Raw genomic sequence first — 72,089 nt, 5'->3', positions numbered from 1 at the left:
ATATACCACGTTAACATTTTTATTAATTTATTTAATGATCGGTTCTTTAATGATTAAAATAGTTGATAATTATATACGTTAGAAATAATATAACTATATTTTTTAGATTGAAAATTATTTTGATAAGTCTAAAAATGATGAAGACTAAAATATAATTTTTTCAATTAGTTTTTTATAATTTATTTATGAAATTCTTTTTTTTTTATTTTTAATTCATAAAAAGAGTAAAATAAACATCTTTCAATATGTTTAATTTGATTAAATACTTGCCGGATTAGGCGAGTGACTTATGAGTATAATAAAATTAAGATCTTACAATTGACTTTCCTATAAAATTGAAGTTTTTATAAGTAAATCCTTCAAATTGCATGCAAGCCAATATAATTTTTTGAAAAAAAAAATTAAGTATTGATTTAATCGTGACACCCTTTTTACTCCTTGTATTTATAATAGCGTTTTGGAATATATCCCTTCACACTGTTGTCAATAATGATAATTAAATATTTTAATTTTCTTAGATTTACTTTCTTTTATATTTTTTTTAACATTAATTTTTTCTTTTACTCTATCGATCTTTTTTATATCATATCTCTCACTTTTAAAAATTTTTTTTGTCTTGTTCTTTTTCCTTTTTCCTTTCTATCCATTTTGCAACTCAGAAGAATGTGACAAAAAATAAAAACAATATCCTATAACTAAAAACAAGCATACCAATGTTACTGTCAACCCTAAACAAAATAGAGGAGAATTTAATGATGCTTACAAGTCATTCAGTTCCCTCCCTACAGCGACTTTGATTTTATCCGCGTGGTGTAAGATTTTGACCAATGACCTGTCCAATAATGGCATGCAAGACCCACTACCAACTGGTTCCGCACATAGTCACGAAATTTCGTATGTGTTTCCATAAGATCTCAGCGCAATTTATATAAATAGCCAAACTCTGCATATGGAAACCCCAAGCTCAAAGTTCATAAGCTCTCAAGTTCCCTAATTCACTATAATATATCACGAAGAAATTAGCATACATTCACAGATTTAAAGATGCTTAGGTCTTTTGTGGGGAAAATACAAAAGGGTCTCTCACTAATTGTGCCACTGGAAACTGCAAATGTGGTGCCGAATGATGTTAGGAAAGGTTATTTTGCTGTTCTTGCAATCAAAGATGGAGAAACTAAAAGGTTTGTTGTAGACTTAGACTACTTGACTGATCCTGCATTCTTGGGACTCTTGGACCAAGCTCAAGAAGAATATGGTTTCAGACAGAAGGGAACTCTTGCAGTCCCTTGTCGGCCTCAGGAATTCCAGAAGATTCTAGATGGTTGGAGAACCTAGATCAGAAAGCATCAACAAGTTTTAGTTTGTAGCTATAATGTTAATAGCCTTTTGCAACATATTCCTTGAAGATGTGTATGTATAATGATTCATTATATTCTTTTGGGCAATTGATTGTCACTTATTGAAATTAATAGAAGTTAAATATTATTGCATATATCAACAATTTCTTCGGTGTAAGATCAATTATTTGGATGCAACAAGTTTCTGTGAGCTAAGCTTGTTAAGCTCTTTTTTTCTTGGTTCCTATCGATAACGCTATCCGATCCTTTCCGTAGCCACAATTGATAAAACGAACACTTGTTACCTTGGGAAAATATGGCTGGTGTGCAATCATAACGATGTAATAGGTCGTTACGTTTATTTTATCAAGCGAACTTACTCTCTCCTTTTAAACCTGAGTACCAGCTGTTATCGAAATTCCATCGTGCATGGTTTCTATCAGATTGGTTAATGTGTCCTGCAGTTTGTATGAATATTTTATGTAGTGTGTAAGTATCAAGATTTCGTCATTTATAATTCTCACATAGCTTTTTGTTATATTTCATGTAAATTTATTTATTTTTCTTTTTTTTCCCTCTTCTCTTTATATATATCTTCTTTGTACCCCAACTATAGTGAAGCTACAAATATCGTTCTTTTGTAAATAGGTCAAATAACAATTTTATTCCTATTTTATAAAATATTTTTGTTAATCCCAGAAATTCTCACACTCTTTTTTAAAAGCATGATTTCTGTCTAGTGTTTTAATTTCCATTCAATTTTGATTTTATATTAATTTTTCATATTGCATTATACCTTTGTATTTTTGAAATTTTCAAAATTTGCCGTATTTTTAATATTCTTGTCATATCGCATATTCATATCTGATGTTGAATCATACTTTCCTTATTACGAATGAAGAAAGTTTCATATTAGAAACTAGTTTCGGGTTGTTGTATCAAACTTTAACGTTGTCTATCATGAACATCAAAGATTAATCTTATAATCATTTGGATAAAGAATGTCTTAGTGCATAGAAAAACTTATACATGCGTTGTCGATGACAAAATTGTGACGGCAATATATAGTGGTGCCAGAAGATAGCAATAGTAATTATTTGCCGTTGTAGCAATCAACGGTCAGGAAACCATCAGTGAAGAGGTTAATTAGTTTATTGTCCTTTGGTCATACGGAACATTGAGAAGGTGAAAAAAGAAGAAGCCGAGATCACTGATCGTGATTGTCGTTACCGTAATGCTAGTGGCCGGATATCATTTTAGAGAAGTTATATATATGCATGCTATTATTATCCGTGTTAAAAATGTTATGAAATATATTAGATATTCTTGCGTACGATGGTTGTAATTAACTTATGCATGAAATATTTTACATCGGGGTGATAAGAAGGAAAAACTTCAATTTTAATTGTATCTCGTATTAATTGAGTAAAAAAAAAAAGATTTTATGGAAACATACTCCCTTATGTCGAACAAGTACAAAGTTTCAACAGTCGGCAGATCTGGTTTTACCAAGTCAAGTAAAAAATTATAAATGAGACTCTTAATATATATATATTAAACTTGTCTCTATCATTGTCTCATCTCATGTTATGACACTGGGAAAGCTTCTAAAATATGACTTCGTTGACATTATGATGTTTATATACAATTTTTTTTCATTATAAAGTATATGTCCATGTCAAAGACACTTATCCACAATAAACCACCTCCTTCAAATGCTCTAAATCAAAATAGTGGGGAAATCTTCCCCTTCTCTCATTCTTTTTTTTCAAGTCAAAAGAACAATTATCATTAACACAGAAAAAATTACAAACAGTGAATATAAGAAATACTCAAGTAAGATTAAGTAGGTCAGTCACAATCTAGTAAAACACACCAAACACATTGTTATCCAGAAACCATAAATACATATCAGACCTGCCCTTTTGCTCATTCTTATTACTACAGGATTATAAATTTCTACCAAGCAAACACTCAAATCCATAACAAGATTCCTATTTCAATACATAGTCTCAACCAACCCATATAATAAACTCTTAAGATTATGATTCATCCTCATGCTGAGGGAGAAAAACAAAGACGATGGTTTCACGGGTTTAGGGTTGGTCAAAAGTTAGGTGAGAAGTTGCTGTTGGATCGGAACTGTTTGGGCACGGCAGCTTTGGGGCAGAGAAGGCAATTGGTTTGCAATTCTTTGTTCTGATGCGCTCGCTGTGAATGAAAACAGAAGAGTAACACACGGACAGCTTAATGGGTTGAAATTTATAATTAAATATATTCATATTTCTAATATAATAAAATAAGAAAAAGTATATATTATATATATAAGGATTAAAATAAGAAAGTGTATAAAATCTATTCACTCGTCATAAATTTTTTAATCCTGTCAAACTACTCTTCACACTATTACAAGATGAGATAATAAAGATAATTTTGCAAACATCAAATGAAGGACTCATTTATAAACCTTTTTACATAAGGACCAAAAAAAAAAAAAAAGCTTGTATAAAAAAAATTTAAATAGAAAAAAAATAGTTTGCAAACTTCACTAAAAACAGGTTTTATCTGACTCATTTGCCGACAACCCTAAACACCATATATCTACGGCGTGGACAACAAAAAAAGAAATATTTGAACCCAAAACCAAAATCACTTTACAAACTTGAATCGACAGAGTTGATCTGATTCATTCTGCCGACACCGCCCACAAACACCATCTACCGAGTAGACACGTTAATTGTCTGCGTGTACGTATACGTGTCCATAAAGACGAAAACGACATCCAAAATGTTGCACTAAGTGCCATGTTTCTGCACCAACAAGCAGAGCCTCCCCCCGCCTCTTTCTCAAGAATTATTACGTGTTTGCTTCTCCACATTAATTCTGAAATAATAAAACTGCATACTCATCTAAACAAACTTTCAACATCACTGATTACTATACTAATCTTATAGAGAAATCATGATATTAAGTCATTAGAATAATCAATACATGCAATATATATCCTAACATCAATCATTATTTGGCGATGGTCTTTACTCTTTGCTACAACGAGACCACCTCCACTCAGCTACTTGAAGGAAGATCAACCGGATATATATGCAGCAACATTGGTTCTAGATGGCAAAGATGGAGGCAGTTTAGCTATCCCATGAATAGCTAGTGATGGGTCATTCTGCATGTGTAGACTTATGTTTTCTTTTTCTTTTTCTTTTTCTTTTTTTTTATAGCGCCGTTTCCCACAATTGACCGGCAATGGGAAAGAAATTTGTTGAATTAATTTGCACATTAATACATCAATTCAAATCAAGCATCTTGCTCGAGATTGGTGGAGAATCCACTCTATAAAGTTGCCCTTAAATGTGCCTTGTCTGCCCCAAAACCCTTTATACTAAGCATATAACAGAAGAACGTGCATTTTGCTGTTTGAGAAGACTGATGAAAAGAAATTTTTGTTATTGAATCACAAACATTAATTAACTAATACAGCTTTTTTGAAATTAATTTTTAAAATTTTTATTTATTTATTTTGGTCTAACTCTTGGGCTTTTTTATTTATTTAATATAAATTTAAAAAATAATTCTTAAATTAAAATAACAAAAAAAATAATTTCCTTGACACGTCAATAATAGTTTCATATTTATTCTGAACGAAACTATTTTTTTTTAATTAATCAATTTCGTCTAACAAAAGAGATGAAATTCTCGTAATCTGATACGTATAAGTAATTTTATCTAATTATGAGACCACACAAGAAAATTTTAAAATTATTTAATCTTATAATTTTATCTCACATAACACAATACACCTATTTGTCTTTTTTTTTTCTCTTCCCACTATCATAATTTATTATTTCATTATTTTGCTCTTGTAACTCTTAACTCTACAAGTTTTATACAACATAACATACTTTTTCCACCACTTATGGTAACTCTTAACAATCCATTTCTTTTTCTCTCTTTACACTTTTCAAAATACAACTCATTTAATTTTGTCTCTCTTCTCACTATTAATCTCATTTATTATTTCATTATTTCTATAGTCATAACTCTACACGTTCCATATAATACAATTCATCTCTTTTTCTCTCTCCCCCACCAATACAACTTATTTCTTTTTTTCTCCCTCTCCACCACCAATCTCATTTATTATTTCATTATTTTCGCTCTCCTATATCTACACTTTTCACACAACACAACTCATTTTTTGTTCTTTCTCTTCTCATCACCAACCTCATTTGATTGGGCCACGTGTCACCTAGGGTTTGAATTTCCTTCTCTCATCTTATGTTTGGACGAAACTACCTACACATATCAAGTTATAAGAGTTTCGTCTCTTTTCTAAACAAAATTAGTTAATTAAAAATAAAAAATAGTTTTGTCTAGAATAAATACAACACTATTATTCACGTAGCAGAAAAAAAAAACCTTAGACAAAAAAATTATTTTTTATTATTTTAATTTAAGAATTTCTTTTTAAATTTGTATTAAATAAATAAAAAAGTCAACTCTTGAACTAAAGATGATATTTGTTTTGATAACCAAATATTATTAATAATGAAAATGTAAAGAGTACGTGTTGGGCAAACCAAAACCCTAAAAACATACATACCAATGCCACTGTGTTATATACTTCCAAGAAGAATTGGGTGAGCAATGAAAGATACAATGCATGTAGCATCACATCGTAATGTTTTCCCTCATTGGAATTTTGACCTTATCTGCACGGCTCCAATACATTGGAAAGAGATTAGACATTCCAAATATTATTGCAAAAGATAATATTACCATATATTGCTCTTTCTTGTACCAAAATTAGTTTATTTTTTCTCTCTCTCTCTCTCACATATATATATATATATATATATATATTGTATATTATTGAACTCTTTTTTTCAACTCTTTACACCGGAAAAATGAAATGTACATTGATTGTTATCCTTTTGTAAATGACATTAAAGTGATAAAAATCAAACTTTAATTAACTTCAAGGAATATTATATTAGGAAAAGAAGAATAGATCTTTATGATATACAATATCTAATAGCATACACAGTTATACAGTGTTTCTGTCGCAGCCACTTCTTCCCAGGCCCCTACTTCCTTTACTCATATGACAGCATTTTGCCCTATAACCAATTCATACTGCACTGTTCTAGATAAAAATATAACAAAGAAATAATAATATATATACCAGTGCCACAGCCCACAGTTAACTACAAGTAGATTTTGGAAAATTGATAATTACAATTCATGAGGCATGTGCTTTCCCTCCCTAAGCAGGCTTTGATCTTATCTGCACAGTTCAAGATATTCAAGTCTCCAAGTATATATTTTTGTTATTTTGCAATTTCCACCAGTAAAAACACGGAAGAGAGAACGGATTTATATTGTTTTTTAAATGATATGATAAAAGCTGGCTTTTTTATTTATTTAATACAAATTTAAAAAGAAGTTACTAAATTAAAATAACAAAAAAAAAATTTCCCTGAAGTTTTTTTTTCAACCACATCAGTAATAATTTCGTATTTATAGGCGTAGGTAATTTTGTCTAAATATAAGATAAAAGAAGAAAATTTAAACTCTAGGTGACACGTGACCTAAGTAAACGAGGTTGGCGATGAGAAGAGAAAAAAAAATAAGTTGTGTTGTGTGGAAGGAGTAGAAGTACAAGAGCGAGAATAATGAAATAATAATTCCTTATTCAATAAAACAACCATGTATATACGTTATTTGAATAATAATGCGTTATTCAGTAAAATAAATAAAAAAAAGTATCATACAGAAATTATTTTTTTATTTTAATTTAAAAATTTCTTTTTACATTTGTATTAAATAAATAGAAAAAACCATAAAAGCCAAACGTTAGCTAATTTCAGAGAATTATATTAAGTTAAAAATGGAACATATATATTAAAATCTTTATGATACGATAGAATTCTAAATATTACAGAAAAAACCAGAAGATATATAAAATCAACAACGTAAATAGTTAATGATCTATGCATGCTTGAGGTTGAATTCTACATAATTACGTCCTTTTTTAGTGTAATGTGATTTATAAAAGAAAAATATTGATGCCCATATTTTTAATTAAAATTAATTTTGTATTTAAATTTATGTTTAAATTAATATGCTAAATTATAACTTAGGTGTTAAATTGAAGATTTTATATTAAATTTTATTGTAAATTATTTTTAAAAATAATATTTTCAAATATATATTATATTAATTTAAACAAATTTTTAAGTAAAATAATTTAATAAAATTAAGTTCCTTTAAACTAAAATCTATAAATGCTCATCCAAACCCACACAAAACCTTCATTCAAAGTAAAATTAAAAAAAAAAAAAACTCAATTTTCAGAATTAAGCTAAATATACTGAAGAAGAAAGATGATGATGAACTAGAAGATAAAGTTAAAAAAATTACTTAGAAATTTGCGATATTCAGTAAAACAACCATGCATATATTTTAAACATCTTGTGAACAAGACAATTTTTTAATAAATAAAATAAATTCCTCTGATTAAATAACATAAAAAATTCCTTAAATAAAAAACCCGGGCTTCCAGATAAATTATGGTAACATTTTTGCACCACTTTTTGGGAAGTGAAAAAAAAAAAAAGCAGGAGGAAGGGGATGAAAATGTATCAAAAACTTGTAACGAAAATAAATAACAACAAAAAGGTAAAACTAGCAATAAAAGGGTATAAACAGTTGCAAAGAATACACACACCTACCAACACGGTTAAAAACCATCTATTTGTCCTCTCTAGACATCCTTTACGAAGCAAGAAATAAAAATCCCACCAACCAAATATTGCAATCAGAGACTGCCCTTGGTTTAGAAGATTTGTGCCATAAACATTCAAATCAATCAAAATCTTGCATTATAAGACAAACAGATCCATATTCACCAAGAATCAATTAAAAACAAAGGACAATATTGGTTTAGGCCAAAAAATCAGACTGTTAGAAATTTTCCTTCAGCAGAAAATCAAATAGTTGATAGACGTAGGGACGACAAAATCTTGGCTCTCCCTCAACGGTAAAAGTTTCTTATCGCGTTTGAGAAGGAAGAAATTGACCTTTCAAATAATGGAAGTGAATTAATACACTGTATGGCTATACCACTTGCCACTTGTTAGTAGCTCGCACCAAGAATCAAGATTTTTCTTATGGTATCATCATGTTCTCACTTCCCAGTATCTATAAATAGCAAAACTCAGCATATAGAAAATTCAGAAGCATTCAAATAATTCACTACATCCCATATATCAAGGAAAAATAGCATAGAGAGTTCAAGATGATTAGGTCTTTTGTTTGGAGAATACAAAAGGGTCTTTCACAGATTGTGCACAGAAGGCCACCACTCAGCTACTTCAATGAAGCCACAAGCGTGGTGCCAGATGATGTTAGTGAAGGATATTTTGCTGTTCTTGCAATCAATGGTGGAGAAACCAAAAGGTTCATTGTTGGATTATACTACTTGACTGATCCTGATTTCTTAGGACTTCTGGATCAAGCTCAAGAAGAGTTTGGTTTCGGACAAGAGGGAACTCTTGCTGTCCCTTGTCAGCCCCAAGAATTACAAAAGATTCTAGATGGTCCCAAAGCATAGATCGATCTACCAAAGATGCAGGAAGTGATTATATATGCAAATGCATATATAATATATGTAATGTACGTAACTATATATTATAACTACGTATACATCAATATATTATATATAATATATTGATGTTCCTAGCTTCCTATGATAGACAACTGTCTACGGAGTTTTAGTTTTCTAGTTATAAATAATTAAGCTTTTGGCTACAGCTTGAAGATGTATATGCAGATGATTCATTATATTCTTTAGGTCGATTAACTGCCACCACTTCTTGCAATTGCAATAATAAAAGTTAAGCATTAAGCACTGTCAATTCAATCATTTCTCTAGTTTATGCCTTTAAGGAACGAAATTGCTTGCAACTAGTTGCAAATTTTCTCTATGCAATCACAGTCAAATCAAACAATGCATCAAAGTCAAAAAGAGACATGGGTAAAAATACTATACGAGCATCCCAGTTCATAATACTCTTAAAAGGTTCCTATCCGGGAAAAAAAATATTAGAACACCGCTTATAAGAACGGAAAGTAAGATAATAGGGTGTATTTATGGGGATAACTTATGGTGTACACCGACGGGGATTTATAATATAATCGTTGTCGAGTCAGATTCGTTGACTGCTATTCGTTTCATTGAGACGATTTTCCATCTTACCAATGTTGTTAAGGGACGTGCATGAAGTAGTCAAACATATTTCGTGAAGGAAACTCTATATATGGAGCTGATGCATTAGCAAATATGGGCTTTCTTAATAAGTTGAAGTTTATAGTTGTGTAATGTTTGCCTGTTTTTATTTATTTTTGTTCTTTGCACTATTTTCCATTGGGGTGGCTAGCTAGTTTTTAATTCTTTATTTTGCTAGGCCCCTTCATCCAGAAAAAATAAAATAAAACATTCATGCTTCAAAATGCTTTTACAGCTGAAAACGATTAAAGGAGTGATTGTCGCCACTGTTATCTCATTTTGGATGTTGACACTAGTTCTGAAAGATGTATTAGCGAGTATGAGGTCAAAGTCTACAGCGAGGATGAGTAATTGACATATTATTGAGATGGAAAATCCAAAGATCGAGATAAAATACACCTGTACGAGTAATGTTATTTATATAATAAAATTTTATAATAATTACTGCATAAGAGAGATAAAAAAAAGAAGAGAAATTAATATCCATTATGTCTAACTCGTAAGGATGACTAACACACTCCCTTTAATTCCAAAAATTAATTTGTAGGAAGAGGATTATTCAAACTCTTATAAAATATATTTTGACTTTATTTTTAGTTAATATGAGACATTTTAACTCAAAAATTATCGTAAATATTTATGGTATGTAATAATATATTTATGCTAAAAAATGAATATTGAAAAAAGAGAAAGATGAGTTTGTAAGCTTGAAAAATGCATAAATGAATAAGAAATTAAGAAGAAAAACAAAGCACCAATAAAAGAAGTGGAATACAAAGAATGCATGTTTTTTGTTAGATTATTCATCTATTATTCATTCGTGTCATTTAATTCATTTTGACCTTAAATTTATAGCCATTCCTTCAAAAACAAACAAAATGCATATTTATGTAATAAATATAAACAAAAGTCACTTATCATACAAGAGTGATACATCTCAAGTTTTAATCAAATCATGTTGTTCTGAAAGAAATGCAACCATTTTTTCCTTTATTGGAGAACTACCCATTTTAGGATATGTTGCTGGAATAGGTACATTGATATCTTGTGAAAAGTTGAACGCTTATATCTACTTTTGTTTTTGCTTATTTATTTATGATAAGGATGATTGATGTTCTACTCTTTTAAAAACATGTCACTTCTTCCATTAACTCAATTTTTACCTTTGTTTTTGCTTATTTATAATAAGGATGATTGATGTTCTACTCTTCCGAAAACACGCTACTTCTTGCAGTACCTCAATTTTTATGATGAGGATGATCGATGTTCTCTTGCGTCTTATTTGTAGCTTGTTTATTTCTTTGTTCATGTATGTTGTTTCTTGTCTTTTTCCTTATTATTTTATTTGTATTTGTGAACTTATGCAACTTTGCTTTTTGCTTTTTGTTCACGTAAACTTTGATTCTTATCTTCTTTTTTATTGTTCAGTTTGTACCCTGTGTGTCACAAAGTGGATTTTAATATCTTCCTTTCTTTTGTAAAAAGTAAGAGAAAAAAAACTTTTGTAAAAGTAATCATATACTATAAACCGTTAATTTTAATTGAGTAGTTAAGAATGAATTACAGGATACCGGTTATTCAAGTTAGATTTATGAAAAGATACATTGGTAATTTCATGTTTCTATTCGTTGTTCGTGTTTTGTACCTCTTCTTCTTGTTGGTCATGTTGTTATTTTAAATTTTTCGCATCGCGACATAACTATGGAACTGGATCGCATTATGTCCCATTTGGTTTCCCGACAAATGTGGAACTGTATCAGAATTATCTCTTGAGACTTATATTTAACAATGATATGTTTTATTTTAGTTGCACTTTTATCTTTCATCTGTGAAAGACATATATAATATTTGATGGTATTTGTGGTGAAACACAGACACATTTTCTGCTATATCAACCTTTAAGATACAGATTGTAGATGGAATGATGGAAGTAATAAAATAATTTAATTTAAAATTGTAGGCAATATTACAGAAGTAGTTAAACGTGAACATCAATTTGTGCCATAACACAAATATAGAAGAACCCATGTTTATTAGTGTGATAAGAAGAATCTGTTTACCATTTTTGTTGTAAAAATGAAAATGAAGAATATATACGTGAAACAAATAGAAGTGGGAGCTTAGGGCTTTACATTTGCATCGATTGTGTTATGTTCATGGATTGTATTTGCATCGGTTGTGTTGGGTTGATGTAGCCACTTTTTACATCTGTTAAATGAGAGAACCCATGTAGATATACTTTTTGAAGGACTCAATTTGCATCGATTTTGTGGCAAGTCCAATGTCATCAGGCAACCACTTTATAGATTATGTTCATGGACTGTATTTGCATCGGTTGTGTTGGGTTGATGTGAACACTTTTTACATCTGTTATATGAGAGAACCCATGTAGATATACTTTGTGAAGGACTCAATTTGCATCGGTTTTGTGGCAAGTCCGATATCATTAGGCAACCACTTTATAGATTATGTTCATGGACTATATTTGCATCGGTTGTGTTAGGTTGATGTGGCCACTTTTTACATCTATTATATGAGAGAACCCATGTAAATATACCTTGTGAAGGATTATTGCATTGGTCATCCAATTCAACCGATGTAGAAGTGACAACCCATTTTCAAATTTGAAATAATGGTGTCAACATGCAATGTCGACGATAGGTGTGTATTATACATCTATTTAGTCCACGAATGTCATTGTCTGAGTATCATATATACTATATTTAATTATTTTGTATGATAGAACCAATTTGATATATGTATTAATGTTGTATTCAATTAAAATTATATCAGGTATAATTTATTGTCCTCAATTTGTATTTGATATAACGATAATAAAATTGTAGTTCATTATACTATTATTGATTTAAAAATTTCAATTTGATATAATTAATATAAAAATATATCTTTATATATTTGATTTAAAATATATAAATTATGTGCATATTTTACATTCATATTGTATTAAAATAAAATTAAAATTTTTACTTTGATTTATAATTCAGTCGACAAAGTAATTATAGTTATTAAATATTAGACAATATTTTATGTTAACTTAGTTGTAAATTTAGTGTTAAGTAAAATGAATTTAATTTAAATCTAAAATTACAATAATAGAAAAAATAATTTACTTTTGATACATTCATAAAATAAATTTATAATGTGAAGTTAATTTATTTGATTGCATCACTGTTGTAATAAATTAGTGTATTTTCATAAACATTATAGTATTATTAATTAATTAGTTGATACTTTATAGAAGCCTTTAAGAAATTTGTTTTTTAATTTAGTATTAGTAAACAAAATGTATGATAAAAGTTTAATATAAAGTGTATAAAAAAATAACAATATTTTTTAGCATGATAAAAAAATAATGTTAAAGTATTTGAAATTTTTAAAAGCAGAAATAAACAAAACTTAATATTTGATGGTGTACAACGATTTGTGGTGCAATGCAAACACATCTTGTATTGTATCAACCTTTTTGCTGCAAATTGCATACATGAAATGATGGAACATATTTATTAATTAAATAACGTAATATTTGTACTTGTAGGTAATATTAAAATAAGTTAACTTCTACATCGGTTTGTACCATAACTCAGTTATAAAATAACCAATGTCTAAATATTTTTCCTTAACAAGGAAATGTTGAGCATTTGTGTTGTGAAAATGAACAATATACAATATATACATGAAACCATGATGTGAAATGGCATGTTGTTATGAACAGAAGCATGGGCTTAATGGGCCTTTCGGCCTTTAAGCATCAATATATACCCATAATATAAAAAATAAATTTTGAAAGGTGAAGGACAATGGGCCTGAGCGAGGAGCAGAAACATCTTCTATTGCGTTACAATTATGTTTTTTAGACAGTAAAAGGAAGTTATGAACAAAGTGACGTGTCATGTGGGTCACCAAGTTGATTATCAGTGATGAAAGGAGTAGTTTGTTTGGGTCCTACACACGCCTAATAGACTCTATAACAGTGTCAGTCCACATTAGGATTTAAAAGAAGGTGTCTCTTCGAATATCCACATGTCAAATAATATTGAATGCATTAAAATTTACAAGTACAAGAACTCATATTCGTATGTAAACCTCTTCACCTCTTCTCTTCATGGGCAGTATAAAGTTGACGGTTGCTGTGATTTAGTATCAGATTAGAGGTACTCATCGCTTGATTATAAACAACCATGGAATTTTATTCTTACATCTAGCAAGGTAATAATCTTGACAGCGATGAATTCCGATGTCAACTGAAGTGTGATCGGGTACGTAATTTTTTCATCAATTTATTGGATATTGAACGTATTGTATTTTTCTAATTATTGGTCGATGAAATTGTCATTATTTGTTTATTATGTTTTTCAATTTGTAAAGGAATATTATATATATTTATATATATATATATATATATAATTTGTTGTTTTGTATTGATGCAGAATGATATAACTATCAATGGTGGCTTTTATAGAAAATGGCGTTTTAATATTATGGAAAAACATTTTTACCTGAAAGATCCTTTGGGGAATGTTATTAATGTGACAATATATGAAAATAGAAATGCAATAGTCGGTTATTTTAGAAATGTATTAAGACTGATAAGAAAATTTTATAAACTTGATGGTGTATATTTTGTCACCTTTAAGTACGATGGTGATAATGTTTTTGAAATAAGAATCACCAACATCGAAGATCTAGACATTGAATATCGTCAGATTGACCCATATGCTCCAAGCAAAACCTTCGTTAAGGTCAAAGTAGAATATGTGAAGATGTGGCAACGACAAGTGTCAAAATCATTTGCATATTGGAATAATGTACTGGTATGTATAAATATCAAATAAAAATCTAGTGAATGAATGGTTGATTTTATTTGTTTTAACAAATTTATTGGTATATTTGTAATTACAGTCTCTTCCTGTTAACTATGTCCGTGAGGTGATGTTAGCAGGACAGAGACACGTGATTTTGAAAGAAAAGGGTGGACTTATCATTTCATCTTGTCAAATATTATATAGGAAGAAGACATCCCAGAAGTATTTGGGTGCAGGGTGGTACAACTTTTACAGAGCATTGAAATTGATACAAGGAGATGAAATATCATTTTGGCACTTTGGAGTGCAAAATGAGCTCGAAGTTCGTATAAGCCGTGCATCATGAACAATTACAATAACGCTTGAGTTTTCAATTTTTTTTTTTGGTGACTTGCTTAATGTTTTTCTTTGGACATATACTATTGAAGTCATATACAATTATTTTTTTTCCAGTTTATGATTAATTATAACATTGCAATCTAAGGGTGCTGTTTTGTTTATTAACATAAAATAATTTTGCAAAAATGGTGCTATAATAATGCTTTAATATAAGTAGGTTGAAATTTTATATTTGGTTTAATAATGCTTTTAAATCGTAATTGTAGTTGAAACTGGTTTTAGATCCAATATTTTATGTGAAGATTGTTTTAAATGTACCTTTAACCTTGTTCATAATCTTAAATATACATTTCAAATAATCCTAAAACTTTTATAAAATTAGTTTTTATTGCTTTGAAATTGCATGACTGTTGTATTAAATTAGATGTATTTTGAAAAACTTATAGTAGTATTTATTAATTATTTTTAAGCAGGCTTTCAAAATTGTGAGATTTTTAAATTAAGTTATAGTACATGATATAACTCGTGTTAAAAACAAAAAAAAGATGGTCGCAGTTTTACAATGTTGTTGTCAGGTTTGTAGGTCGTAACCGAATTTGCATTATAAGAACAAGATGTGTTTGACATGGGTTGCAGGTCATAAACGATTTTGAAATGTTTCAAAGCGGACCCGTTTGACATCGGTTGTAAATCATAATCGATTTTGATTTATTTGAAAGTTGCATATCATAATTGATTTTCCACTAATTGAATGTTGCAATAGCAATATATAAAATTGTCAATTTTTGAACATTTATTTTAAGAATGGGTTATTTGTGATTGTAAATCATTTTTTGTTTATTTTTGTGAACTTTGAACAATTACACCTAATTGTTTTTACATCGCTTTATATAATTAAGTTATATTTGTCGATGCATCAGTATTTGAACATCAATGTAACAATTACACCTAACAAGGATTTTGGTTTTCGTATGAGAATAACAAAATCTTCTATGATGATGAATGATAAATTTATTTTATATATATATATATATATATATATATATGTATGTATTTATATAAAGTTGACTTTTTGTAGAATGTATGAAAATCAATCTGTAGTTTATTATACTATTATTGATTTATTATTTATATAAAATGAATCAGATATAAATAATATTAAATTATACCTTTCGTGTATGAGGTCGTAGACATTATCAGTCAACAGAGTAGGGCATGTGTTTGACAATTCATTTCATTAAGATATACGCATGAATTTGACAATTCTGTAACACATCGGTGCACATGGGTGGACATCTAAGCAGTCGATGCAGATGAAGTGTCATTTAATTTTAACATCGTCTGCGTATTAACATCAGGTAAAGGACAAGTCCGATGTTAATATTCATAAAATGACCGCTTCGTTATTTTGAAACTATTAGTCAAAAATATATATTTGTTTATAATAATTTTTTCTATAGTTTCATTCATTTGATAATTAAGACGTGAAGAAAATTATTGTTGTCGACTATAAAACCCTCCAAATTGGTATTTTAATTACAGTGAAAAATGTAATACCCTAATAATAATACATCGGCATAATAATTAACATAATAATAATACCAAATTTTATTTGACATTATTTTGAAGTACTTATAAGGTACATATGTAAATGTATTGTTAATCTTAATATTTAGATACCAACGATTATTGTTGGACAATTAAGTCCTTATCACCATTTAAGATTATTGAAGTTACCAACGATTATGGCATTACAAAAGCTGATGTACAGTGTCTTAAATTATTTGTGTTTATATTATTATTAAATGAGGAACAATTTCCAACAAATTGTGATTTTAATTTTAAAAACATAAATAAAAATATTAAATTGTGATGTTTATATAATAGTTGGAGAAGATGTAACACGTAAATTATAACTTGCCTTTAATATGGCAGCTGACGGCCTCAGTGGGTTGACATGACATTCTTTGGAATGCGTAAAACCAATCACGTGTGTGCCTGATTTGATGAATCATGATGATTGCAGAGTAAAAATCTTTGTGCCTCGTATACAAATAAGTGAAAAAAGTACCAACTCTGCGTCAATACTGTGAAAATTGTAAAGTCCACATTTAAACCTAAGTGCATCAAAAGGGTCTTTTCAGCATGTAAAATAATTATATTATATTAGGAGTTAGGTGAAGTACATTAATTGACACACGTTCCATTAAGTTGGCAACCTGTAATATTTTCAAAGAACCAAAACTTAACAACATATGAAGCGTTGATTAAGAGTGCGAAACAAAATTTACCACAAATCATAAATACCTATTTCGAACAATTTTTGTTGTAGCAGTCAAGCATTAGGAATGACGACACTGCAATATTGGGTGTACATACAAGAAGGAACCGATCTTGACAACAATTCATTCCGGTATCAACTAAAACGTTACCGAGTAAGCATTACTTGATTCATTTTGGGTATTTTGTGTTATATAATTACAACAAAATAATATATGAAGAACGTAAGATAGTACACATTTATACAAATTATTTATATTTGAGGTTTTTTAAATGGTTGAAATTGTTGATCTATTATTTTTTTAAATTCATTATTCAGTAGATGAAATGACATAGTATTCAGTTTATATATTTGATAGTTTAAAAAAGCATAATTCATTATTTCAAATGCAAAAATTTCTTTTTCTTTGTAGGATGATATAATTATAAATGTTGATTTTTATTAAAAAAAATGGCGTAATGAATTGGTGGACAAGGAGATAAAGCTTAAAGATCCATTGGGGAACATAATCAATGCCTCAGTCTATGAAAAATGCAAAATCAATTTTTTGAAAAATGCAAGAAGGTCGATAGTGCAAATGTATGACCTTGATGGAGTGTTTTTTGTGACTTGTACTTACGTTGGTGATAAACTTTTTCATATAATAATCACCAACGCTGAAGACGTCGAAATTGAATATAACAATAATCGCAATGTCCAGTCGCTAGTGTTTCGGTTGAAGTTTCCTATGTGCAGGTTTGGAAATGAAAAGTTTCCAATTCTTTTGCTTCTGTCAGGAATGTTCTGGTACGCCTCCTTTAAAATCAGATTTTGTTTACATATATTGATTAAATGATTAAATAAGTTTTGTCATCGACTGATTATTATTATTATTATTGTACGTTTTCTTAAACTGACAATGATTTGGTGTTAAAATAAATTGCAGCATCTTCCTGTTAATTATGTTCGTTAGGTGATGCACCTAGAACAAACGCACATAATTTTGAGAACTGAGGATGGTATGGTCAGATCTTGTGAGATATGTTTTGGGAAGACACCAAGCAAATGGTATTTGGGTGTAGGCTGGTATAATTTGTGCAAATCAATGAATTTGAAAATTGGAGATGAAATTTCATTTTGGCAGTATGGAGTCCAAAATGAACTCCAAGTGCGTATTCATCGTGCCTGATGTCGTTGTGGTACTAAAGAGGAACGTTTAGAGGAACGTTTTATCGTTTTATTTTTTGTTCTTGAATGCTTTTTTGTACGTGAACAATTACATTTTTTTAAATTCATCAAGTGCTGCTTTGCGAGTTCTTAACAATGGGTCAGTCGTGCTTGTCAAACAATTTCTCACTTCCAATTTACATGTTTCTATTATTAAACCGCTATTCTAATAGTTATTACTATTAATGATTTATGGTATTAATAGAGACAAAAAGGAACAAACCTTCAATGTTCAATATTTGAAGTATGTTGACAGAGTACTGATTAAAGTATTGACTTATCCACATGGATGGTTTCTTATATAACGTATGAGACTTCTACTTTTAATTTTAATGTACATGTGTTTTTTTTTTACACTACATTTTAACTATTATTGGAAAAATATGTATCGTTCAGTACGTACAAATGGAAGTGTGTTGCAGAATGGGTGTCAATTTGTATATGATACATTAACATATATTAACTGCATTTGAACAAAATTAAGACTATTTGTCATTTGCATTACAGTCACAAATTGACACTTTAAACATATTGACAAACTATTCATTTGAGTGATATAATTATCCACCTTCATAGATGGTATAATAGGATTTGTAAGTCGTATGACCCGTTTGTCTGCATTCCGGTCGTAATGACTTTTAGACATGTAAAATATTTAGACAAAACGTTAGGTTACTTTATAAGTATTTAATATGTAAAAATGTGCAAAAATTTGTTGTACAATTGATACTCATGATTATAAAATTATGACATTAACAATGAACAATTTTAATTATTATTTCAATGTGATAATTAATTATTGGCCTTTTGTACCATTATTTATTTACAATCACACGGCTTGGACAAGTAGAATGTGAGCAAACATAATCGACAATACAATAATAAACATCACTATACCAAGTCCAAATTTGAACGCAACTTTTATATAATTGATGGTAAGTGGAAAAATTATATAAAAATCTACCTGTTGTTTAATTCTAAAACAAACTTTGCCCAACGTATTCTAATGTCAAAAATTTGGTCTTCAGCTAATGGATCAGCATCTTCCAATAACTAAATAATTTATTTACATAAGAAAATATAAATAAAAAAGAATTCATTTCTTTGTTGGTCAATGAAAATAATTAACTACAATATCGTAAAAAGAGTCAAAAAGTTCATGTACCAATTCCCATGAATCTGTTATAGTTGTTGTGATAATAGTGAGCATATGTTTCATCACGTAATATCCACACTCCCAGCTCCCTTGTTGTTTGTGTGACTACAATAAAATTATGACATTATGTGTTTTAAACAGATGATATCGGTAACTGTGTATTGGAACAATGAATTTGAGATAGAAGAAAATTACAATTTACGCACCCGTGGAAAGATCCATGTAGTTTTTCTATTGTTGACATCGTTGTTGTATTTGAGAAACGTTGCTTGCATACATCTATACAGGATGAAAATAATGCATCTATGTTAGGCAGAAAGTTAATGTTATTGACAATGTGACTTCATGTATATTCATTTACTTACACATCAATATTGGATTTTATCTCTTTTTTGAGTTTATTCCATAACGAGCAGAGAAAAACCACTTCGTTTGTTCTGGGACAAAATATGAACAATTGTCAATGGCTCCTACAAAAACAGGTAACAAGTAATAACCAAATTAATTTTACAATTATATTTGTGTAATATATTGAAGATTTACTTACCCATAATGATAAGGTGCAAGGTAGCAACACTTCCTTCCTTCAATCATTGTCGTTTCAATATATTTCTTGATTGCTTCCGGCTTGTTCCCTAATGTCTGAAATTTAAAGAGGGTCAATGAACCCATACAAATGACTTACCATAGCTGTGGTCGAAAGGTGGTGTAAATACCTATAAAATCGGCATATGACCATAAATCACTTTTTATATGACAACCATTGGTTGTTTGACATAATATTAAACCTTTTCTTCAAATTAAGATAACATTACTTTAACCACACTTGAATGACAAAGATGCAAATCATCTCCTCACTCATTGTAACCTCTATCATGTCCTTTTGTGTCAAGTATAATGGGATTGATGATGAATATCCACTTATCTCAGGTTTCAATTGAATTTGCAAAGGTTGTTTTCCAATCTTCATGGCGAATATACATAAGCGTTCAAGTATATCTTATTCAGCATGTTATAAAACATCATCAAATTCCTTTACAATTTCATCGTCACCCTATTAAATATTTGACAATATTATTTTACATATGCAGTATCAAACATACAATGCCAACGGGTTAAAATTAACATAATATAATACCTGAGAATGACATTTTTGTACATCTCTAGGAGGACTTTCTGCTAAAACGTTCGATGGAGGAGCATTGTCCCCACAAATGTCAACTAGTGCACAACTACCTTTTGTGCTTACAGGGTCTTCAAGTCCAGATGGTTGAGGAACATGTGCTGAAAAATTTGCATTTTCTCGTTGGGAAAGCTGTAACAGTGCAAGTTCTTTCTTTATTTCAACTCTCAGTTGTTCTGTAATCTGTTGTCGAATTGCCTCTAATTGGTCGGGTGTAACCAGCCGTCTATTTTGCAATGGACCAAAATACTTTTTAATGCCAACACCCCAACCAGCAGCACGGACACGACCAGGGTGCTCTGGTCTTCCAATAGCAGTGGACAAAATGTCATGACGTTTATGAGGTGTAAACGTTCGCTGTGAACTTTGCTCCATTAAAGAATCCTACAACATATAATCAGATTTAGATAAAAGATTTTGTAATGCGAAAAACATGTTGGATTTATAATACACTGTATTTCCACCTACAATTTTCTCGACGACAATGCGACTCTCATCTGTAGTGTATTCTCCAGACTTTCTCAATCGTGCTTTCTTCCACTTCTCATGACGCGTTGGTGGTGATGGATGTGAAGCTATAACAGAAGATTCAGATTCGGTCACAGATTCAACCAATCTTTCTTTCTCTTCTAAAATTCGTTTCTCAAGTAAGGCATATCCCCCACGCGACATCGTGTGGGGGTAGCAATTCTATGATTGAATTGACTGTCTCAATCTTCTTCTCTTCTATGACATTAACAACATTTGGGCAATTACCCAATACATTTGAATATGATTTGAAACCCAAAACATTAACCCTAACTAACATATAACAGTGTTCGCAAACCTGAAAAGAAGGATCAAGTCGACTCTGGACAAACTTATGCCAAGTGTCCTCATCAATGAAATCATATCGTTCGCAGGGGGAGATATCTTTCAGCTTTCCAAAAAACATATCTTAAAGTCAATTGGGTCTTAAAGGCCCTCCAACATTCCCCAGCAAATGATAACCACTTCTTCCTCAATTCGTTTGTGTTTGGAATGTTGTAAGTTAGCTACAGTTGTGAATACAATCACCTTAATGTTTAAACCCCTTGTTATTATAAAATCATATTGCTGGAAGGAAACAAAGTCGATATGGACAATATTCATTTACCAAGATAATTTGCCAAATTTGATCCTTCAGATACATGTCTACTGCATCCCAATCCTTTGTGAGTATATTGACCTTTGTACGAGCTAGAAGTGCAACATAACTCTTGAACTGGGTTGCATTAGGTCCCAATGGGTTCCTCGTTGAAACGTTGAATTGTATCGGAATTCTCTCTTCAGCTTTACATCTAAAAATGATATGTTTTAGTTTAGTTACACTTTTACCTTTCATCTGCGAAGATGGGGCATCTACGGTGCAGAAATGAAAGAGAATGTAATATGAAGAAAGGTGCCAAAAATGGTAATGCACGAAATGGACTGATTGCTTTGATTATCAAAGTGCGTATATGACTGTCTGAAGTCAAAACATTTTTTATTGCATCCTTTAAATAATGTAACGGTTTATTGCTTCGGTCATCGAATTAAACTGATATACAATTTTGTTATATTTAGTGTTGCCCTCTTTTACCCTCTTTTACAGCAGTTGTGCAACAGAGCTGATTTTGATTGTTTGATATCGATTATTAAAGTGTGTATTACTCTTACCAATGAAAACGTCTATTTGTGAAAATCTTGTAATGGTATATTGCTTCGGTCATCCAAATCAACCGATGTACAAGTAATTTATGGATTCTTTTGGCCTCTTTTACAGCAGTTGGGCTACAGAGCCGATTTTGATTGTTTGATACCGATTATTAAAGTGTGTATATTACTCTTACCAATGAAAACGTCTATTTGTGAAAATCTTGTAATGGTATATTGCTTTGGTCATCCAAATCAACCGATGTACAAGTAATTTATGGATTCTTTTGGCCTCTTTTACAGCAGTTAGGCTACAGAGCCGATTTTGATTGATTCTGAAACCTGCAACCTTCACGGTAGGTGTATTTCTGAAAATCATAGTTTATATTTGTATGATTATACAAAAACAAAATGTAGGATAATAAATTATGTGATATCAATTGAATTGAAAATAATTTAATCGATGTAATTAAACTATTCAAATTATGTATGGTATGCATATTAATAGTTGGAATAATGACGAACATTTGTATAACTAAAGATGTTGCTATTATACTTAAACATCCAATGAAGGATACGTGACCTAAAAATTGATTGTTGTTATTATACTTAAACATCTCATGAAGGATATGTCACATAAAAATGATTGATTATTTTCTATTCATTAATTTGAATTTTGTTGAACAAACGCATATATATTATTACAAGTAAGGAGTACAATGAACAAAAATTTTATTTAATAAAATGCATACATAATACATTGATGGTACGATGATAATAAATAACATGAGCTTTAATAATATATGTTACGAAATATGTTAACTTTACAGTAGTGTGTATTATTTATAAAGATTAAAAAAGCCATTGTTAACATATATTAACTATTTGTTGTGTTTATAATCATAATTAAACAAAGATAATTAAATACCAATTATGGTGAATATTTAAAAACATGTCCTCTAATTATTCAGAACATGTCAAAACTTAACTATATCTTTGTATATAATGCATTAAAGTTAGTACACTGTATATACCCTAAAACCTAAACTCAATGCACTCTATATACCCTAAACCCTAATGTCAAACCATAAACCCTAATGTTAATGGAATATGTATATATATAATAAGATAATAATAATAAGATTTATATTAAATAATTTATAAGATTTATTATTTTATTTGTGTCATTATTTTGTTCTTTTAAATTAACAAATATACGTAAATTTTTATTTATACATTTTTTGTTTATGTATATATTTATTAAATTCTACCAATAATTTTATTATGTGCTAAAAATTATACAAGAATTAAATTTCATTCATAAATAACTAAAATGTTTATATCTACATTAATAGTTTATGTTAATGTTGTTACATAATAGCGAATAGCGAAGTCATAAGACAAACACATATAATAGTTTCGTAGAATGGCATTAATGTACTCAGTATAAATCAGTCTGCATGATGGGATTAATTTATAAATGTCCATGTTGATTGTATAATTAATTAACTTCTAATTTAATATTTTATTTACTTTCTATAAATTTATTTTTTATTCTCAAATATAATTTATTCAAAATAATAATAGTAAAATTTTAGAGTTTAGGGTATTAAAAATTATAATAATAAATAATGTCATTTTTAAAAAAACTTCATTAATTAAAATAAAATTTTTATTTAAAATATCATTTTATCATACTATTATTCAGTAAATTTGTTATTATTTAATACTTAATATTATTTTATAAATATATAATATTCAATAAATTATTATTATATTTTGTATTTTATACAAAATTAAAATTAAATAAATTATTATTGTAATTGTTAATTTGTCAAAATATATAATATTAAATAATCAAAAATATAATATCACAATATAATATTAATATCATTTAAAAAATAAATTTATATAAATAAAATAATAAGAAAAATAAAAATATTATTTATTTTCTTATATATGTGAAATAAATTTTAATAAATATATAAAAATAATATTTTTTTATTTTTACTTATTTTTAAATAATATAAAAAGATAAACATAATTGAAATAATAAAAATTATTTTATTATTTGAATTATTATAAAAAATATAATTATTTATTTTAATAAAATAATATTATATAAATAAAATATAAATAATAAATTTTGTTTTATTATATCAAAATATATAAAAACAACAAAAAAAAAGTTATGCTTTGAATTCGGTTCCTTAGAACCGAATTCTGAGCACTGATAAAATCAGTCTATCCTTGTAAATATTTTGGGCAAGGGTCTATTTACAATTTTTTTTTTTCAATATTTCAATAAAAAAATCCCTAATTGGAAGAGTGGAACCTCTAATCTAATCTTCTCCTTTGCCTTTGCTTGGCCTACTGAAGTTAAAGTTATGACACATAAATCCTTCTGATGTGACAAAAGTAGATACGAAACAATACAGTCAAGTTTCTAAATGTCAGTGTCATTATGACTTCAGTCAGACGTCGAGAGTCGTGATATGTTGTTCACGTCCATATTGGGACCCACTCAACGGCTTCATTTGTACGATATTTCTGAGACAATTTCTGCAGACGTCGTACAAGTGACAAGAAATGCAGATAAAGTAATATAGTAATTTTAAACATTTATTGGATAGAAGGTTAACATGTCCACTAGACGACGATTTTTTTTAAAAGGGTTATAGTCGTCACAACTCTTGAATTGATGGTATGGAAGGCCATAACCATTACAATGACCAAGAAGGATACAACAAAAAAATTCCATGGCGGAAGAGTGAAAGAAAAAAAAATACTATGTTGTTTACGTAGGCCGTAAAGCTGGAATATACCACAGTTGGCCAGAATGTCATGTCCAAGTACAGCGGTATAGTGGCGCTTGCTTTCAATCATTTGCCAATGTTGATGAAGCTAAGGAAAATTGGTTGCACTATTGCGAATCACAAGGACTGAAGAGAGAAGACAACCTCACAGGAAGCCATGATGGTTCAGGGTGTCATGAGAAGAGAAAAGAAGATGATAAGAATAACAACAATGCTTTGGAAGATACGTGGTATATTGGTAACAGCGAAACTTTTCAAGTGGAACCATCAATGGATGATAAAGCTAACAAAACAGGAGTGGATGCCATTCAGATGGCATTCATGCAAGGCATATTAATTGGTATCATGTTTATGAAAAAAAAAGTAGTTCTTGTATCGTTTGTGACTGTTTATTACGAATTTGTAATTAGTGGTTACCCAATGTATGGTTATTAGGTTTTATATTATGCTAAAAGATGTTTGCAGATATCATAGTTCATAACAATGAAGGATATGTTATGGTTTGTGGTATAGTGGTATCTTGTTAAAAAAGAGTTATTGAACTTGTTCAAATCGTCCCACGTGACCCAAATTAAGAATGAGAATGCTGATGAATATAGGTCGAAAGCAACTATTACATGTCAAAATGGTCGCTATTGTAATTTCCCATGTGTGTTGTAGTCCTTTTTTTTTTTCTGTCCATTCAATGGTTCATCATATTTAATGGTCGTTCATATCCTATCGGAGACAGTGCATCATTGGTAATGAAAAAAGTTGCAGATGACAATAATGATACCCGACTCATGATGAGTATTTAAAATTTTTACCAATACTGTGTAGGGTTGGGCAACACAGGAGGTGTTAAGTTGTCCTATAACATTAAATTGACATTAATTTTATAAAAGAGGCTATTAATAATTTAAAAACATGTATATATTCAACTTCAAGTTATGTGCATGTATGTTAGTGACAAAGATGGAAACTCAGAATGTGAGTAATGACAGCATTAACGACAAAGGTTTCGGCCAAAATCCAGATGCGAATTAGGGTTTAGGGTTTAGGGTTTAGGGTTTAGGATGAAGGTTCATAACCCATGCAACATTAATAGACGTACATGGGAAGATGTCGTTGAAATGATACAAGTAGGTTTGATTTCTTGAACATAGGAGGTCTTACATCATGTATTATATTAATTTGTTATCAAACGTCTTCCGTGATGCTCAAACTTATCTATTCAATGTTTGTACCGCGTTATTTAACTAACATAAGAGCTTCATAACTTGCAGTCATTGGAGAGTCATATTTCGGCAATACACAAAAAATTAGAATCAATCGATGTTGGAGTGACAATCATGCAGATAATTATGTCTAAGGCTAACGGTTATGCGAATCCAACTATTGTTGGTAAAGCAAGATTGAATCCCGATTGTACAAAAAAGATGAAATATATTACAACCACCGCAGTTAAAGGAAAATTACCTATGTTATCCCCACGGACCACATGTCCAACTTCTTATGGCAGCGGTATAAAGAGTAACAGTATAAAATCCTTCAAATGTGACGGCGATGAAACAGACATGATGGTTATGGTGTCAGAAGATGAAAACATTGACAAGGATATTGACTTGTTTATTGGCCTAAAAACTACACCAACGACAAACATGACTGAAAACATATTGCAAAAATTTAGTTCATCATCAAAACAATGTACACCCAAGATACAACAAACACATAATCATTTATAATTACGGTATTAGGTTTTATTTGTTTACACTTCCCATGTGCATATAATAAATTTTATTTGTTTACACTTCCCTTGTGAAGAGAATGGTGACAATGAAATCCCCATTTTCATCGACCATCCAAAAAGAAAAAAAATACAACAATTGAATGTTATAATCCTTATGCACGACCCCACCCACGTGGAAATGCTCCAAGCAGCTCTCATTCTCGCCTTCAAAACACTAATGAAGTGAATGCAAATTGCAGACCTAATGGATTCATTCTGCCTCAGATAATAACATAATTATGTCCCCTTTATAATTGTGTTCCAGACAATTCAGGATAATCTCAATATTTGTTATGGAATTGACATGTAAAATTTATAGTTTTTTAGGTCAAAATTTAGGCCCACAGATGATATGGGACTGAGTAAGTTTGAGATGCAACTTTCAAGTTATGTGTTTGGGAACCTTTTAGATAGCAGGTGAATTTTATAGGGCTTAAAAATAATGATTACATTATTAAGAAACATGTTCATAATGAAATTGTTGTGAATATATGATAACTTGTTTATTGGTTTCATTGAAACTTTAGCGAAATTATTTTCTGACACAATACCATCAACTTGAGTAGAGAAGATTTTGGATGCTTGTGTCTGTCAAATGATATCACTGAAAAGGTAGGGAAGACGAGTCCAAACCCTGTCTATATGATTAACACTGTTAATATTACAGTGTTCAACTGTTATACACGTGCTCAAGAGTCCAATATATAACGTTCATGTGTAGATAATTGAACTTGTTGCAATGAAAATCATTTGGATGCAAGAAAATTTTCGTGAACCTATTGCTTCCTGGTTCTATTTCCCTTCATTTGTGGTACTACATGTTGTTATACTTGAATTGGTTTTCCAAATTCATTGAGGTGTTCACATCAACCTCCACCTGAACACATATGTTTGTATGGTATAACAAAATCCATAAATAATAAATAAGGTTGTTTACAATGCAGCACAACATTGTGGAAGGAGAAAAAAGTGAGGATTTTTGGAGACATAATGTCCTTCAATGGATGCCTCCAACAGCAGACTTGTCATATGTTAGTAAAATTTGTTAATTTTTGAAATTTATTCAGAACAAGTTATTTGTAAGGATGAAAATTTCACCAACTTTGTTTATATTTTAACAGATATACATCCCATTCCATGAGTCCAATACTCACTGGTACTTGATGGTCGTAAGTATCGTGGATAAGAAAGTGTATCATTTGGATTGTTTTCCACATGCTAACCACTTCAAGGACTGAATGACCAACATGATGAAAGTTGTAAGCACATTCACCTAGATTTTGGGACGACATTCCTTCCGTAAACATAATTTGACCAACTACAACCCTTCACAATGTGTTTAATATGTACCATTCACTAATGTTTCATTCATTGTGTAGTGTACCGCACTTGAAAGTGTGATACGTTCCAATTTTTTTCCTCCTGGAATGATTACTAATGGAGATGATATAGCGTCATGGCCAGTGGAAGAACCCAGGGGCATTCCAAACTGCGGAGAAAGGTTATTATCTAATATTGACACTTATTAAACATGGTTAATTATGTTCGTAGAATTGATATCATTTTTATTACAATGTCTTCAATATTCTTTGTATTATGGTATACAGTTTTGACTCCACCACATGGGTTCTAGAATGGCTATCCATGGGTAGTTGTTTTCAAAGGAATTTATTAGGAGTGGTAAGGTTGTATGTGTTTAGTATTTCACTGACAATGTGACGGTTAATGAATGTTGATTCATATTAATGTTTCTGTGGGTGTAGGTAAACCATAACAAAGTCCGGATGAAGACAATTTTATCCTTGTTAATACATCCGTTTAATGACCTACAAAGATTGGTAGAAACAAGATAAGAAGAAATGTGGAGGCTTTATACAAAATGATCATCCTCTTCATCATCAATGAAGAATGATAGTTCAATATTTGTTAGGGTGCTATTTTGGTTATTACGGTGTCCTATATTATATTGTATTTCAAATCCTGTTAGTGAAAAATACACGTGTGGTATATATTTCAAAGATGTTGTCATTTAATGGTAATTTGAACTGTATTTGATTGAAGTAACATTAATGAATGGTGGTTAATATGGCCTAATTTAGATGGATTAATATCCATGGTTGATTATATGACATTTGCGTACTTGAATGGTAGGTCCAAACAATAAAATATAATACAGAATCAAATTAAACATACAAAGTCGCTTGCATATTTCATCAGTGTTGTTCTGTGAAGTTGTAACATGTAACAACAAATTCTTATTCATGTGTTCTGAGACTACATGAATAAGTCGGTGCTGCTACAATAAGTTCTTATTCATTTGTACCCAATTGTTTGTTCATGAAAAGAACCGATGACAACAAAATATAAACTTTATAAAACGTTTTTAACAGTTCTTCGACCTTAGAGTAAGTGGAGGAATGGAATGAGATTCGGAATGAGAATGGGAATGGCTACATACAAAACTGCATTAGAGTAATCGCACAACGAACAATTAATATTGACATATGCACAGGTGTGGCAGACATTAATAAATGTAAGGCTAATCTCCTGCAAGACACGTGAAGGAATTGATAATTGGATACAATTAATTTAGACTAACAAAGTCCCGTTGAAGTTAACATGGCTAAATATAATAATTAGAACATAACAATTATACTTACTTAGAGACTAAATTGTCGATCAAAGTTATGACAGCATGACCGTATAATAGGAGTGGTACAACATTAAATTGGACGTGTTCTACTATATAATGCAGAAACACTGTGCATGTGATAATTGTCATATGGTACAGTAATGACAGCAACTTACAAACAACAACAGAGGAAGGGGCAAAAGTATTATATATACGCCTTGTTCCAGAAACGCATATTTGTTGCCATTCGTTTGTAATTAAGACGTGACCCTGTTCAACGAAAAAAGTGTTGCGACACAAACCATTCCCTGCAAACAACATGGAAAACAAAAACATTTAACCTACCAACATTGACGACCTTGGTACAGACCTAATACCTCAGTCAACAAACATTGCTAAGGTAATATTAATTCCCTGACAAATGATACTGATGACATTAAATATTTATTGTATTTGCCATTTAATGTGCTAATGTACATTGTCAATCTACTCCTATGTAGGAAGTTGGATCAGACGCCACTCATTTACATGCATCTAAAGATTGTTGTAAAATGATCGACGTAGGTTTTGTAATGACCATAATTGTATAATATAATGATGACTGACTTTTATAATTTTCAATGGAAAGGTGATATTACATAAGTGGTTTAAGTTACAATCATACTACCCTAACACTATAGTAATTGTGTTTTGGTTTTATCAGAGATTAGACAAACAAATGTATGGCATTTTGAAGAAGTTGGAAACCCTAGAAGTACGACTAACAATGATGCCAATAGTTTTGTGTAAGACTAATGGTGCCGACAATGATAATGTGGATGAAAAGTTTGCCCATGACACCCACTTCAAAAACAGAAAAGGGAAAAAGACCAGTAATTTCTGATGACCTACGATATCAAACATCAACAGTCAGTGCATCCAACATTCGGCAAACTACATTAGTCCTAACTGAGGAAGATGACAGTGATATAATCGTCATGCTATCCGAAGAAGATGATGACATTGACGACCAAAATGCCGTATGTTTCTCAAATTTTAGAGGTAGAAAAGATTATATGTCAAACCTGCCTACTACTTCAATGTCGTCATTAACCAAGGTTTGTAACTATTGCCATTGCGTTTGTCTTGTAAGTCGTTGTCGTAAGACAACATTAACTGAACTATTATAATCATGGTTTATTTTTTAATGTACAAGACAAAAGTGGTTCGAAAGAGGTTATTGTCATCAGATTGTCATGAACAACGACCACCTGCACTTGCACTGCGTAGAAGAAGTTGTCCAATTATTCCTTTTGGACGATACAGCCAAGCTACAGGTCGTCAACTGACAACAATTTCACCAACTGGTTCTGTTGAACAAGTAAATTTAAATTTCATGTGCAGACCCAATGGATTCATTCTGCCTAGGGTAATAACACTTATTACATCAATGTCTTTTAACAATTAGTGTATGTATTATAATGGTTATTATTATTTGTTATGTTATTAAATAGTTTAATATTTATTTATTATGTGATATCTTTCTCATGTTTCAGTTTGTACAGTCAAAATTCAAAGTAACAGGAGATATGGGTTTGACAAGATTTGAGATGTAAGTATCGGCCTTTGTCTTTGGAAAGGATCTAGACACGAGGTGAGTGCCAATAACTATAATTTTAACAATGTTTGTATTAAACCATCAGAGAAAAGTGAGTAATACTCCTATTGGTAGCCAAAATATTTTCCAGCATAAAGTCATACCAATGACAAGAGGGGACTTTCATTGCCTATGTCTAGGCAACTATGTTTTTGAAAAGGTAGGTTCATCATTAACAACAATAGCTAATCGTTCATTTCGTCAAGACAATACAAATTCCTCTGACTCCAGAGTCATGACTTAACAAAATTATTATGAATAACTAAATATGTCAGATATTTGATCTTGTTGCAATGAAAATGATGTGGATGCAAGAACAATGTGGTCAGGACATCACACACTGGTTGTTTCCCCCTTCATTTGCGGTACAGCTGTCTTAAAATTTTTCTTTATCCTTTGTCGTTCGTCAATCGTTTTTGAAATAATACTCTAAGGCAATTTTCACCTAATACATATACAATTTTGGTTCGCAGCATCTGATAATCGAAGGAGAATTCTTAGGCCATTTACGAGATGATTATATGATTGACTGGATGCCACCAACATCACACTTATCATACGTTAGTCTAATGATAATTAAATAAATAATTTGTATACAAAACATTGCCATAGCTAACAAGAGTTGTTCATCTCCTCTTAACCGTCTATATTAAAGGGTAAAGCAGATATATGTGTCAATCCATAAGTCTGCTCATTGGTATTTAATGGTGATTAGTGTGAAGAAGAAAAAAGTTTATCATTTTGATTCATTTCCTCACGTCAATAACTTGGACGAAAGGAGAAAAAATATCAACACCATTGTAAGCAAGGACAAGAACATATGACATGGTATTATTATTAACATTTATTGTTTATCTTGCCTTAATAAACATATTGTCTATGAAAATGTCTTGCTGAACTAAAGTTGCTTTTACATTCAAACTATTATTCTTCTGAATGATAAGTGGTGAGGACGATTTTGATTCATGGCCAGTTGTAGAACCTAGAGGCATTCCAAACTACGGTGATAGGTAATTTTTTATATTATTAATTTTTCCTAATTTAACCTTTAATTTACATTTTTGAATAGAAATAATGATTATCATTTTTATTGGTTGTAGTGTTGACTTAGCAACTTGGGTTCTTCAATGGATATCCATGGGTTATGACTTTCAGACCAATCTCTTAGGAGTGGTATATATATATATATATAGACACAATATCTTCGTCGAAATACTACTCTCATATTTTCAAAGGTCAGTAACATCAGTTTTATATAGGTCAACCACAACAAAGTAACGATAAGGACAACATTATCACTGTTATTAGATCCTTTCAATCAAATACAAGCTTGGTAGGAAAGAAACACTGAACAAATGTGGAACCTATATCGAAGATGATTATTGTTAAATTTAATGGACTGTAAAATATTTTAATTACTATTTACTTGTTTAATTATGTTTACTTGCTGTAATATGTTTGCTTGTGTCAGTAAGTAATGTTATGATTAGTGATTTTAGGTTGCTTGTATTTTGGGTAGATTTGCACTCTTAGTTAGTGAGTGCATGACCTTTTTGCTGCAATATGTATCAGTATTATGATGGGTTATTTTTCTGATGCATTTTACACTAAAATATTAATGCATGGTTGCAGAATAGAATGGGTTATGTAGCAAAATGAAAATAGCTTTGTTCTTCCCTTTCCACTCTTCTCCTTATATTGTTTTATGGTTCTGTTTTATGTTTTATGGTATTTGCTATCTTCATTTAACAATTATGTCAATCCTGTCAAACTTAAAAAATCATTCCATTCCATAGCTCTATTCTACTTTGGGTTGCTAAACATCCATTTTTTGTTTTAGTTATCATTTATGTAATGTAATCTGAACAATGACATTTCTGGTGATGTTTATATTTAACCAAGTTCTACTAATATTACATACTAATTTACGCCATATTTTGTTCCAGAATAATAGAGTAACTGACGTCAACATTTGTTTCTACATATGGGTGTTATCAATCAATACAATTATTAAACAAATCCAAACTCCTAAGTCTCATGGTTATTTCATACGTGATTTTCAATCCTTTTCTTCAAATTTCATTCCACCATGTATATATACATAACTATTTTCATACTACACAGTACAACAATCATATATTTGTCACACATATGTATATATCTCTGTCCATCGAATACCAGCATATGTACAACACCTGAATCGTATATGGCATATCCACAAAATTGTACCTACACAGACTGAAAATTAAAATTTTATCTTTCCACAACCAAAAATCATGATACTTTATTCAGTGTCAACCATTTCAACATCTATGTCAACACATTACCTAAAAATCGTCAAACAAGTTACTTATGTCTTATGGTGCTTAATTACTATAATGTCAATTTTATAAATAACGTGTGTCATATTACATCCACTATGTCATAAATTTCCATATTATGAAAGCTCATATTGACTTATTATAAACAACAAATAAACACCACTACTGCTAAATAGAACATAGAACATAACATAACAGGTTAACAATCCAACGTAAATAAACAGCACACTTATATCAATTAACAACAGTCACAATAATACACTTTGATTTGATTAACTTTCTTCTCCTTCAACAGGTATCGTGTTTGAACAATCAAAACCCCCTGCAAAACATTTATAAGAAAACACATATTACTATTACTATTCTTCCCCATTGTATTCACGTCAAGTAATTGAAAACAATAACCATATTTCATATAATATTATTACCAGCTTTTAAGCTCTACAAATATTCTTCATAACACACACTTCTTAATGAAGAATTACAATCATTTGTCATCCTCAATAATTGACTTATATTAATGGCATGTCGACAGGTACGTTGAGAGTGACCAACAACTTTACAGTAACCACACCGTGTCACACGCTTGCGTTTCCTTCCAACAACACCACTGCACGTACCCACCGTATTATTTGTTTTGGCAATGGGGTTGTCTGCATCAATTCCACCACTATCACTGATGATATAATTAGTTGAATCACTCTCTTCATGTCCATACTTTCTTTTCAGCTGTTGCATTTCTCTTGTCAAAATTTCTCTAACATTACAAACCTCATGGTAACTTTGACAAGCCAATTGGAACACTAATCTTCCACTCTCACATAATAGTCCAAACCAACTCCTCCGTAGTGACCTTTCATCAGTATTTCTGATCATTTCATTGTCATATTCTTTATAACCTCCCTTTGCCAATTTTGTCCATCTACTTAACAGAAGACAACTTGGAAGGTAGTCAACTTGTAGGGACACCAGCACTGCAACAATGTGAGGACATGGTAAACCAAAAGACTCCATTGCAAGACAGGAACAACATATCTCCATTTTTGTTGGTTCCAAAGACACATTCCATTGTTTTGGTCTACGACTACACTTCATAACAATATAAGTCCTTGATGAAAAACATTGAATAATGTCAACCACTGTTAAAGATATTGACTTTAATAGTATTTCTCGAAAGACTTTAAAAACATTCATGGTATATACCATTGCTGCAAATTTCTCCAACTCAAATGCATGACTTACAGGCACTACATGACCATAACTTGACTTAAAATTCATTTCTTTTTCATTGTTACGAATGTTATCAACACATTGCTTAAAATTCTCCATAAATTCTCTCAAGTTATTTCTTGACTTAACGTACTTACCAATTTGAGAATGTAAACCCTCACATCTTGAGGTTGTCATTAACCCAGCAAAGAACTTACCCTTAATGTAAGCTGTACACCATATCTCTTTCTTATTATATAATTCATCAACCCATACATTACCTCCCAAATGACACTCCTCAACGGTAGAAGCCCACTTCTATTCAAATTGTTCAGTGTCCAGGTCACCAAGCATGCATTTTTTAAACAATTTACTAAACCTTTCATTGCGAACATTGCATGTGACATTCCTCATTAAATGCCACCCACACAATCGATGATAAGCATATGGGAAAACTTTCCTGATGGCATTCCTCATTGATATATCACCATCAGTAATCACACGATTAGGACACTTACCCTTCATTGTTGTTATAAACTGTTGAAGGACCCATATATAAGTATCTTTCTTTTCATCAGACACAACTGCACACCCAAATACACACGTCTGTTTATGATGATTGACACCAGAAAAAACTACAACAGGACATTTGTATTTATTCCTCCCATAAGTAGCATCAAAGGCAACAACATCTCCAAAGATGTTATAATCAATTTGACTCATACCATCACACCAGAATATATGCAACAACCACCCATTACAATCAACCTTGTGACCCCAATACAACTTGGGATCCTTTAAGCGCAACCTTATTAAGAATTTTTCTGCCTCCTTAACATCCCCATCCTGTCCTCTTCTATCTCTCTCAATCTGATTATACATATCTTTTTTGCAAAACCCAACCATGTCATAACTTCCTCTTTGGCTAACAAATGAGTCATATTTTGCAGGTCGGAATACCACTTTTCCTCATTCGATGCATCTGTTCAACATCACCATCATCCATTTTGCGATGTGACCTTAACATTCCAAAATAATTCTCATCAACTAAATTATGATTATGATCATCAAAGAATCGACAAACTACCCAGCACCCTGTATATACATCGAAACGTATCTCCATCTCTGCCTCACAGCCAAACCTAGTAATTGCTCTGTGCTCCCAAAGTCGATTGAGATTACATCTGTAAATTTCTCGTCGAAAACCTTGGCTTGAACAAACAAATTGCTGCCACACAACATCTTCATTCTTACTTTTACCCCCTTTATTTTTCCTCACACTAAACCCATTAATTTTGCCATATTTATTATAAAATTTATAACATTCCTCAACACTTAAAAATTCCATTCTCTTAATCTCAGTGCTACATAAATCACTCAAATTGACGTATCCATCCTTCTGCATATCGACTTCATCTGAACTTTCCATTTCCTCATCCACATTGCATTCCTCAACAACCTGTAACATATATAAATAATACACAGGTTACTTCGATTAACAACTATGGTTATTCACTCAAATACACATAGTCTACTCAAACCTCGTCGTTTCCTTCATCATTTCGAGGGAAATCCATGTTAAACTGATTTATATAATGGGTATTTTTTGCCTTCTACACTCCTTCCTTCATCCTATTCTCCTTTATCTTTGCATTGCAAATTCGTTTTGCCCTTCTTCTCTAACTAAGTATTTCACCTCTTCATACGAAAAATCCTACCACTCTACCACCCCTCAGTCCCTTCTCACCAAGGCTTTGTTTAGGCTAATACAATTTCTTCCTATGATTCAACACTAGAATTCACCATTTTTCCCAATAGCTCTACCAAGGCTTTCGCTTTTCTGTTGGTCACTAACGTAAAAACTTATAAATATGGATAGTACAACTGCCACACATCTGCATCGATTGCGTGATAAAATCAATGTCATTACGTGACCACCTATTACATTTGCACATGGACCTGATTTTGAATCGATTGTCTGGCATAACAGATGTCATTAGCCAACCACCTTCTACATTGTCTATATTTGCATCGGTTTTGTAGTCAAAATGATGTCATTATGCGGCCACATTTTACATATTGTGCATGCCCTTATTTTGCATCGGTTGTGTGGTCAAACCGATGTCATTTCACAAGCACCTTTTAAATATTGCGCATGCACTCTATTTGTATCAGTTTTGTGTTAAAACTGATGTCATTTCACCACAACATTCTTCACATTGCGCATCTACTGTATTTAGATTAATTGGGTTCTAAGGTAATATCTCCCTTTTACAATTACTTTGTTACTGTCTCATGTTAACCATATCTACATCGGGTGTATGGGGGGTATGATGTTAATGAAATTTCATGTATACAACTTGTCACATTTATGTTATTAACCCTCTTCATGTTGCTCACTATTCATTCCTATCTGTATTTGTTTACCTTTTCAATATTTAATCTTAGCCATCCAATTTTAAACTGCAACGATCAACGACTCACTTTCAATTAGTAATCACTTATGCAAAAGTAATGTTTTCAGAAAAAATACACTTTTTACAAAAGAATAGAGGATATTAGAATCACCCGTGTCACGAGACTTTCCACGCACCTCTCTTTGCTAGATTACTATGTAATTTGTTGAGTTACTAGGTTAAACTTTAGCCCAAATATTTAAAAGCTTGTTTTACCATATTTTGACCCAAATTCAATAAGAATGTAGTTACATCTTATGATCAAGTTATAACTATTTTGGTATATAATATGCTAGTGTTGGAGTATAATAATAGTAAAATATTATTAAAAATTTAATATCTAGTCACTAGATGGAGTATACATATTTAATAAAAATTTAAGATATTGTTATATACATAATGATTATATGAATGTGAAGTAATAATTTCTTTTTTTATCGTTAACTGTAATGTGGTTTTCTGTTTTTGTCAACAATTGAGAAGTAATATTTGAAAAGGGAAAGTAGCTAGCAGGCCAGCCTACAATCCATAGTGAGCTGGACTAACAAATTATTCGTACCCAACCAGCAATGGGTCAACTTAAATGTGTCTGACCAACTATAACTACTAGCTCTACGTTTGGATTAGATTTCGATAGATTGATGTGTTTAGAATTAATATTTATAAACGAGTTCAGAATAATTGATTTTATTTAAAGGGTAAAGTCTTATTCACATTGAAAGTTAAAATTTTTCACGTCTCTCAAAATGAATTCTACTTACAATTGATTTTTTTCTATCTCAAAAATTTGCCAAACAGATGCAACTACAAGTGGGATTAGTTATCGAAGTAAAAGAGCATTGAAATACAGACACACACGAGCATTGAAATACAGACACATCATCAGATTAATAGCTTTGTGTTGGGTCGAGAAAGAACGAATAACTCTTGGCGCAGTATCTCCATAATAAGTTAATTCGTGTGTAAGTGGAAATTCCATATGGATGAATGTATTTTGGGGCGTGTAGATGTTTGTATAATTAGAAGGGAAGTTCATGTTAGACTAATAGTGTGTTATAAAATGTGGCCGAAACATTTCTTAGTAATAAATCACAATGGTGTACAATCTCGTATATCTCATGTTGATGCAACTAAAATACATTGCATTACTTCATATGTATTAAGTATTAACAATGAATGAAGTACATAAGATCCTTACACTAAACATAATATAATTGAACCATGTAATATATTATCCTCAATACTCGAGTTTATTTCTATACACCTATTACGTGACAAAACAATACTAATCAACCAAATTATTTCACCTCAGAACAATTATTAGGCCCAACGGGTTCTCTCAAGCAACTAGAAATTGCCATAACTGCTGCTTCAATGGATGCATCTTCGCCCTGTTTCATTTGATGTTAAACCATTGACAAAGCTAATTAAAAAAAAAACCTACATTTAGAAGCAGAATCTACCTTTTCTTTCCAATAGAAAATGTTCCCATACTTCCCTGCCAAACGACTCCAGAAACTACGTGGGATGTCCAAATCAACTGAAGCACCCACGTTGAAATTCAATATATTCCCTGGTCAAAAGAGTGATTTAGTTTAAAATTGAGTAGAATAATTTTGAGCTGTTGAATGTGATCGAAATACGTGCATAAATTAATTTAAATTACACTTTTTTATTCAAACGTGTGTTTTCATCGAAAAGTATGAGAATTGATCTTGTAACTTCAAAACAAAAATCCAAACACCCCCTTCTTATATTACCTCTACTGGTAGGAAAAAAAATAAATTAATAAAAAAGAAGGAAGAACATAAGTAACAAAGAAGAGTTGGTAGATCCTTTACCAAATGTGGGATCAGCTACAAAGACAACTGTTCTGTCATCTACTTGCCAGAAATCCTTAATAGCCAAACCTGCAGAGTGCAATAGTTTATGCTTGAGTTTCAATAACAATAGCTTAACCCATAAATTTTAGGAGGTGAAATATCAGCTTGTGTGTTACGTGATATCCATATTATGATAAATTGTGCAATGGCCATAATAGAAAAACCTGGCGTATCTGGATAGTTCTGGGCCAAAACTCTTAACTTGAATCCAGTATCCGTTTCAAGATCAGCAATCTCTTGTGCTAGTCTTCTCTCCTGCAAATGAATGATCAACTGAAAATCACCAACATTCTTCTGTCTTTTCCTCAATTCATAAACACAACAATTCAGTTGTAATTTTGAGTTCACTTTGAATAAGGAGAAAGAGAAGCATTATATCATACTAATACTATTGCTATTGCTAGCTTAGGAGCTGTTTGGTTTTCAAAAATATTTTGTATTATTAATTATAAAAAAGCTATTTTAATCGTAATAAGAAATCAATAAATAGTAAAATTTTATAGATAGTTTTAGCGTTTAATAGTATCAACACATTAAATTGGATTAAATTCTATAATTTTCAATAAAAACTTACTATATATGTATGTATGTTATTATTAATTCTTTTACACATATTAGAAAAACTGATTTTAAGTTTATTTTGAATAAGGAAAAAATATCATAGTCATACTATTGCTATGTGCTAGCTTAAGCAACAGTCTGGTTTTAAAAAATATTTTTTAATCATATAAAAATAATGTAACTAATTAAAATGCAGAAACGAAAAATAAAAAGGCAGAACATTTTCAGAAAACAAACAGTCTCTTGGTTTCCAATTCCAAACGCCAATTTCATCACATTGCAAAGAGATTGGTTTCAATTCCTGAGCTTGAAAATGCATTGCAACATCAAAATTCAAACATTTAAGAGTTAGAAAGATAGTGAGAACACCAGACCTGTCCATCGGAGAGGAAGCCAGCAACATCAATGACAGTACTAAACTGCTTAGGGAGCAATTCAGGCTTGTTCACACCAACTTTAGCAGCCTCAGCCACCCCAATTCCTAAGAGTTTGAAAAATTACAATTTTTGCAATGATTTGCTGAAAAGGTGAAAAGGGGAGTGAGTGATTACCTCCAAACAATAAGCCAAGTGAGAGGGCTCCAGAGAGAGCAAAATGAAAAGGTTTGGAGAGAATGTTATGGTTGGAAATGTGTTGTGACGATGGTGGAAATGAAGAGAGATGACACGACACCGTTTTGGGAAGCGAACGAGTTGGGGAAGTGAGAGATGCAGATAGAGATAAAGATGATGATGGAATATTAAGATAACCAAAATGCGCCATCATTTTCTTTCTCTGAAACGTCCTCGCTAGTTACTTTAGGATCATTGCTTCTTTTCCAGCCCATCGTTATTATTATTTGGGTAGTGCTGCTCCGGGCCTGCGTATGTGCCCATGGGCTTCTTGTAGATTAGTACTAAATTGACTCATACACAATCCTATATATTTGTATTTATTGAAAATATTATAAATGTATTTATTTTCAATTTAAGTTCGTTCCTGTGGGAGTCTAAAAAATTTGCACCGTTAGTGAATCATACTTTTACCTATTTAAGAATCAACTCAATATTTATTTCATTAATTTAGCTTTTAGTTTTTAACACCCCAAGTTTTTAACTCTCGGTAGCTTTTTAAATAATAATGTCAAACATAACCAAGGATATATTATTAGATCAATTATTCAACTTTTTATTTTCTTTTTAATTTTAGGGTAAAAGAAATGCATTATGTTATCTATCTCTGTATTGAATGTGAATACTCATTTTTAAAGAGAAGTATTTTCAGAAGTTGTGTTAAATGATAATATTTAAAATAAAAAAAAAAAGAATATGCTCTACATGTAGTCCTATTTGGATAAACTTGTGAATAAGTTCTTATAAGATAAGAAAAATGATATAAAAAATTAATAAAACTTGTACTTCTCTATTTTTTGGAAATTAATATTATTTAACTTCTCAAAAACTTGAAGAGAGAAATCATTTTTAACTTATATAAAAAATTGTATTCATTTTTATATTATTTTCTTTTCTTACAAGAACTTATTCATAAGTTACACAAAAAGAACTTATATAACATCTTCTGTAATTAGTATCTTTTTAATTCAATTTAAATTATAACTTATTTTGAATTTTAAAACATTTATCTATTTAATTTAATCATTTTTAATATAATAAAATATTTACTATTGATATTTAAAGTGTTGAGTAGAATTGTGTCAGAGAATCTTAATAAGAAAAATTGAAAGCCATCCTCTTTCTCAAAGTTTCATATTTCCTTCCCATTTGTGAGGGAAAGACGAGGTAGTTTTAAAATCAAACTAGAAAAATAAATAAATAGTGCATAAACACGAAAATAATAAAAAGTGTCCATATTCATATTCTCGTAGAAATATGGACACTTTTTATTCTTTTCGTGTTTATTACTATTTATTCATTATATATATGTATATATAAACGCCATCACGTGAAAAAGTCGTTGAAAACCCCTTTTTTAGCAGAAAACACCAAAAATTACGTTGTGGGGAAACCAAAGAATTTGCTGGCTTTAGCTTCCAACTCCCAAACAAGGGAAGCGGAATTCCTCCCTAACACATGCATTAGAAGGGGAAGTAACTCTCCAACAATATAATTTCAATTTTACTTTTTTCTTTTTTTAAAACTTATAAACGCGAAAACTATCCTAATATGTCCGTTTAAATTTTGAACATAACTCCTAACATGCCCTTGTTTACAATATTATATTGAACTGTGACTTTTTTTTGGGTCGGAAGAACTAGCCTATTGAAATTGTGTGCTAACATTATTATACCTTGAAACAAACATCAACCAATGTATGGACAGACGATCCGCTCCACCTCAAGTTAGCCGTAATGTTATTTAGCTAAATAACGCTCATAACTAATCCGTTAATAAGGTTACATGCCAACACACACACACAAAACATTATAATTCTTGACTTACAGACTCAACAATCAACACAAGTTAAGTAGATGGTAGTGTAAGATGATGAGAAAAGACTGGCTAGGTGTTCACAGTATCTCAAACCTTCAACTTCTTACCGGAGTCAAATATCCTAACCTACCAAGACAATTTGTGAAACTTATGGGAACACACCCTGTTGGAATAGCAAATGTAATTAAAGAAGTTCCACTTTAGATAAGAATAGACAAGTTGAGCAACATGAAGTAGAAAGGACATATAACCTAATAACTTATGATTTTGGATAAGATGCAGTGAGTCTGCTTGTGTACTTTGCTCATGACACATTGATAGAGATCTCTACGGTGTTTTATCCCACTCGTATTCCCAAACACACCCCTATAGTTTTTAACATTACACTGACTGTTTTTAAGTTTATAATGCTTACACCCCTGTTTAAACTATTTTTACCCCTGAAACACAAATATCTCCAAAGTAGTGTTTCCGTAGCTTCTATAAATCCTACAGGAGGTAAATGGAGCTTCCCCTCATTCAACCCCAACGACTGAAAATAATTATGCCATTGACAAGAAACAAACATACCCTGACCTTATGTTTCGGTCATTATTTTTACACGATTTGTATTTTAAATAATTTTGTAGTTAAAACACACACATCTCAATAATCCAAAGGCATCACGCGGACTGGACATTTTAAAGTCATATTCAAATGTCATACTCCAGAGTGCTTGCAACAATTTTATCCATGTTTGCAACCAAAGTAAAGATAAGACAATGTCTGCAAGAAATGAAACAGAAGGAACCTAAGGAAAGTAAATAGGCCAGTTGTAGTAGTAATGATCTCGGTGAACCCTGTCCCAGGTCTTGTTCCACTGCAACAGCACAGATTTTTTATAAGATAATTACTTGCTCATATTAAATAAAGCACAAAGTAAACAAAAGTATCATCAGTGTTACAAAGCTCAGACACCTCTCTTGTTTGAAGTATCACGGTGTTGGACACATTTTCAACACCAACAATTTTCAAATACTTGTTCGACACATATCTAACACTTTGCAATAGGTGTCAAATTTAAAAAACTCAAAACTTAACTATACATGAACATCCATTAGTATTAAAAAAAAAATTCTTTCTTTTAGAAAAGCTAGCTTGTGTGTGTGCGCGCAGTGTCTCAAGTGACTTATATTTAAGACATTAGCTATGTCACCTGTGGTGACTGTATCAGAGTCTGAACTTCATAGGCCAGCGTTGAGCTAAAGCTTTAAGGGGTTGAGAGACGAAGGTAAAATTTTTATTTTAAACAAATATATTCAAAAATATTATTTAAAATAAAAGATATAAATTAAAAAATTAACAGTAAATTTAATGTATTAATTATGTATTTATCATAATAAATTATATAATTTTCTTAATTTAAAATTGAAAAAATGCCTTCCTCTCTCTTTCCCTCCAATCATACCCTACAGAAAATTTAGATAGCAATGGTAAAATAGCATACCAGGAACTCATAAGGCTGATTCTTCTTCATTGCCTGTTTCCAGTGATATTGCTCAAATAACATTGCTTTGTCATGCCAACTGCACATTAAAGGATCTTAGAATATGTGATGTAAGTTTGTGATATTGAAGAAAACAACGGGACAGGAAAGTGGCATTGGAGAAAGTCAGAAAACAACAGTTTCACTCATTGAAGCATTAAGGTAATAATCATAAAGCAAAATAATAATGATATAATAACTGAAACATCTCGCAGAACAAGTATAGGAGTCAAATGCATGATAATAACAGTTGCTGCACATACACACATACGAGTAAACCCTAGCATCCATAGAGTAAACCCCAAAAGTAAAGCTAAGCACTAGTAAAGTAACAATAATTCGATTACATGGTATCGTTTATGGAATTCGATTACATAGATCAAATGAAATGAAAAAGGAAGAGAGGGAGAGTGATACTTGTACTGATTAGAGAGCTGCCACATATAGGGATTGAAATATGTGAGAACACCGAAGAGAGCGGATCCGACCCAAATGTTGACGAATCGATCCGGGTCCGAATGGGGCACGCCGGGGTCACCACGATAAGCATTTCCAAAATACTTCTCCATTTTCGCCTTCCTCTTTCTCACACTTTCCACCACCATCTGTCTCCTCTTATCCACTTCTCCCAATATAAACATCAAACCACGCCTGTACCTACGCTACGTAATTCACGACGTCGTTTTTCCAAAATAATTGACAATTTTTTATTAGAAATATGTAAAATTCACTCAAATTTGGTTTTCAAAGTTATATTTAATAAATATTAAATATATTTCAATGATATTATAATTATTTTTGAAATATTTTAAATATATTCTTAAGTTTTTAAGATAGTTTGCAAATTATATTAAAAAAATAATTTATAATCAAGTATAAAATAAATTATCTTGATATATTTAAAACATATTTTTAAAGCAAAAAAAACTAATATATTTTATTTTTTAACCATAACTTACTAAAATAGCATAATTATTTTTAATCGTAATAAAAAATACACATATACTAATTTAAAATATTAAATATAATATAAAATTATGATAAAATTAAATTTTATCAAATTTTTAAGTGTTAATAAAGAATATATTTTTCTATAAAAGACAAAATATATATAATAAAGAATATGAGGCATAAGAATAATTTTAAATTAATTTAAAAATAATACTTATAAACACATTGAAATAATAACATGTATCCCTACGCAATAAAATGGTCAACTTTTTCATCTCTCGAATAAAAAATATATATCATGTTTAAGCTCTTATAGAGAGTTTTTTGTTATTGGCTTTCATTTTTAGGGAGGGTGCACTAGTAGTTCAACCACTACAGGATCAAATTTTTTCGGGTTAAGAGGACATTGACACAAACGTTCTAAGAGTAAGAGAGATTTCAATTTCAGGTAAAGACCAAACAGAGAAGCATCATGGTCACGAAAATGTACAGTAAAAAACTTTGAAACTACCATTAATGGCAATAGAGAATATAGACAATGATTGGAAATAGTAATTTCTGATGATGGTAGTGATAAATGATATAGAAGAAGAATGCTTGATAGTCGAAATGTTTTAAGAAATATAAACTAAATTGTCTTAGTAATAATAATTTTAAAGACTAAAATATTTAAAAAAATATACTATATCACGTAATTAATCGTATCTGATACTTACCATGAAATATTAGTATTATGTTCAAGTTTAAAAATTAAAATGTTTAATGAAAATAACAATTAAAGAGTAACATAACATTTTTAAAAATTTAGAAATTAAAATATCTTACACTTATTATCTTAGAAATCAAAATAAGGATTTAGTTATTAAACAAACTATTAAGATCTTAATTTTCTTTACTCATCTCATGTCACTGTATGTGAATGCCTCCCATTTATTTATCATCATCTATCATTTTTCTTGCAGTTGACATTTTCAAAGCTACTTGAAGGAAACACAGTATTCAAAATTTGGTAGAACAGACAAAGGTTTCCTCTGTTGGGCAACTTGTATGCATTAAAGGTGGAAAATAAAAGAAGAGAATGCCTTTTATTAGCCGTGACAGATACATAACATGATAAAAAAGGCTGATATGATATATTCTTTTACATTTTTGTATTAAGATACTGAGAATAATCATTATGGTGCTGAAGACCCATGGCAAATGCATCGCAAGATGAGGTAATTTCGCAGCGCCTCAATGGAGGTAAATAAGCAACATGGTGTAGAATCTAAAAAGTTAAACAAGCGACAGTTATTTTATATTGTATGATGTAAATTGAGTACTTCTCGTACTTCTTTCAATAAAACTTTGGCTTATAAACACTAACAGTTAGAAACAATTCTAGTACTAGAATTGTGTACAAAAAACGTCCATAAAAAGTACTGTTTTGGAGCATCATATATATTATATTGTTGAAATAATAAAATTCAGAAAATGTTTGGTTAAACACCGACTGTACTCATAACTCAAGTAGAACAGAGATAATGATGAAGTGGAAAAAAAGCCTTATTAAACAAGTACCTTGTTTGCAGGAGGTTATAAACAAAATATATACCAATCATCCTACGAGAATACACGTGATTTAGCTATCGTGACCCTTGCCTGTAATTTAATCCACATGCATAGTGCCATAAACACACAAATATGATGATACGGCCATTGAGAAGCCCAAAATTAAGCATGTGCCGAAGGCGGAGGAAGGGGGCAATGCACCCAATCATGCCAAATGAGATAAGTCTAGCTGTTGAGAAGGAATGTTGGGAATATTAAGAAGAGAAAATGCCAAGAGGAGGGCAAGCAGGATACGGGTCAGACTCTGGACCAGAGAGAGGGAGGCCAAATTCCTAATATATTCATTCAAGTTGGTGATAGGGTGTTCATAAAAATTCATCCAGGTAAACTGAAGAGCTTAGCTAAAAGGACGAATCAGAAGTTGGGTCCAAGACATTACGAGCCTTATGAAGTCATAAAGAAGATCAGTCCAGTCGCTTACAAACTTGCCCCACCAGCAGGCAGCTTGGTCCATCCAGTTTTTCCTGTTTCATTACTCAAAAAATAATCTTTTCTGCTACCCAAACCCAACCTCAGCCCTTGCTGGCTTGTTTATCTGAAAACTGGGAATTACACGTGCAACTTGAAGAAGCCATAGCTAATCAACAAAACCAGCAAGAAGAGATGGAGGTTTTAATCAAATGGCAACAGCTCCCTGCCTGAGAAAATTTGTGGGAGTCCTAGACAACTTCCCAACCTTCCACGGTGGGGACACCTACAGCCCACATTGAGAAGCCAAAAATTAAGCATGTCAAAAGGAGGAAGGGTGAGAGAAAGAAGGGGTAACCGACTACCTAGCTGGCAGCAGAGAATCGGGATGACTCTTGTGAATCCGTTGAGAGGGAATGTGAAGAATATTTGGAGGAGAGAATGCTGAGACCAGGAAGAACTAGGGTTAGACTCAGGAACAGGGAGAGACTGAGGCACTGAGCACTCTTGAATTGCTCAGATTTTCCTTTCTTTCATCTCAGTACTTGTCAACATTGTTTGGGCTCTGTGATTAGCTGATTTGAGTCTTATACACTTAGGGGCCCTGTTTGGATAAGTTTGTGGATTAAGTCCTTATAAGAGAAGAAAAATAATATAAAAATTTAATAAAACTTCTCCCTTAAGTTAAAATTAACTTGTACTTCTCTTTAAAAGCTAATCTCATATAACTTCTCTAAAATTCTCTAAAATTTGAAGACATCAATTATTTTTAATTAATCTTTTATATTGTTTTTCTTCTCTTACAAGGACTTATCCATAAGTTTATCCAAACAAAGCCTTAATAGTTAATACAATACAGATTTTCCACATTTCTTATCTCTGATTCCCTGATACCTATCACATAACAGACCCACGTATCATGATGCAACTAACAACACCAATGAAAATAGGCATTATTTATCATTATAAGATATCAAATCTGGTTCGATGCATGAATATCTTAAATTAACACAGGTGCAGGGGAGCAACAGTTTATTTCATATTTTTCAATGTTTGTTTTTTTGAGAAACAAACAAAACAAGAATTGATCCACAAACAGAAAAAAAACAACTAACTAGAAAATATCAGGCACGCATACAGAATACTTTTACCATATCATATCCACCACTGAGATACTAATACTGCTATTATATTTCTACTAAAGAAGTAATTATTGAAGTACCCACACCAAAACTTTCGCATAAAATATCTATTTTCCTATCTAGCAATGTAAAATCTAAACTTGGGGATAAAAATACATAAAAATTTGTTCACAATCCTTTGCAAGAAATGCAAAACCAACAATATAAGCACCACAAATCAAAATAAACACAATTAGGAACGGCCTATTCTTTGGGTCTAACAAGACCAAACCCTGACAAGGATAACAGTAACAACAACCTTAGAAAATAAGCTATTACAGCATAACATGAAGATCATGGCATGGGCACAGAAAATTCAGTATATTGATTCAATTGAATTAGGTGTGTAAACTACAATATGAGATGTGGACAGGAGCTTTATATTCAAAGATCCGTAGGAAAATTACAGCTAAACTAGCAAGAAAGAAACAAATTTAACTGCTCTAAAAAGATGTTAAGAGTGATTCTACAGGTAAGTCACAAAATCCTCACCAGAAGATCAGCAAGCCCTCAATCTCCGAACACCCCCTTATGCCTCCAAACGATGCCAACTCAATTCAAATCCATCATATGTGAGTCAACAAACACAAAATAATCAATCTACAACAGAGTGAGTTCTTGTGGGTTTTCTATGGACTGTTTGAGAATATATTCAGCCCTCCTCTTCTTATCATCCCTTTCATCTTCTCGACCAGCCAACGAAGCCGTTCTCGATGCATCCTTCTTCTGAAGCCTGGTATCCAAAGACTCCCCAATAAACTTCTTCCCAGTCCTGAACTTGAAATGCACGGTAGGCCTCACAGCAGGAACATCACTCTTCTTCCCTTCCAAACCATCATCATCATCATCATCACCACCACAAAAACCCCTACTCCCAAGCACCTCAATTGCAGGAGCAAAAGCATCCAACACAGAAACACGGTTCCCATCAACACCACCTTCATCCAAAACCGAAACCTTAACCGACGAATCCTCTTTATTCCTCGGAAGAACCAGATTGTTATTCTTATTGTTCTCTTTAGCAACCCCCTCTTCAGGATCCAAAGAAGTAGATGGTGTTGCTGCTTCCACTGACCCATTACGCAACAACAACCGCTTCTGCAAACTCAACAACGACCTTTCAGCTTTCCTACGCTGCCTAGCTTGTTCAATCTTATCCTCGCGAGGATCAGAAACCCTCTCATCCCACACTGGTGTGTGAATATACGTGTGAGCATCGGGTAAAGCCGGTAACCAAGCTGGAATGTGCTTCGACGGGGGTGTCTCACCCATTTGCACGAAACTCGGAATGTTCCTCCGTTCCCGAATCACCGGAAAACTAGGTATCGGGTTAGCGAACGGAACTTCATCCACTGATTCGACGAAATTCATGACATCTCTCAGTAAAAACCCTCGCGGCGATTCCAAATCCTCAAACCCTCGAATCACGTCGAACACGCTGCATTGCGATCTACCAGAGAGATTGGCGTAGAACTCTGAAGTTTTCCCCAGGTCAACGAGGTACCGAATCGCGACGTCGGCGAGGGCCTCCAAAGCCGAGTCTCTCGCGCCGTGGAACCCAGCTGCTTCGCATACCTGCGCCACAGCTAGCTTCGCCACGGCTCGCCCAAAGTCATCGGATGCAGCTCTTTCTCCGCCATGGCTCATTTCGGACCGAAATTAGGGTTTCCACGAGCGGCATTCTTTGGTTCCCATTAGGTTTGAATTCCAAAGAGTGCTGTTCGGAGAATGAAGAAGAAAAAAAACTACAAGTGGTGAGTGTTCCGAGTCTTGCAATGGATGAATGAGAGGGAAAATTAATTGAGAGAGCTGAAGAGTGAGATCTGCGCAAAGAAAAGAGGGTGGAAATGGAATGTGGTGGATGTGAATGAAGCATACAGGGGGAGGTTAATTTATAGAGTTCTGAGTAGTGGGTTCTCTTTGCAAAGTTTCTTTCATTTCTTGCTTTGTTAAAAGATGATGATTAGATGCTGGGTTGTTAAAGAACTTGTGCTAAAGTGTTTTCTTATTGTTCTATTATTAATATTATCCCAGATGATTAAACTTGAGATATACTTTCAGAGATGTATATTATATTTATTGGTTTTTTTTTTTCCCATAATCTCGTAAAAGCATGAAGATAGTGTTGGGTTTAAATAAATAATTGTTTTCTATAGCTTCATTCAATTTGAATTTTTGTGCTGACAATTATTTTTGTCGGATTTTCTTATTTTGCTGATTTTGTTTTTATCCTTACTTGGTTACACTCTAATTCTTATATGTTTCTTTCATTTAAAGTTTTGGTTTTTATAGACTGTACTTATTAGGGTATTAATTTTAAAATGTTTTATTCTTGTAGTTATAGTTATTAAAATATTAGCCTATAAAGGAAAAATATATAAATGAGTAAAATAATAATAACAGTATATGAAAAAAAGAAAATATAATCATATAAATTTTAACAGGGTCGAATTGTAAAAGATTATTTATTTCAACCTAGATAATAATTTATATTTTAAGTAAACGGAATAACTTATAAAGAGTGAAAAAAATATTTCCTAAACATGTTATGGAAACCCTACAAGTTTAGTAAAACAAGACAAGATTAATTTATAAGATTGTAATTTATAAGATTGTAAATTATATAGAAAAAGGATACTGTCAGATTTGTTCAAAAGAATGGTAAAATTATACGCGTATATAACTAATCATCCATCTTCTACCCTGTACAAATTGGGGTTTACCCTTCATTTCCTACCCTTTCCAGGCATTTCAGAAAACCCAGAGCCCATCATTTGATTGAAGTTGAACGCCAATTATGCTACAGATAACCTTATTGGTTGGTATCTTCCAGACATGTGGCATCAAAAGGGTAACATTTGCTCAATGCATTTAAGTATTGAGCATTGAACACATTATTTGCAACCTAACAAAGCTCAAGCATTTTTCACCTAGATAGACGATATCATTAGCTTTCAATTTTGAACATTACCATTCAATAGTCAAAATGTGATGATAAAATTGGAGGCTACAAAATCATAAAAGGGACTAATAGTAACATGCGGTCAAAATTGCAAAGACAGCTAGGTGCCAGTACAGAAATGCTAAGTATGAAGCTACAAAAGAAAACTGCAAAACTTATGTCAACCAACACTTGTATCAAATGCACAAATAAATTATTCAATTTTTTAGGAAAAAATTTTCTTCCGGGTATAAGAAATGAAGGAACTTGATCCAATTATATTGAAGTCCTCAATGTCTCAGCTTCACATCCATTTCTACAGGAAAGACTTTGCCTCGATGGTTGAAGATCATGAAGTCCACGTTGGCAGGTAAAGAAACAATCCTGCATCCAAGGTAACAAACCCAGGTGATTGGGATCCAAGTAAATCCATAACAATTCATATCACACCAGACACAAGTAGAATCAGACTAGGTTACTACATCAAGAAGTTCTATACTTAAGTATGAACAAAGTCCAACCAAATATAGCAATTACAGAGTTTTGGAAAGAGAAAATTCCTTTGACAAAGGACTAATACATTAATGATAGATATTTGAACACTTTTTGCACACCACTCTTAATATCCTTTCCAATGTGAAATCAAACACCACTTACATCACTCATTTTGACTATGTCGCATCAATGGTAATGACAAAAGTTCCAAGAACAACAAAACAGCTCTACCGGTGTCCTGAAAAGGGTTTGTAAAGTATCACGGTACATTATAAGGTAGCATGCTTTTACACAAACATAATTATATATTGGACATCAAGCCATATTTTCATGGAGGGTGCATCTAAGTATCTAACACTTATCCGACAGACTAAGCAGAAAACTAGTTCCTGTTCATTAAATTGTTATATCACTCAATGAAATAAAATAATAAATCATACAACTATGTGGAGGGGGAGAATGGCTGAACCACTGAAATCAAGCCTTCTGGTAATATTTATGTCATGCTGAGGAACAGTCAGAATTTCCTTTTCATTTTTCTTTTGAGAAATAATGCCAAATTAAGCATAATTGTCAAATCCAGTTGTCTAGAATCTAATCTACAGAATTATGAATGAAGAATCTAACAGAAGTAGCTTCATGGTGCTATGACAAATTAATGGATCCTCACCAATACATATGGATGATAATTTGCTCTATATTTGGAACTGGAAGTTATTTAGAGGAGGGGAAAGGAAAGGAAGAGGGGATGGAAAGCGAGTTACTTCCCTTTGTTTGGCAACTTAAGTAAGCAAAGGAGATCAATTATGATAAGATACCAAAAAGAAATTACACTTTCATTGAAGGAAAACAGATAAAATCCTTTCTCCAGCAGCTATTAGTCTCAGGAAGGGGATTGCACAAGTATAAAGAAGAAAACTCGGAGAAAACAGAAAAGGAATGTATAGACATTGGAAGTGGAGAACACAGTCCACTTCCTTCCCCTCATTAAAAATTTTCCAAACAAGTATACTTTTCCTTTCCCTATTCTTCATTTCCTTTCCAAACAAGTGGAGAACTTATTTTGATTAAATATACCAAAAAACTTGCTAAAATAAGTTTAAAAGAGTTTATGAAAGTCATCAGCTATTTCTATAATCTCTTTCAAAATGCCCTAAATCAAACTCACAATCAAAGCCTAAATCGCTAAGTAGCATTCCCAAAGTCAAGGAAGCATATCGGCTTTCATTGGACACAGATGCTATCCAGTCGCTAGTTCTCCAAAATTAAAATGACCTCTTACTAACATTACTTCCATTAAAGTGACAAAATCATATAAACCAAAAGCATAATTTGCCGTTCACAAGATCAAACTTCCAAATAGAAAAACAAGGGGCAGTAGTTACCTGTTCTCTTCAGAGTCAGGGTGGATGGAAAACAATTTGCCAGGCACAGTCAGCGCAGCCCACATGCAAAACAATAATCCAAGAGACACCTCAATTACCACCTGCAATTGCCAAAATCTAAGATTTAAAATTCCAATAAATAATACACCAACACATTTCAACACTCACATTCAAAGGAGACCCTGAAAATTCTTCCTCTGTGATCTTCAACAAAGCCCTATCTGCAACCAAACCATGCCAAATTTTCAGATACGCGCGCATTAAACCATTGAAGCTTTTTTTTTTTTTTCAATTAAGTTTAAATAAATAAGTATGAATTCAAGAGGGGGATGCATACATTGGATGGTAAAATATGCGGCGTGAAATAGAATGAGAAGGCCAAGGAATCCAACGACAAAACCTAAACCCATTATTTTTCTGTGCGATCAATTTGGTGATGATGATTGACGGAACATCTATGGAAAGGTCGGAGGTTTCGAGGATGAGTACAACAGGCACGGTCGCACTCACTCAGCTGCAAATTGCAAATTTCACTCCTAAATAAATCTTTCCTTCTTTCTTTCAGTTTTTTCACCTGAATAATTACTCGTTCAGCTTTTGATATTTCAATTTTCTATATATATTTTTTGTGTTTGAAAGATAACATACATTAAATAATATAATTAATAATTTAGTTTATATTTTAATTTTTTAAATTCTTCTACTAGTATTATTTTGTTCATTTATAATAAATATGTGAAATGCTTAAAAATGAGACAAAAACAATGAAATAGTTAAATAATGATGATCAATATTGTTTTCAATTTGTATATAAAAAAAATAGAAGAGAATGAATAAAATTAAACAAAATAAATATATTTAATTTGATTATCCTCAAAACAATGTTCTGCCTTGCATGAAATTGAAGGGTTTAAGAATTAACATTTTTTAAAGTATATGTTTATATGTGTATTTCTTGAATAATTGGTAGTTGACCATTGACTTCAATGTTCATTGCATCTTAGAGATAATTTGTTGATTTTTTTTTTTCTAAAAAGGGTATTGGTTTGAATACATGAGAGGTTTGAAAAAGGTCACGAATGATTATTGTCTACACCAATGGTCACTTCAATAAATTGTTGGAGTTTTCATGGAGTTAAGCTATAAAAAATGTATTCATTGGTTTTATCTAAAGCCTAATATTCATCCAGAAAAAAAGGTTTAATAAAAGTCTACAATAATGAAAATGCAACATAATAGTTAAGACTACATTGAGTGCATATATAAAGGAGGTAAATGTATATGTTGTGCATGCAATGATAAACTTAAAAGGAAGTTAGCTAAAATTGGCACGAGAAAAGTATGATACTGTGGATGATATAAATTCCAAAAAAAATAATGATAATAGAATTTGATTTAAGAATAATAAAGATGATAAAAACATATATATATATTGAGAAACAAATATAAAAATTGACAAGTGCTAAAAAAGATAATATTAACTCTAACACAAATAACTTATATACTAAGTCAGAGGATGATAAAAGTGGGGATGTTTATGGTTAAAAAAATCAGTTTATCATCAATATAATCCTATTGAGATGTCAAATTGTTTTAATTTTTAGATATAAATTTTGTATAAATTTCATTCTACGCCACAATTTAAATAAGTAATAGTTAATGGTACATGTTAAATAGTTGTAGTGAAATAAAAATAATGATAATGCGAGGGTAAGAATGGTGAGCAGTAAAAAAGTTGGTGAAGTCAATTAAAAAAACTTCATTAATTGAATGATTAAGAAGATGAAGATTTTTTTTTCTTTTAGAGTTTTCAATAATCAAGGCTTATTAAGCTAAAAAGATAAAGAAAATATGCATTTTATTATAACTAACAATTCAATTTTAACATTTTCTCTCTCTCTCTCTCTCTCTCTCTCTCTATATATATATATATATATATATAGTTAAAGTCATCATTATATAATATATGATTATGTTTTTATAATAAAAATATGAAAACAAATATTTGACACTTTCATATCCAACTTTTAATTTTTAAAACTTTCAATAAAAAAGAAAGTTAATCGGAATAAGTACATTTTTTACATTTAATTTAAAAATTTTATAAAATAAAATAGTTAAAATATAACTTTCAATTTTTTATTAAAGCAAATAGTTGTACATGAAAGTACAATTTTCTTTAATTATAATGCTTTATAAAATAAACAACTAAAAATTAATTAAATAATTAGCTAAATAAACTACAAATAAATTATTTTTAGTATGAAAAAAATCTACGCATTAAATAACACATGTTGCGTGTGTTAAAAAATAAAATTTAATTTTTTATTTTATTTATATTATCATATTCAATTATTAATTAATTTTTTCAAAATAATTAAAAATATTATATTAAATAGTTTGTAAAAAAAAAAACTATTTTATAATAAAATATTGATTATAAACTTGGTCACACCTTGTCAAAATTTATCTTAAGTTGAATTTCGGCAAAGAATATGTACCATTCATGTACGATTTGTTTACAGGAGATCTATTCATTTGTTCTATTTAATTTTAACTATTTTATTTTACAACATACTAAAATTAAATGTGAACAATAAAGTCATATTTTTTCATATAAAATTATTTATTTTATTAAAACAATAAAAATAAAAATATAATTATTTTATTTTATAAAAATCAAAATTAAACAGTAATAGTTATATTTCTTATGTATGACTTTTTATTTCATTAAAAATATTTAAAAATCAAACATAAAAAATATTTTCCTGTTATCTTTAAAATTTTTTATTATAAAAAATGGTCGTATATAACACTTACATCTTTTATCTTTTAATTAAAAGAAATTTTTTTTGTACCAGATACATAACTTACTTTATTCACCTAAAAAATTGAAAAATTAAAGTAATTTTATAAATTTAAAATAAAATTGTAAATTGTTAACATGGTTTCAAGATTTTGGAAACATCTCAAATATTCTAGAATATTGAAATCCTTAAAATAATATAATAATAAGTTTAATTATTTCACAAAAGCACTTTATAATTTTTCTTCGGTAACAAGAAACGGAGCTTACCCCAACTTTATAAATATCCACTGACCTACCCACACGCTCTCGATTTCAGATCCCATTCATTCATTCTCCTCTCCTTCAATTCTCTTCTTCTCTACTCTCACTGTTCCTCCTCTTCAATGGCTGACAAACCCGAATCCTCTGATCCGTAAGCTTCTTCTTCCTTCTCAGATCTCAATTCTATTGTCAACTTCTCTTTCGATTTTTCATCTCAGGAATTCTGATTGATTGTGCCTTTTTCAGTAAGGGAACGAAGAGGGACTTCAGCACCGCGATCTTGGAACGCAAGAAGGCGCCGAATCGACTCGTCGTTGATGAAGCCGTAAACGACGATAACTCCGTCGTCGCCCTTCATCCGGACACCATGGAGAAGCTTCAACTCTTCCGCGGCGACACCATTTTGATTAAGGTAAACGCGTTAGGGTTAAAATCTGTAAAACCTTCGCGGAAGGAGTTAACCTTGTTAAATTAATAGTGTACTGGTTTTGATCGTTTAGGGAAAGAAAAGGAAGGATACGATTTGTATTGCGCTTGCTGATGACACGTGTGAGGAGCCGAAAATAAGAATGAACAAGGTTGTGAGGAATAACCTTAGGGTTAGGCTTGGTGACGTTGTTTCCGTTCATCAATGCGCTGATGTTAAATATGGAAAGCGAGTTCACATTCTGCCTGTGGATGATACTATTGAAGGGGTTACTGGGAATCTCTTTGATGCCTACTTGAAACGTGAGTTTCTGCTTCGGAGCCTTTTTTTGGTCTTTCTCGCATTGGTTTCTAGTACTTGATTTCTTTGGTTAGACGAGGATTGAAAATAGAACTGATAGTTTTGTAGTTTTGTTGATAAGATGTTTCTTAAGCATTGAAAATGAATAATCTTAATAAGTAACTGATGGTTTTTCTATGCTTACTGCATAGATGAAAAAATTTATCTCTTTGTGGAAGTTAAATGGTAGCAGGACTTAATGCAATTTATGTTGTGTTATTTTTGTTGGTTCCCATTTTGCTCACGGTTGGGTATATATGCCTGTTCCATTTTATGTTGTTATGAATACTAAGAGCATTTTATCCCATTTTTCTTATTGCTAAGCAATTGTGGCTAAGAAATTGCACAATTAGAATGTGGTGGAGTGGCCGGCAGAGAGAGAGAGAGTTGCTTCCATAAGCAATTGTATCTTATCAAAAAAAGATGAACCGACCTTTTTGTATACAATTTATGTGAGAGAAAACTAAGGGAGCAAATGAGTTCCAAGGATAAGATGGCTAAACGTATAAATGGTGGCGAAGTGCATGAGGTGGGTAGATTAAAGCAGCTTTACCTCTGAAAGCTGAGATTTAAATCCATGTAACAAGGTGGAACCTCTTGTTGCCAGGGGTTGCAATCTATGAATACCAACTATATCTTTTTGTATTTACCTAAAACTGGGGGATAATATTTTCTCTTTTCAACTGCTTAATGACATATGAGGAAGTTGCTAAATCTAGTAATTAGTTCTCTGTAATAAGTTAATTCAAACATGCATTGACTCCAGTTTTACTCTTGCAGCTTATTTCCTCGAGGCATATCGTCCGGTGAGGAAGGGGGACTTCTTCCTTGTGAGAGGGGGGATGAGAAGTGTGGAGTTCAAGGTTATTGAAACTGACCCTGCTGAGTACTGTGTCGTTGCTCCAGACACTGAGATTTTCTGTGAAGGAGAGCCTATTAAAAGGGAAGATGAGAATCGGTTAGATGAGGTTGGATATGATGATGTTGGTGGTGTTAGGAAGCAAATGGCACAGATTCGGGAGCTGGTGGAACTGCCATTGAGGCATCCTCAATTATTCAAGTCTATTGGTGTGAAGCCACCAAAAGGAATTCTGCTATATGGACCCCCTGGATCTGGTAAGACTTTAATTGCCAGAGCAGTTGCAAATGAAACTGGTGCCTTCTTTTTCTGCATCAATGGCCCTGAAATCATGTCAAAACTGGCTGGTGAGAGTGAAAGCAATCTGAGGAAGGCATTTGAGGAAGCTGAAAAGAATGCTCCCTCTATTATCTTCATTGATGAGATAGATTCAATAGCTCCAAAGCGAGAGAAGACTCATGGTGAAGTTGAGAGGAGAATTGTTTCCCAGCTCTTGACCCTCATGGATGGGCTTAAATCCCGTGCACATGTAATTGTTATTGGAGCCACAAATCGTCCCAATAGCATTGACCCTGCTCTTAGGAGGTTTGGAAGGTTTGATCGAGAGATAGATATTGGTGTTCCAGATGAAGTTGGGCGCCTTGAGGTTCTTCGGATCCATACGAAAAATATGAAGCTTTCTGAAGATGTACTATTGAATCTTTTCCCCATAAATTGTGGTTTGATTTGAATGTTCTGAAATATGAGAAGTTGGCCCATTGTGTAATTTGCAGGTTGATTTAGAAAGGATTGCCAAGGACACTCATGGATATGTTGGTGCTGATCTAGCTGCTTTGTGTACCGAAGCTGCACTTCAGTGCATTAGGGAGAAAATGGATGTTATTGATTTGGAAGACGAGTCCATCGATGCTGAAATACTCAACTCAATGGCGGTGACGAATGAGCATTTCCAGACTGCACTTGGATCAAGCAATCCTTCCGCACTTCGTGAAACAGTAAGTATTCTAGCTGTTTCTTATAGCATGCTGTCCTCCAGTTTCCCCTCCTCCCTCCTGGTCAACACTTTGTGATCACACTCTTCAAATTTTGATGAATTTGTAACTTTTTTTTTTTGGCTAATGAATCAGGTTGTTGAAGTGCCCAACGTCAGCTGGGAAGATATTGGTGGTCTTGAAAATGTAAAGAGAGAACTTCAAGAGGTAAGCTGTTGTGCGGTCGAACATCACTATACTTGTTTTTCTTTCTCATCGCCCTGTGTTTTAATAATGTTCTCTTTTGCAGACTGTTCAATATCCTGTGGAACATCCTGAAAAATTTGAGAAGTTTGGAATGTCACCTTCCAAGGGGGTTCTTTTCTATGGTCCTCCTGGTTGTGGTAAAACCCTTTTGGCAAAAGCTATTGCTAATGAATGTCAGGCAAACTTCATCAGTGTCAAAGGTCCTGAGCTACTCACAATGTGGTTTGGAGAAAGTGAGGCTAATGTGAGGGAAATTTTTGATAAAGCTCGAGGCTCTGCTCCATGTGTCCTATTCTTTGACGAACTTGACTCTATTGCAACTCAGGTTTGCAACATACCATGCTATGATTTGAACATCAGATTAAATTGATTGGTTGTTCAAACATTTCTGTATTCTTTTAAATAAATTAAACAATAGCTAATTAGTGTGCCCATTAGACCACGATAATTACCTTGTTAGCTGTGTTTAAAACTTTTATGTGCTTTATCTTGCAGAGGGGCAGTAGTGTAGGAGATGCTGGTGGTGCTGCTGACAGGGTTTTGAATCAACTGCTTACAGAGATGGATGGGATGTCAGCAAAGAAAACTGTATTCATCATTGGTGCCACTAATCGACCAGATATTATAGATCCTGCTCTTCTGCGACCAGGCCGTCTTGACCAGTTGATTTATATCCCCCTTCCAGATGAGGAATCCCGTCTTCAGATATTTAAAGCTTGCTTGAGAAAATCTCCCGTCTCAAAAGACGTTGACCTTAAAGCTCTTGCCAAGTATACTCAAGGCTTCAGTGGTGCTGATATTACTGAGATTTGCCAGCGTGCATGCAAATACGCAATAAGGGAAAACATTGAGAAGGTACAGTTGGGGGGCACCCTCCTCTCTCTACAATAATGTGCTTTGACAACTGCAGAATTATTTTTACTGGATTTAATTTAAAGCTAATATATTCCCCCAAAATTCTCTTGGCAGGACATCGAGAGAGAAAGGAGGAGAAGAGATAACCCTGAGGCCATGGAAGAGGATATTGAAGAGGAAGATGTAGCTGAAATCAAGGCAGCTCATTTTGAAGAATCAATGAAGTATGCACGAAGGAGTGTAAGCGATGCTGACATTCGTAAGTATCAGGCATTTGCCCAAACATTGCAGCAGTCAAGAGGGTTTGGAAGTGAGTTCAGGTTTGCAGATACCAGCTCTGGTGGTACTGCCGCCGCCGCCGCTGCACCTGGCCCTTTTGCAAGTGCCGGTGGAGCTGATGATGATGATCTTTACAGTTAGTTCAACCTGTGCTTGTTTTACTTATTAACGGCACGGTTGCCTAATTTATTATGTACTTCTCATTTTCTGTTTCACGTAAGGCTTCCATTGGATTTATTGTTGTCATTGCTTCGTTAAGGAGCACTGATTCACGTGGCTACGAGCATTAGGTGCCAGCCGCTTTGAAAGTTGGAAAGAATTATTTAAACTTGAAGAAATATTTAAATTTAGAACTCAACAGTCTGAAATCATTCTCTTTACTCATTCTGCCACTTCCATTCTATTTGGAGCTTGCTTATTTTATAAATTATATAATTTTCTTATTTTGATTTACTATTTCAATATTGCGATTATTTTTATTTGGATGATGGGTTTGCACGTGTATTTTCAATCAAATGGGCATAGTGTGATCAAGGTTCCGTATAAAGTATGGTAAAAGTAAAAAAGATTATTAGTCTTTATATAAAAGCGTACATTTTAATTTTATTGGTATGTTTTCATTGTAATTTTTTTATTAATTATTGTCGAAATGATTAACATAATCGACCTTAAAAATTATGTCTGCAATTGTTGGATAAAGGTTGAATAATATACCTATTTTTTTTTTTAAAAAAATTATCTAATAAAAAAGGTTATAGTTTCTCACTTTTTTTATTTCTTTTCTAATATTAAAAGCTTTTTATTATTTTCTTCTACATTTCATAAATTTGTCTCCTCTTTTTGTATTGAATTAAACATGCTAAATTGAGTTTACTTCTCGGTTATTCACATACATCGCAACTGTTCATATGTGATTAACGTAAGTTTATATAGAAGGTATGGTAGCTAAATTTTGAAGATAAGTATTAATCAGGATTTTATCAAGTATTGGTTAAGAAAAAAAAAAGAATTTTATAAAAAATATTAAAAATATGGAAATATCATTTGTGAAGTTTAAAATACGATTCAACTAACATATAGCTTGATATTAAAATGGTGTTCTTTTTTTATTTGAGTCAATAAAATAATAAAATTGTAAGCAAGAGTGCAAAAGCCTTCCGTAATTGGCTTCCCCCTCGTCTGTGCCCCAAAATACCAATTTGCCATTATCATTTATCTTATATATATATATATATATATATATATATATATAAAAACTTCCTTAAGAAAACAATAGATATTATCATCATCAGATTGGAGCCATAACTTCAGCTTTATTTATAGTAAATGGAGATAGGTATTCTCTCTAAGAGTAGAAAGAACCTCCTAACGGTTGCATCGAATGGCTAACGTGCTGAAAGGATGATGGGGGTTTAAGTGGAGTGTATATTCCACTCTCATGACTCCTATCTAACAAGCTTTTATATACAATATTTTCATTATTAATATAATTATAAAAAATAATATTTTATTTACAAATCATTTAAATAAGAATGATAATAAACATTCAAAAGTAATAATAGATACAGTTACTTTAACCTATCTATACTTATTCAGTTATTTAATATATTATCTCTTTTTGTCTCTTTCTTTAATTATATTTATCATTATCTACTTTTAAGTATATATTTTTAAAGGATGAAAATAATTATTTTTTTTAATAGAAAAGTTGTGCTTACCTCAAGCAATTTGCAACGTGTCTCTTTAAATAGGATGGCTTGATCATCAATATTTATATTTTTATACTCCTTTTTTTATTTCTGTCTTTCTATTTTGTCACACATTTCATCATACTATTTATTCTTTCTCTTATTTTTTTTGTCTCCATGCATTTCACACCCAAAAAAAGGGTGTCAACGTATCGTTTTGCCTTGATGATAGTGTTTGTGTAGTACGAGTGGCGCCAAGGGTCCAAAAATAGAAGGAACACGTTGTGGAAAGGGCCAAAAACATAATGTAGAGAGTACGGACTATGCATAAGAACACTAGAATGGTGGATAATGCATGATGTTTAGTCAAACATTGCACACGTACAAGCATGAACCTATCAATTTTGATGACTCCACTGGTTCCAGTTGATGTGATTTTACAAGTAAAAGAAAATTTTAGGGAAGAACTACACAATATGCTACCAAAGTACCAAGATGTTGAAAAAATAACACTGAGATATGGTTAGGAGCATGAGGTTTGGAGGAAACTTACTATCGTGGTGCAGAAAGTGTATCTCGCAACGACTAGGAGATTTTTTTTATGGATCAAGTATTTTATCTTCTGATTATTGATTTTTTTTTATTTTGTAAAAAGTATTTATTTTAGTTGTTTTATTTTTTATTATCATTTTTTTACTTTAAAAACAATTGAAATAATATTGTTTATAAAATTCAAGATTAACAAATAATTTTAAAAATTAAAATATAAAATTTATATAATGAAAAAAATTAATGCGAGAGTTTATTCATTTATCTTTTTTCTCAACAAATCATTTAAAGTCCGAGTTAAGTTACGATGTAGCTCCAATTTTGACTCGATAACCCTGTGAGTTGGGCCTGGAGCCGTGAGTTTGGTCTAGAATGTACAATGTCTATTTCATATGTTTTTGTCCATTTGAAACATCAAACATTGACGATCCTAGACCCAAAAAAGATAAATAAAATTGATGACCAAAAACAAACAAAACATTCATTAATAAGTACTTGGCTTAAGTATTTTATGTTTTGGTACTTTTTATTCACCCATAATTAATACCCTTATTTTTAATAAATAAACTGTGCATACTTAGTCATTTATTTGTTATTATTTATTTACAACAACAATCATGTATTATTTTTATCAAATTTTTAATTATTATATACACACATAAACACAATTGTATTTGTGTACATTGTTTTATATGCATTAATTAATTGATCAGATAATTTTATGAAACACTTAAAATTACTTATCAACTTTCAATTTTCAATCCTCATTTCTTCAAAAAAAAATTTGGCTAATTTTTCAACTATTAACTAGTATTTCAGCTAATCTTGTCTCACAAAACTAAGTCATGTTAAATTACATTAAGCCTAAATCTTGGAATAACAGGAAGATGCAAATATGTCACTGTGAATTGGGACACGTATGGTTAATTGTTGAAACGAATCACACCATGGTGACTGATCTCTATCTGCTTAAGTCAAATTAATTCCACCTTACATGCTAAGGGAGGATAAAAGAGGGGAGAGGGGAGAGGGGCTTACGACATACCTATGTGCTATAAAGAGATAATATGAACCAAATATTGTTGGGACTAAGGATGATTTAGTAATGATTTTATTGCACTAAAATGATTTTTAAGAAAAATATTAATTTGTTATTTATTTTACTTGTATATGTAATATTAATCAAATAATGTTTCATCCATTATACATGCAATTTTTTAATTAGTAAAGTTTTAAATTATAAGAAACACGTATAGTAATTAATTTAAATAAACAAGTCAACAAGTTATAAATTCTTTGTATTTAAATGAAAAAAAAAAAAGAATCAATAATATATTTTATAAAATGTATGATTTATTATACATATACATGTAATATCTCAGTGATTCTCATATCAATGATGGATATTTTTAGTCTGTCTCTAAAGTCAGGGTTCATTTTAAAGTATTTAAATTTGTATAGGAATTCCTGAAAAATAGTTTAAATTGGTATAAAAATCAGATCAAATTTATAATTTTTATCGATGCATTGTACAAATTAGTGGTCCTACAATTATATTTTATTAAAAAGTTTGCAAGTTAACTGAGGGGGAGAGCAAGAGATAACAAAAAGGATAAGGATTAAGGAATCAACCAAAAGAAAAAAAAATAATTTTGGGATATTAAGAAAAAGGTAATTATCAAAACTTTTGAAGTTCGAATAATTTGATTAAATGGTTTCAAGAGGCAGCCTCACATGGACGTGAGAAACTAAAGTAAAATGGGTCCTCATTGAGGACTCATCAACCCTATTCTAAACTTATGATGAGTAGGCAACATGGGTTCAAAACGTCTCTCTCTATCTCTCATCAAATTCTCTAATTGAAGCTTGTGTATGTCAAAATCTAGTAACATTTTTCTTCCAAAACTTCAACATCTTTCAGCTTAAATTCAAAACTATATTGTCCTTGAATACGACACATCCATCATCTTTGGGCATAACTTAATTATGCCAACGATTAGCCATATGCATGGAATGATCTTATTTATTTAACAAATAAGCCCCACATATGCTCCCTGCCAAGTGGTAATGAGAGTCTCTAAATCGTTGCACGCTTGCATGCATTTGTAAATGTTAAGGCACAAAAGAACAAATGGCGTTTCAATTATAAATATAAGCCAAAAGGCAGGTTCAGTTTTGTGACTGAAAGAGGGCCATGTTGGTTGCCAATTATCTCATGCCTTAGTGTCACAATAATTGGTATGAAACATATCAAATCATATCACGTATGCCGTATAATAATAATGGAGAGCACCATGGAATCAGCTAACTAATATCTCGAAGGGTATATTTAGCCTTTGGAGTTTGATTTTAGAAGAAAAAAATAATTTTCTGTTTTGGATTTTTAATTTGATATTTGTTTAAATAAAAATAAAATAATAAACTAATTTTGCTTCTTTATAAATAGTATATAACTTGTTTAATTTTAAAATAGAGATTATATATTAATAAATCAGAAGACCACACATATAGAAATAGACTTTATGTACTTGGGGACAAGGTACAGCCTATCTTTGTTTTTCTTGTGTTAGCCTTGCATCTGTAATAACTAATCATTTTTCCTTTAGCGGGTTCGAGAATACACTCATGTTTTCTGCATAATTCAACTACACTTTTTACGAGTAATGGTGCTTCTGATATCAAAAGTCAAATAATCTTTCAAAATAGTCTTACCAAACATATTCTTTGTTAATGAATTTTTTTCAGATTAGTATCCAATTATTTTGGTTGCTAAATTAATAACTTAAAATGAGTTTTTGCTAATTTCAACCCTTAAAACTAATATTTTGTATTCATGAATAAAAAATCTTATTTAAAGAATACACATTTATTATATTAAAGTTATAAAAATATAATAAATATTAATTATTTAATAAAATTTTACTTAAATTTAACTTTAAGAGTTAAGAGTTAAGGTTAAGAAAATCTATTTAGAATTAACAACATTTTTTTATTGCTATTTACTTCAACTGCTACAGTTTTAGTATCTGATGACATTTGGTTGCTAATTAATTTAATGAGTAATATATTTAATTGGTAGTTAACTTTTCTTAGTTCATTTTATAACTAAATTGATAGTTAAACCAATGAAACAGTTTTCAACCACTTCAAAGCAGGTTCAAATGTTGCAACTATATGAATCAAGATCATCTATAGTTGTGAAAAGAACTACATAAATCTGATCCTTTGATTTAATTTACCAAAATGGATTTATCGCTGCAAAATTAACTTTATAAATTTTAAATATGGTTTTTAAAATTATATGATCTTATTTCTAAATTTTATAAAATTTCAAAATACTCTTTATATCTATTTTACTGCAAAATACAAACTTAAGATAAACTTAAACTTCCATTTTGAAAATCTTCTTTTTTTGGTAAACTACTATTTTAAAGTTAAAATAAGAAAAATTACTCAACAAAGTCTGAAGTCAAATTTGGGGGCTAGATAATGTGTTTTATGAGCACTACTTTTTGCATTGTTTCTTAAAATATTTTTGATTTGCTAGAACATTAGGAAATCAAATCCTCTCACACTGATTTCTTTAGTGCATTAATGTTTTTTTCCCCCTATTGAGTTATTCCAAACAGATTGATGAATACAGTTTTTTGTGACATCTATTGGAAAGTTGATATGGGAAAAGGTAATTGGGTACCATCTATTAAGAAAAAATGAAAAAGGATCGCATGGGTCTCGTATTTTCTAGCTGTTTTGTACCTTTGTGGAGCACCCACACGTGCGTCTCTACTCATGAAGATGCGCACAGTACAACACACTACACAAAGACACAGTACAACAAATGAAATGATGAGTACTTTCCTCTGTTTTTTGGCAGTGACTCTAAATTGGTAACACCTCCCCATTCTAACTCAGTATTCCACGCATTTCCCCCTAAATTCCAATCCCCGTAGTATTAGACTCTTTCTAGTGTACCATTACAACTATTTATTAGTATTCTTCTTCCTTCATATGTATGAGTTTCTTTATTCTTTTGGAGTTTGGAGAAAGGGGAAGAAATTTTTGTATGGTTTAAGGTCATGTTAATTTCAGTGTCATGTTAAATTTTTATGATTTTAAAAAATATATATACATAATGCAATTTGAGTAATTGGAGCCACAAAATCTTAGATCACAAAAAATTTTTAAAAAGAAAATTGAAATAACTTTAAAGAAAGTTAAAAGATTTTTATGAGATATGTATCTTTGTCATTGTTATCATCATTGCCAAAATTACCTTATTTACCAATCTATGATTTTTTTAAAAATTTTTATTAGTAATTATTCTTTCTTTTTCAATTAAGCATCCCAACTTGAACGTATTAATGTGCACTCCCAATTAGCTAGTGATTGTTAACAAGAAACAAAATTTAAGAGTAATTTTTAAAATATTTTTGAAATTGTTTATTAATTAAAATTAAAATTTTATTTTAGTAAAAATGTGCACAGTTAATGTTGTTGTAAATTATTAAAGTAAAATTATATTTTGAACTTATAAATAACATAACACTTTGTCTAATGATTCAGTCAAATACACAATTTTAAAATATTCTCAGCACTCTCTTCCTTTCAACCATGTTGTGTAGCAACTATCCCTATACTGAATAGAGGGGAAATAGCATGTGAATTATGGTGATGACACATGAAATAATTTGCAGTGACCCATTGGATTAATTAGCAAAGAAAGAGCAAAATTGATATGGAATCTCTGAATTTGAAAGGTGAAGTGGTGGAGCCTAGCTAGGGTGGGAAAAAGTGTGATAGTGACTGTGATGTGAAGCAATTGCCAGTGAAAGAGGAGAAGGCCACACGAGGGGATCAAGAGAGCATAGCGGCACCTGCATCTGCATCGGGTCGTACCCATAAAACACCCTTTTATTTCTCTTTACGAATCTTGCTGTCGGTTCACACTGTTTCATTGACCCACTACACAGTCACTAACAATTTAAGAGTGGATACCACTTTTACAACAATCACAAGCTCCATTTTAATTAGTGCATAAATGACCAAACATTGTAGTTACAATCTTTCCAAAGTAGAGACAAGACCACGACATTGGTGGGTTTCCTACTAACTTTAAAACGTTTTCACATCATGCATGGTGGAAAAACTTCAAACATAATGAGAAGAAAAGTAACCCATCATTTTATTATGGTAATCTAAATTTGACCAAGGTCCAAGGCTATGTAATTAAGATAGTTTGATCTCATTACTTAAGCCAATTATAGTTTTCTTTACTCTAATTTTCACGTAGAGCAATGCTATTTACGTTTATATATAAAGTTTATAGACATGCAACCAGTTATTGATGAAGACTCAATCATTTGGGAGATGTTTGTCACAAAGTATATTATGATATTTTGAGAAATTACGTTGCCCAAAATGCCACAATTAGTTTATAAGAGTGAAAATTAAACAAAATATGAGAATTTTGTGTAAAATTTCACATTTTCAATGATTAGAATATATTGTAAATATAATTTTTATATTAATTAAATAAATTAATAATTCGTGTTAATATAACAATTCATGATTAAAAAAATTATATAATTTTTTTTATAGCAATGTGTTTAAATTAAATAATAAAAAATATTTAAAATTGTGTTAGATTGCATTAAAAATCATAAAAAAATATATTTATTGTATTTTTAGATAAATTATTTTTAATCCCTTAAACAGTATTTGAAAGCACTTGTTAACGTTTGAAATAAATCTATAGTCTTGTCAATATCATAAATTAACAATTCTCTAAAATTACAAACATAACTAAAACAATTTAGTAAAATATAAACCTATTGGTTTTTCTTCTTGAAATTTACATTTAGGTGGATTTGATCTATAAGTTTTTCTCGTTACATTCAAAAAGCTCTGCTGTCATATTCTAGAATTGCAGCAGCAACAACAAAATAATGGAAAAAAGTTGTTGCTGCTATGAGTGCTTTCGTCCGTGTGTTGATTCTAAAGATGTTGAATCATCTTTGCTCTCATCCTCAACGAGATTTTCAATCACATTATTCACAATTTTTTCTAAGCTTTGAATCTCTGAACATTCATCATTTTCTCCTAGGTAATCCGGTAGGTGATTGACTTCCGTTTTATTGTGCTAATTAATCGAGATCATTAATCATTTTCTCAAACTCATAAATGCCTTTTTCAAAGACTAATTATCTAAGTTCCTTAGACTACTTCATTCCCTGAACAAATTTTGCAATGATAAAAACAATTTTCTTTTATCCAAGGTAAAATTTATTGCAATAGTGCATTTAAAAAGTTCTTATCATCACACCATCACATGGTTAGATTTTTACGTCATGCTAGGTGGTGGGAAAAAACTCAACATTCCGTAGTGCAATATTTTTTGAATGACTTGGACAACTATCTACTACCAACAAAATTCTTCTACCATGCATTTACTGGTCCAACCAGTGAACATATTTGTTAAAAAACACACTAATCATATATGCTCTTTTGTTGGCATAGTGACAATTCAAGTTGTTTTTGTTGACATTTTTGAAGCAAATTGGCTTTGCATGCTTTCCAATGATCCACAAAGGAAATTTTATAGTCGTCCTCATTGTATAAAACAATAATTGTAAGCCTTTCTTTGCTCTATTATCTTCCTTCAAGTTGCTTTGTTACGAGGAAATGATTGGCTTGTAACCTGCAAAACAATCAATTACATTCATATTAATTAAAAACATCTTATAAGGGTCTGTTTTCCGCCCTTATGAATTCAAACTTCTTGTCCATGTCATATATGTCAACTAAACCACTTTTTTCGAAATGACAAAATGACTTTTTAACTTGAAATTTTTAAGCTAACTTTAAGACTCAAAAGGGTATATTAATTATGGTACAAGAGTTTCATCCCCTCCCTTCCCTTCTCCAAAATTACTTCTCTAGCTATATTTGCACTACCTTGATATTTGATAAATCACTCATGAACAGCCTTCTTCACATTTGAAATTTTGGCCATTAGTGTCGTTTAGTATCCCTTCATTTTCTAAGTTAGCCAGAAGGTACTCCATGATTTCTTGAAAGCATTTGATGTTGTAGCTTGATTAACTTTCGAATGATATTTTTCATCATTATTGTAATTGTTATTTAAATTTTGTTAATCTCAGTTTGCAAAAATTGAGTTTAAGGATTAAAAATTAATTTAAGTTTTGTATTGAAAAATACATTTATTTATTAAATTATATTAAATATTTTTTCATTAAATTTTATTATTAATAATTATTTAAACGAGTCTTTAATTTTTTTTTAAAAATGACTCCTTCCTAATATAAATTTTTTTAATACTAAATAGTTCTTTTATGATATTTTTTTCTATTTAATCCTTCTAAAAATTATAATTTTTTTATTTGCTTCCTTTAAATATTACGAGTCTTCTACTGTGTCCCCTAAAACGAAGACTAGATAAAAGGTTTGTAAATTTAAAAGAAACAAATGAAATAATTTGTTGTTTTAGAGATGTCAAATGAAAAAAATAAAAGAAATTATTTTGTAACAAAAAATAATTTATGAGATATTTGTTTAAAAATAATTAAAATGAGAAAATAAAAAAATATTTAAGGGATTAGAACTTAAGCCATTTTTTAAAAAGTGATCATGGTGGGTGAGAAAGTAGAGATATAAAATGCTCGTAATGTTGTTTTTTTTCAAATAAAAATAAAATACGTAAATTACTTTTTGCACTTTAGCTATGAAAACTTTTAAAAAGAAACTAATAAGTGTTAAAATAATAATCTAATAGTAACTTTTATAAGTTCTTTTTCTAGTAATCATTCTAATATTTTGTAAAGAAAAATATTTGTTTAATATCTTAAGAACTTAAAAGTTAAACATTTTACTCTCTACTTAATACGTGTTCTATTCAACAAATAACATCATGTGCTTGTAAAACCTTTTATCTAATGTTTTAGAAAAAGGAAATAGACTTTCGCTATCAAACGTGACGATGAACAGAAGTTCCATTGTTAAAGTAGAAAAGCTAATGAGTTTAGAAAGCACCCACAAATAAATTGGGCAGCATGCTTGCTCAGTAAATTGGCCAAGCATGTGACAATTGATTACTTAGTTTCGCCCACATAAAATGGAATCAAACCTATCGTTTTCGCAGTAACAGCTGTTCAAGCTTATGGTTTTGGAGCTACCAAGTCTATTAGTTATTAGCCATGCTCATACAAAAAATAAAGGTTTAGTTGTATTTTAAAATTTTTTAAAAAGTTTGAACGTGGATGATTTTAGTGTTTGAAATTTTTTTAGTCAATTTAGTTTCTCTATTTATAAATTAACTAATTTGATTTTACCATTGGTTTTCTTATGTTTAAAACTATTGAATTAATATTTTTAATCCAAATTTAAAATATAAAATTCTTTTAAGAGTTTAGAGTTAGAAATTCAGTGAAAAAAATATTAAATTTTGAAGGATTTTATCCGATGTGAGCTTAGATTTTGAAAAGAAAAATTTGAGAATTTTTATATTAGATAAAATTTGACGTTTTGGATTAGAGGGGTTTTTTTTTTTTTGAGTGGAATAGAGGGTTTTGAATAAAAGAAGGGTCGAAATAATTTAATTATTTAATTTGTAAATATTTTGAATAAAAACAAGAATTTAATAATTTTAAGTAGAAAAATCAATAGAAATTTTTTTTTTATTTTGAACATAAAATTTAATTGACTTGAAAATTTTTGGGAAATTTTAAATTAATAAATTATATCCTTTAGATACTAGTAGTTAAAAAATAATAATAATTTACATAAAAGCATAAACCTATTTAATATATATTTATATATTACAGTATTTAATATGATACAGTAAATACTTTTTAACCAGTAGAATATACTGAAACGTTTTATTTGTTTCTTGGAACGAAACATTAATCAAGAGATGGAGGGATCTAAGGACACAAAATGTATTGAAAAAAGCAGAGAGTGGAAAGTTATAGAAGGGAATGGACCCAAGAAAATAAGTTTACCTGAGGCTTGTTCTTGTCTGATGTTTCCTCAGCACAAGGACCATTGTGATTAGATTGTCTGAAAAGTAACTAATCATATCTGTTGGGTTTTGAAGGTGCGGAACCCATGATAATTTTTGCATTAAGAAACGTGAGATGATTTGAATAAACTCTTCAATGAACATTTAAAATAATGCTAAATTAGTTTTTTTAATGTTCATTTAATTTATATATCTTATTTTGTAAAGAGGTTAAATAATAAAAACTTACAATAAAATTTAGGTGTATACATTCATTTGAATTTATAAAAAAATTGACTTATTTTCTAATTTCTTTAGATGTTTATTATGAATCAATTGTAGACTAGCTTGTTTTTTTAACTAGAAAAATAATTTTTTCATATATCTCAATTACATTCAATGGTTTAAAATTAATTTTACTAAAATTTAATTCAAACGGGTACTATATTTTAAATGCTACTTCTAAAGCTAGCTCTCTTCTGTTACTGCATATTATTGCAAGCAGCAACTGGTTCTTTGTTTTTAATTTTCTTATCATTTAGAAGCTTGGCAACGCTTGGAGGAAAAGGGGAATAAGGCTAGCTATATTTTCTTCCTCTTTTTCTCTTCAATGAAAGTTTATATGTTTCTGCGGACACCTGCAACATTGTTACTGATTGGTGTTGCTTTATCATCTGTGATTACACAAGAGAAAATTAGATCACAAGGGCAAAGAAGCAATGATGACCATGAATGGAGGCATTGCAAGAACACTATTCTTTTTTTAACTGTAGAATGTGATCCCTGTAATAAGTTTCCTTTTGAACTCTAAAGATAAAGCCATGATTGTAAAGATACCCACTTCATGAGGAAAAGGTTCGAATATAAAGGCAAAGTTACTTTATGCACTATAATTCAGCCAGGTATAAAGATATGAGTCTCTACAATTAAAGAAAATTGCATTATAAATCATAATTTCATCAGTGAAGCTTACTTTCTGTTTTAGCCTTACTAAGAATTGAAAAAATTAAATTTAAAGTTTTCAAGAGTTAAAAGCAGATAGATGCTGATGCAGATAAATTTCAGTACCATGATGAACTAAACCTCAAAACGTGAGTTTCAAAGACCCTTTACATCTGAAAAAGAAGATCTACTCAACAATACTGGAAATTGTTGAAACTGATCTGATCTCTTTCACATGTTAAACATAACATATGGAACAATGTTACAATTTCTAGAATGACATGGTGGCGCTCTATTGTTACAATCTTATAATACTAACAATAACTAAGATGACACTGCCAA

At 31.0% G+C, this 72,089-nt stretch overlaps 8 protein-coding genes across 8 annotated transcripts; 2 read left to right on the top strand and 6 right to left on the bottom strand.

Moving 5' to 3' along the window:
* The first annotated feature begins 1,044 nt into the window (after nucleotides 1–1,044).
* On the top strand, nucleotides 1,045–1,335 carry LOC113870826 (auxin-responsive protein SAUR32-like). Its single transcript, XM_027507315.1, has one exon. It carries the CDS (start codon nucleotides 1,045–1,047, stop codon nucleotides 1,333–1,335), a length of 291 nt encoding a protein of 96 aa, XP_027363116.1.
* Nucleotides 1,336–33,722: 32,387 nt separating this feature from the next.
* LOC113870818 (protein FAR1-RELATED SEQUENCE 4-like) lies at nucleotides 33,723–35,565 on the bottom strand. The gene is made up of 4 exons (XM_027507303.1): nucleotides 35,065–35,565; nucleotides 34,654–34,977; nucleotides 33,990–34,539; nucleotides 33,723–33,772 (listed from the first exon to the last, which is right to left on the bottom strand). The coding sequence occupies exons 1-4, from the start codon at nucleotides 35,563–35,565 to the stop codon at nucleotides 33,723–33,725; spliced, it is 1,425 nt and encodes a 474-aa protein (XP_027363104.1).
* Nucleotides 35,566–35,596: 31 nt separating this feature from the next.
* On the bottom strand, nucleotides 35,597–36,236 carry LOC113870816 (protein FAR1-RELATED SEQUENCE 5-like). The gene is made up of 2 exons (XM_027507301.1): nucleotides 36,201–36,236; nucleotides 35,597–36,118 (listed from the first exon to the last, which is right to left on the bottom strand). The coding sequence occupies exons 1-2, from the start codon at nucleotides 36,234–36,236 to the stop codon at nucleotides 35,597–35,599; spliced, it is 558 nt and encodes a 185-aa protein (XP_027363102.1).
* Nucleotides 36,237–38,185: 1,949 nt separating this feature from the next.
* On the bottom strand, nucleotides 38,186–40,350 carry LOC113872710 (thylakoid lumenal 15.0 kDa protein 2, chloroplastic). Its single transcript, XM_027510469.1, has 6 exons — nucleotides 40,111–40,350; nucleotides 39,934–40,040; nucleotides 39,163–39,253; nucleotides 38,957–39,025; nucleotides 38,579–38,688; nucleotides 38,186–38,506 (listed from the first exon to the last, which is right to left on the bottom strand). Exons 1-6 carry the CDS (start codon nucleotides 40,322–40,324, stop codon nucleotides 38,414–38,416), a joined length of 684 nt encoding a protein of 227 aa, XP_027366270.1. The 5' UTR covers nucleotides 40,325–40,350; the 3' UTR covers nucleotides 38,186–38,413.
* Nucleotides 40,351–42,542: 2,192 nt separating this feature from the next.
* Nucleotides 42,543–44,153, bottom strand: LOC113872711. Its single transcript, XM_027510470.1, has 3 exons — nucleotides 43,931–44,153; nucleotides 43,475–43,553; nucleotides 42,543–42,847 (listed from the first exon to the last, which is right to left on the bottom strand). The coding sequence occupies exons 1-3, from the start codon at nucleotides 44,116–44,118 to the stop codon at nucleotides 42,779–42,781; spliced, it is 336 nt and encodes a 111-aa protein (XP_027366271.1). The 5' UTR covers nucleotides 44,119–44,153; the 3' UTR covers nucleotides 42,543–42,778.
* A 3,702-nt stretch (nucleotides 44,154–47,855) lies between these two features.
* LOC113872770 (transcription initiation factor TFIID subunit 8) lies at nucleotides 47,856–49,412 on the bottom strand. Its single transcript, XM_027510575.1, has 2 exons — nucleotides 49,386–49,412; nucleotides 47,856–49,336 (listed from the first exon to the last, which is right to left on the bottom strand). The coding sequence occupies exon 2, from the start codon at nucleotides 49,309–49,311 to the stop codon at nucleotides 48,265–48,267; it is 1,047 nt and encodes a 348-aa protein (XP_027366376.1). The 5' UTR covers nucleotides 49,312–49,336; nucleotides 49,386–49,412; the 3' UTR covers nucleotides 47,856–48,264.
* Nucleotides 49,413–50,665: 1,253 nt separating this feature from the next.
* On the bottom strand, nucleotides 50,666–52,895 carry LOC113873498 (membrane magnesium transporter-like). The gene is made up of 5 exons (XM_027511638.1): nucleotides 52,823–52,895; nucleotides 52,654–52,706; nucleotides 52,486–52,586; nucleotides 50,853–50,989; nucleotides 50,666–50,798 (listed from the first exon to the last, which is right to left on the bottom strand). Exons 1-4 carry the CDS (start codon nucleotides 52,893–52,895, stop codon nucleotides 50,896–50,898), a joined length of 321 nt encoding a protein of 106 aa, XP_027367439.1. The 3' UTR covers nucleotides 50,666–50,798; nucleotides 50,853–50,895.
* A 2,633-nt stretch (nucleotides 52,896–55,528) lies between these two features.
* Nucleotides 55,529–59,910, top strand: LOC113871061 (cell division cycle protein 48 homolog). Its single transcript, XM_027507793.1, has 9 exons — nucleotides 55,529–55,706; nucleotides 55,802–55,967; nucleotides 56,056–56,284; nucleotides 57,102–57,868; nucleotides 57,954–58,175; nucleotides 58,308–58,379; nucleotides 58,462–58,743; nucleotides 58,914–59,273; nucleotides 59,388–59,910. The coding sequence occupies exons 1-9, from the start codon at nucleotides 55,678–55,680 to the stop codon at nucleotides 59,691–59,693; spliced, it is 2,433 nt and encodes an 810-aa protein (XP_027363594.1). The 5' UTR covers nucleotides 55,529–55,677; the 3' UTR covers nucleotides 59,694–59,910.
* Nucleotides 59,911–72,089: the final 12,179 nt, after the last annotated feature.

Source organism: Abrus precatorius, unplaced genomic scaffold (genome assembly GCF_003935025.1).
Source record: "Abrus precatorius isolate BTA unplaced genomic scaffold, Abrus_2018 Scaffold7, whole genome shotgun sequence".
NCBI lineage: Eukaryota > Viridiplantae > Streptophyta > Magnoliopsida > Fabales > Fabaceae > Abrus > Abrus precatorius.
The sequence above is the reverse complement of the archived record's forward strand: the minus strand, read 5'-3'. Positions and strand labels throughout refer to the sequence as shown.

Coding starts and splice junctions, on each gene's coding strand:
- LOC113871061 (XM_027507793.1), top strand. CDS start 55,678: ATGGCTGACAAACCCGAATCCTCTGATCC. Junction 55,707..55,801: donor AAACCCGAATCCTCTGATCC/GTAAGCTTCTTC, acceptor TGCCTTTTTCAG/TAAGGGAACGAAGAGGGACT. Junction 58,380..58,461: donor TAAAGAGAGAACTTCAAGAG/GTAAGCTGTTGT, acceptor TCTCTTTTGCAG/ACTGTTCAATATCCTGTGGA.
- LOC113870826 (XM_027507315.1), top strand. CDS start 1,045: ATGCTTAGGTCTTTTGTGGGGAAAATACAAAAGGGTCTCTCACTAATT.
- LOC113873498 (XM_027511638.1), bottom strand. CDS start 52,895: ATGGGTTTAGGTTTTGTCGTTGGATTCCTTGGCCTTCTCATTCTATTT. Junction 52,707..52,822: donor CGCATATTTTACCATCCAAT/GTATGCATCCCC, acceptor GTTTGGTTGCAG/ATAGGGCTTTGTTGAAGATC. Junction 50,990..52,485: donor CCTGACTCTGAAGAGAACAG/GTAACTACTGCC, acceptor CCTTGGATGCAG/GATTGTTTCTTTACCTGCCA.
- LOC113872770 (XM_027510575.1), bottom strand. CDS start 49,311: ATGAGCCATGGCGGAGAAAGAGCTGCATCCGATGACTTTGGGCGAGCC.
- LOC113872711 (XM_027510470.1), bottom strand. CDS start 44,118: ATGGTGGTGGAAAGTGTGAGAAAGAGGAAGGCGAAAATGGAGAAGTAT. Junction 43,554..43,930: donor CAGCTCTCTAATCAGTACAA/GTATCACTCTCC, acceptor TTTAATGTGCAG/TTGGCATGACAAAGCAATGT. Junction 42,848..43,474: donor ATCAGCCTTATGAGTTCCTG/GTATGCTATTTT, acceptor GTGCTGTTGCAG/TGGAACAAGACCTGGGACAG.
- LOC113870818 (XM_027507303.1), bottom strand. CDS start 35,565: ATGGTTGGGTTTTGCAAAAAAGATATGTATAATCAGATTGAGAGAGAT. Junction 34,540..34,653: donor TGGAGAAATTTGCAGCAATG/GTATATACCATG, acceptor ATTGTTATGAAG/TGTAGTCGTAGACCAAAACA. Junction 33,773..33,989: donor AGTTGTTGGTCACTCTCAAC/GTACCTGTCGAC, acceptor AATGTTTTGCAG/GGGGTTTTGATTGTTCAAAC.
- LOC113870816 (XM_027507301.1), bottom strand. CDS start 36,236: ATGGATTTCCCTCGAAATGATGAAGGAAACGACGAG. Junction 36,119..36,200: donor ATGATGAAGGAAACGACGAG/GTTTGAGTAGAC, acceptor TATATGTTACAG/GTTGTTGAGGAATGCAATGT.
- LOC113872710 (XM_027510469.1), bottom strand. CDS start 40,324: ATGATGGCGCATTTTGGTTATCTTAATATTCCATCATCATCTTTATCT. Junction 38,689..38,956: donor TGTAGCTGATCCCACATTTG/GTAAAGGATCTA, acceptor TCTTTTGACCAG/GGAATATATTGAATTTCAAC. Junction 38,507..38,578: donor TTTTCTATTGGAAAGAAAAG/GTAGATTCTGCT, acceptor CAAATGAAACAG/GGCGAAGATGCATCCATTGA.